Here is a 72,089-nt window from a genome sequence, read left to right as displayed (position 1 = left end):
TTTCAGTTTTCCTTAAGTGCACTTTAAGTGCGGAAATCCAAGGTGAGTGCGGCAAAGTCTCTAGGCGTCTTACGTACCCTCGCTTTGTTTTGGGCCTGATAGGCTTTGTCGATCAATTCTCTAGCCATCTTGACAGGATCTAGGGCTTTTCTGTTACGTTGCCTTGCTCATTTTTGGATCCAATCAGGGTTTTATGGCTCAGCGGGTTGCCTCTAGGTCTCTAGGTTTCTAGGTCTTGCGACAGCCCACTCAAGCTGTTAAGCCGATACGCCTTACAATTTTGTCTATTCTGTGCGCCAGAATCAAGTTCTGAGCATCAGGAGGGCTTGCGATAGTTTGCGCTGCTGAGCTCTAGCTGGGTCAGGTCAAATTTTTGAAAAGTTGAGACAAATTCACACTCAACCCAACTATTCTGAATTGCAGGGGCCGAATGGGTGACTCGGACGGGGCCGAGTGGGTGACTCAGACGGGGCCGAGTCAGGTCTTGGGCCAAGGGCCAAACTGGTAAATGGGGCCGAGTGGACTCTGAGCCGAGTGCCGTCACTCGGACGGGCCAAACACGGCGCGACGAATGCCGCGAGACGACGATTTCGGTCAAATCTCACGATTTAGGCAATCACTCCAAGCACAAACTTCTAGATCCTAACTAAGGTACCAAGGGAAGTGATTGGTATAGCTGAGGTTAGCGGTAGGCTCTCCGATGACGAGATCGAATCGAACCTTTGCGGGCTCTCTCTCTCTCTCTCTCTCTCTCTCTCTCTCTCTCTCTCTCTCTCTCTCTCTCTCTCTCTCTCTCTCTCTCTCTCTCTCTCTCTCTCTCTCTCTCTCTCTCTCTCTCTCTCTCTCTCTCTCTCTCTCTCTGCAATGGTTGCAAATGAGCTCTCCCTTGGCCTCTTGGCACTTAAACCCCCTCCCGGGTAAGGTTTTTATGCTCTCAATCACTCACTTGCCGACATTAAACTTCCAAGCAAGCTTTTTGCCATTTTTTGTATAATTTATGCCCTGTTTTGCAACGGTAAACCCTACCCTTTCCCAATTCAATTTCCTAATCCTATCCTACACTAAATGCAACAAGAATCGAAAGCAACAAACTGAAATGATTTCTCCATGCTTTCCAATCATCAAACAAACTAACTAACCCAAAATACTTACTTGTTTCGAAGATCAAAGCACCCAAATTTCCTACCTATCTCAAGCTCTGTTTCGAGGATGAATCCCTTACTTCAATGCCCGATATGAGGCGCGCAAGCGCTCAAGCTTGAATCCGTTGGTCCCGACAATGGAACCAAAATGTGAGAGCTTTTGCTCAATCGCCAAGACCTACGGCCGCCTATTGTTTCAAGCATTCCAAGCGAGCTCTAATGGCTATCTCTCACCTAGCCGACGCGCCGTCAATCCTACGAGTGTAGTGAGCTTACCTTGATGTTGATATGAGTTGCCTTCTCTCTCGCACACACCGGTAGCTCCACGATCCTAGATGCTAGCTCAAGCATCCTCAAGCCTCCTCCATCTCCAAGCTCCATCCACCATAGCCACGCGCACAAGAGAAGAGAAGGGAAGAGAAGAGAAGAAGAGAAGAGGAGATGGTGAAGAGCTTCACACTCTTGATCCCTCACTCCCACACACTCACTCCCTCACACTCTCACACTCCCTCTCTCAAGAGCACACACAAGCAAGGAGAAGAGAAGAAGAGAAGAAGAAGAAGAGAGCTCTTGTTGGCCACACACCAAAGAATGAGCTTCCATTCACTTTTTGAACTTTATATACAAAACCCTAATTCCCATGGGCACCCATCCCTTTCTTTTACATGACCGGCCATTGTGGCAAGGTCCTCTCTCTATTTCCCTCTTCTAGCCTTATGCCTCTAGCCTACACCCGTCTAATACTTTACAATTGGCACAGGAGGGAGCCTGGCACTTTTTTACACAAGCTTCTAGAGTTTTTTAAGGTGCCTTTCATTTAAAATTACGCTTTTAGTCCCATCTTAGCTTTAGAGGCCGCATGCGTGCCTTTGCTCTTTTTCCATCCTCTTCCCGCTTTTTCATTCATTCTTCCGCCTTCTTGACTTGGGATCAACATCTTCAATGAACACAATGAATGTCTCTCATTTTCAAAAAATTACTCCATAATGCTCTACATACCAAGAACGTCCTGGTCATGATCTACATACCAAAACATCAAGGGGGGTATTAGGGGTCATCGATTAGGGTATGGCAATGGAGTGCAATACGCAAGTGGCATATCATCCTCAACCAACAACCCAACAAGTAACTCGCACGATACATTTACATAATCTTCATAGGCATGTGACCTCTTAATGCTTCTTAGCCCATCCCTTGCCATTCAATGTAAAGAAGTAATTTAATCCATCACCTATATTGTACAAAAGATCATATTACTAGTCTTACCATATGAAATTGATAGGTAATAAAAATTTTGTAGAGCAACTAGAGAGTATTTATAGCTTAATTAAAAATAGATATGAGACTTAAAAACATCTAGGCATTAACCATACAAAATAATACATTAGCATGTTTTAGCTTAATGAATATAGTGGTCTACACAAAAACAATGATGCATAATATATTCTCAATATCATAAATGGTGAAAAACATTAGTGCCTTGACATTCTTGAGTTCCTTTTATTCAATTTTTTCGTTCCTTAAGTTTCCAAAGCTCTTGTCATTCAATGTCTTCTTTATTAAGTTCTTTTAATTTTGATATAGAATTCAATATTATAAATATGTAACAATGATTTGTATGGGTTATTCTAATCATAACTTTAATCAAATTATGATCCAAAATGATTGACATTAATGTGTTAGCCTCTTTAATATTAATTGTCACACTCTGATAAACTCATTGGCTAAATAAGACAATCACATCAACCCACACGAACACATGAAAAAGTAGACATTAGTTTTAGAACATTGGAACAACTTAGTCCATTCCAACTTTTAGAAGTCCCTAATGATAGTTTGTGTGAGGACTACCTCTTTGCACTATAGATAGACAATTGTACCTAAGGTGATTCTTAAGAGAAGAACTATTCCACAACTCAAGCAATTATAAATACATGACACCATTAAAGTTTATGGATTGTCAGCATGTCACTCTGATGACATTTCTTCTCAAAATGTTCTATCAAAGTTTAAGAGCTAATGCCAAACAATTAGTGATTGCCTTTCTATCTAGCATAGGAAATCTACATACACCATATATTAAAGAGACAAGTAAATTGAGCAAAGAAGTCAGTCAACAAAAGCACTAGATTATGAAGAGTTATTGCAAGGGTTGTTGCACAAAGAAAATGCCCAATATTGGAGCACATGGTGCTAATCAGGATGACACAAGAACAACATGAGGCCTTCCAAAACAATCTGAACTCCTTGAAAGAACTTGTGGAAGACCTTGCATGCAAGTTGTTGTGCTTCATTGAGAAAAAGACAAGGTAGCGCAAAATCTTACTAATTTTCTAACAGAGCTCAAGACTACTCAAGGTGAACTAACTAAAAAGCAACGGAATAATGAGTTGGATCTTGAGTAGTTCCTTGGTGAGATTACCGAAAAATTGGCTTAAGAGAATGTAAAAGATCATGTATAAGTTAATTTGTATCAATTTATTATGTAACCATGTACCTTGAGTCTCACACGTATACAAGTTAAGTAATTGTATTTTTTATCCAATTTTTTCCCATTCTTAAAATGTCTATTTAAATAACAAATTCATCAACATAGAGGTGTTACTACAGTCCCTCTTTTACACTATCTTTCTTATCTTTACTCAATCTTTCATATGAAAGAACATTTTGTACGAAAGGATTCTTCCACTAATCAAATGCTTAATCCAAGATAGTAAGCCTAGTAAGTAAGATTTTCCCATATTATGCTCCATATTTTTTAGGTCCTTTACATACTAATCTTGTATTTTCAATATTACACAAATACAATATTAGTCTTAATGCAACTTAGTCTTAGAATTGAATAATGTAGTTAGAAACAAATTTTTCCTTCATGTCATATTTTCAAACAAATGACATCATAGTAGAAGCCAACATGAAACATCAAAAACACTACATATATCTTAAACAAAAAGTTTGTATACCTAATATACAAAAAAACTATCATATTTATTTGAGAATAGAATATTATATTAGAAAATATTGGTTCCAAGGCAAAGTATAAACTTAGCCAATTAATACTTTCAAACATGCAAAGAATATGGTTCAAAGAAACATGTCAAAACAAATAAACATCATAAGCATCTTTGTCATGCCATGCTCATGGCCTCCCTACACACATCATCTCTAGGGAACTAGCACGACAATGGAAAAATTAATCCTCAAAAATTTTCTCACCCACTCATTGATTGTGGGTGACATATTTCCACATAGTATATATCTCCTCATCAAAACATCTATTACCCTCTATGAAATTGTTCCTCAAGAATACAATTTACTTGTATCCATGGTTTCTCAATACTACCCTTTATTAACCCTACAATCTTGCCATGCATGTATGGCTGGTCATCCATGTACAAGTAATTTGTGCTTGAGATTTCTCAAATAGATGAGGGATTACCTCACTAAATTTGTAGTCCATAATACTCTTTACTACCCCACAATTTTGTAGTGCATGTATAGATGGTCATTTGTGTACAATAAATTTTTCCACAAGTCCAAAATGGATGAGTCCTTCATCAGCCATTGTTATAGATTGGATCATAGAAACTCATGAGAGTGACAAGGCTACTAGTACAAACTTCGGCATATTTTTGCACTACATGAGACTATGTCTAGCACCATTTATTGCTCAATGGATTTATGATGAGTGTAATCCCCAATGGCTAAATCCGAACCCATTGAAACAAATAAGCAACACTAGTGGAATTCCTAGGCATCATCACGTAGACATGGTTCAAAATTTTTCATATGACCTCAACAATGAGATATTCCACCATATCTCCATCTCTCCTAAGTTCCCAAATTCGTCATTGAATGATAATATGACAAATCAGTTGATATCATCTAGGATGTTGATGCATTGTCATCTAAGGAAGCAACTAGACCTGTAGGGCTACCTCATCATGGTAATATTGTTCTCTCATTCTCATTACTAACTAAGTACTATTTTCTCCATGCATATGTGGCTTCCATGTTGGATCAAGCCCTTGCGTTGTACACAAAAACATGTTTTCCTTTGCTTAAAACATGATTGTGCCACATGATGCAGCTATAGATGAATCATCATGCAATGCTACTACAAGATGTGGTCTAGCAAGCCTAAACATGGAGGTGGCATGGTATCTAAATTAATACTATCATACATATTGGAAAATCTAGTAAACTATTAGTGACTTATGGATTCATATAACAAAAGTAATAGAATATGCAACCCAAGATAGCTATAAGGGATTGGTAGTGCATTTGACAAAGGGTGACATCAACCTTCATGCATGACTTTAAGTTGTTATTTGTTTCATAACAAGGATGCATATAAGTGATTATTCATTTTGATTATGATATAGGTCATCCTCACATATGATGTGGTTCAATGCACCTAATCAACCATACCATGGCAACCTTATTCCAACACTCAAATTAGCCATGTTCAAGTTGCCATAGGTGCCATTCTCTCTTTATGGAGGGTTCATGATAGTAATATATTGATCAAGGCCATGCCTTTGCTAGGAAACTCAAGGGCCTTCACTTGATGAGAATAGCTATGACAAGCTTGCTTCATCAAACAATAGGCATGAGGATGTGGGTGAGGCTGATTCGGATTAGCAACTACATGTTTTGGTCATATATGTATTTGTCTAATAGTAAGCATGAGGTCATGATTGAGCTAGCTAGAATTAGCACCTACATTTTCATGTCATATATGTATTATCTATCTAAGATCATTTTTACATGCATTGTATATAGTTTACTTTGAAGATCACATTTGATGTGTGTGTGTGTGTGTGTGTGTGTGTGTGTGTGTGTGTGTGTGTGTGTGTGTGTGTGTGTGTGTGCGTGCGTGCGTGCGTGCGTGCGTGCGTGCGTGCGTGCGTGCGTGCGCAGGCATGCGCGCGCGTGTGCGTGTGTGTGCATGCACGCGCATGCATGCATGTGTGCGCACGCGTGCACACATGTATGTGCATACTTGCGTGCACATGTTCTATATTTTTTTAAGTATATGATAATGCAATTCATGATTCAAATTCATTGTAAGTCTTATTAACTCAATCATCTTGACAATGCAATGTAATATCAATGCCTCAATTTTGCCAAGTGTCTCTCCCATCACACACCTCCAATCTTTGACAATGTGTGTCATACACTTGACATGATCAAGTAGTTTGGTTCATAGGAAAGAATAAAAATATGGTGACAAGTTTTCATATCCACGCATGTCCTATCTACCTATTTTGTTGTAATGGCACCTCATGGAAGGATATCACTAAGATGGATGGTCTAGCCACCATCTCAACTATAAATCCCTTCATAAGGGTTAGTTGTCCATCAAAGAAAAGATGGCCTTTTTGATATTACAGAGTTTCTTAGTTCATGACATTTCCAAGTGTGCTCAAAAAGCAAAGAAGATGAGGCTGGTTCCAAAGGCATTACATTGCAAAATTTAGTTTCATAAAGTTTGAGATTCTGTTTTAAGAAGAGCCTTATATAGTGCAAAATCCTAATAAGTTCTAAGGAGATCACATGACTGAGATTTTTTAAGACACTTTGCTAACAAAAGATAACCGTACATATGATTCTTCTAATGGGCTTTTCTTGGCCCATTTTTCCCACTTTGTTTTCCCTTTGGACAACATCTTGTCCACTTTTTTTTGCCTCAATCATTTGCATTTTCATAAGCACAATCCATCTCCTTTGCTATTGTCATATTGTAGTTGCCCTTATTAATTTGTGACCTTGCTCTCCAAACGACCATTCTTCTCATATCCATCAAAATGATATCTAGAAACCAAGGTGTCCTTGAGATATTGCCTATGCCATTTATATGCCCAATGTGAAGGATGAACATGGTCAATGGGAATAGGAAATGTTTAGGAAAATTCATGGGTCTAAATACTACCAATAGCAATTGAACCCTAGTGGGCACGACATTGTGACATATTGGACAATCATTAGAAGCATGGACTATTTGGGTTTCGAAAGCTACAAGATTGTATATTCAAGAACTTGAAGCTAGCTCCTAGGGATGCTAGATGTGTATTTGTTTCAAATTGTGTCTCTCTTATTTAGTGAATCTTTTTTTATTTTGATTTTTTATCACTTATTAATGCTTTGATTAACAACTTTAATCATTATTTCTACTATATATTTTCCCCTAAATTCTTGTCAATGATTAGCATTTGAAAAGCCTAATTGGGACATACAAAGATCTACATCTTCTTGCGAGTGAGACAGTCATGGTTTAAAAATCATCACAAAGTCTTAAAAACTCCAAGACATTCTTCTATAAATAAATGTATTTACTGCCTACATCATTAAGGGAACTATAAGTATGGAGAACTTTAAATTTTAAATTGGCGATAGGAAAGTTAATTTTTTAACCTTGTATTTCATTGTTCTAATTAGACAAAGGTGTTTTGAACTTTATTTCTAATTTTTTATATTTTCAAATGGGCGAAAGAATGGATAAGAATTTCATGATCTCAAGTGCTTTGGATGTTGTATCTCAAATTGATCAATATATTGGGAGATTTTTTATTTTTTGAGCCCTTTTTTGTTGTAGAGTATATGTGTGTCCCAAAAATAGATTACTAAGATATATTTCAAATATTTACTTTTATTTTTTCTACCTATCTATAGCCATTCCCACCTCTCACTACAACCTGGTGACAATAATTGTTTCTCGCACACCCACATCTCCTTGAATCCATCCTACTTCCTTGACATGGAGCCTACACTGATGATAAATTCATGGAGTTCCTTACAAGCACTAAGATTTCTAGGAGATTGAATTTGTCCAATATCTTCACTCCTGGCTTTCAATATAGTCTAGCCTTAAGAACCCAACCAATAGCATGAATGGCCCCCTCCAAAGGTATATTGTAGAGTTGCAACATTCACATGAGTGGGTACCTTAAAGCATCTTGACCTACACCAATAATGACAAGGCTTTCAAGAAATGATTTCATTGATAATCTCTCACATGCCTTCCACAAGATGCTACCTATGTAGGAGGCCCAACCAACAACTAAGCTACAAGGAGCTTGCAAGGAAATTCTTATCATGGGCTTCTTGTTGCTAATCAATACAATCAAGGATATTTTAGCTATCACAATGAGCAATGAAGCACATGTGGGAGAATTCAATGATAATGTAGATCCAAAGCCCATGCCTATTGAACTAGAAAAAGAGCAAATTGACATTGAGGAAGTACAAGTTACCATGGATTCAATTGTGGGCATGGCTTTTACAATAGTGGAGTGCATCTACTCATGGATCTAAGGAGACAAAGGTGGATACCAATTTCCCCATTGATGGCATGAGTGGGGTGCTCACACACGTCTAGAAATTTTTTCTTCTTCATGATATGGAGAAGATGTTTAGAGTAGGGAGGATTAGGTGTCCATCTTGGAAATTTCCCATGATTCTCTTGATATAAATACTTTGATAATTATGCTACTCCTTAGCTTGAGGACCTCAATGGTGAAGTCATATCCCTTCAGGAAACTACGGATTCAACAAAGCACACAAACATAGACTTGTGCAAGTTTAAGGTGGCACAAGCTACATTGTTGTCAAGTAAGTGCTTGTTGGAGATACTGAGTAGCAAGCCCCCTTTATCTATGATTCAACTCAAACTGGACTTATAAAAAGATCTAAAGTGACTGTTGATGAGGTGCAAGAAGTGCAGCAACTTCAATTTCCAATTTCTTTGTCTTTAATGTCTACATTCATTTTGTAGTAACATATTATGAATGCAAGCCATCCTAAACATTGGTAAGTTTGAAAGTCATCAAAGAAGTAAATGCACAATTCAGTTCAAAATTCCTTAATTTCTCAATGTTCTTATCTTTGAGGGTCACCACCAAGCAATTCCTTGCAACCCATTGACATGGGGCAACTTCTATGACTTCTTGTATCCCTTATTGATGTGCGTATGCGTCTTTCACCCTTGCATAGCTAACCATCGAGAAGGCATTGTGCAAGGTGTTGAGTGTGTCCACAATCACTATGAATTCTTACAAGATTATTCTTGTGGAGGAGTTAGTGAGGATGTGATTGGAACATGGTTGGTAGGGGTAGATCTTGCAAGTCATGGGCTTTTGGGAAATTCTAATATGGAGGGTAGTGCAGTAAATGGTCAATTACTTCAAGCTAAGAAGCATCACAAGCAACCTATTGAAAGGCTTAGTGCATATGTTGGAGTGGATATAGTGGTGATTTTAGTCATTGGATCTTGTGCTTTGTTCACAATGGATAGGCTTTCTTTGAACGTGCCTGGTATTTGTACATTGCACATGCAAGATATACCATTTTCTTCATCAATGGAGTTCTCATGCAATTTATTATGTTAATTTTCATTTGAAGTACTTAATATGATGTGCAATGTCTATGTTGGTGCAAAGTTTTTACGTAGTGACCATTATTGTGTTGACTCTTTATGCACATCTACTTCAAGCTTCACAAGGGGTTGCCCCTCTAGGTTGTGATATAATGCAAATAAATAATGGTCAAAGAGCCATAATAGGATACAGGAGGGATGTTCAACTCCCTTCCAAATTATAAACCAAGCTTCCAGGTGGACCAAATACCTAAATTGCAAACCTCTCTCCATGGTGTGTGAAAGGGTAGATGGCACCATAAATCCAAATGCCCCGCCATAGCATGGAAAATGGATAATCAACAAGTTCATGCACCTTGTTGCATTTTAGATGTGTGGACCACAATTCCCTGATGAAATGCATAAAAGAGGGAAGGAAAATAGACATTCGGTGAAAGATTTGGTAGAAAACATGCCCCAAAAAGGGAAAACTGGTAATCTTAAAAGTATGCAAAGGCAAAACATATGATAAAGAAATCCCATCCACGAAATGTGGAAGGGGCTAAATGACTGCATCACCATGGAGGGGCCTTTTTAAGCAAATTTAGATCAAAACACCAAGTTAAATGGCATATATCATTAAACCCACCAAGTTAAACGTTTGATGTCATATATTTACAGCAAAATATGAAGGTAAACATTAAATATTGGTAAAGTTACACCTACACATCAAATACTACTAAAATTACACCAAAATATCAAGTTAAACATCCAATATTGTTAAATTTACATTCAAACAATAAAATTTCATCCTAGAGACACTAAATTTTGTTCTTAAGCGTTTCTCATTATATATCGTATTTCCAAAGAGAGAAAGCACTAGATTGGAGATTTAAGCCAATTATACTATATCGTAAATTTACAAAGGGTGCAAACCGCTAGAATAGAAAAATGCAAGCAAGAGTGTTTACAAGACTTGTGTTGCCCATCTCAATCCCCTCTTAGCCTTCTAGCAAACTACAAGTCTTTATACATGGTAGTCACATGCTTTATCATAAACAGCACATGAAGTGGCATCTTCAAAGAGAGACAAGGAAATATCCTACCACCTCGTGAATCATCCTCGATGCAACATCTCGCATACGATACAAAGGACTTTTTTTTTATTTTGTAAACAAAGTATTTTCCCTTGATTCTGTGTCTTCCCTACCCTCTTCATCACATGATCACCCTGGCTGACCTCTTTCATCGTTGTAACTCTCATGGCCACTATGGACATTGATTCTTCCCACATTTGTCAAGGTGTAATCGGTTTGGTGGCACCTTCCTATTTTGCATACCAATGCTCCTCCTCCATGCAATTCTGCTTCTTGGAACAATTGATGGTTTTCATGCAATAAGGGGGCATGGAACTTGAAAAACAATGATTCCAAGCAAGGTTACAAAGAAAGAAAATGCACACTAGCTCAATGGTGGCTATATCAATGAACATTAGAGCTCAAGAGAGACGTGCAAGCTTTGAGGTTGAAATTTGTAATGTTTTAGCCTAGTATAGTTTATGAAATGCTATTAACTTTCTCGTTTGTGCTTGCATAGAAATTTTTTTGATGATGTTGAGGGGTAGGGCAAGGCTCAATAAATTAGTTGAGGCTTTTGAGAGCATTCTTAACATGCAAGCAACTTCCCCATATTTTGAGAGACCGACCCTCCACAATATGCACCATGACCTACCACATTCAATGAAGTCCTTATAGATGTTCCTAAATGTATATCAATAGACAAAGTGTAAATCAAATGCGATATTGATGGGTTTAGGCAACAAGGCTATGAAGCTATATACAATAGGATAAATGATTTGCTTACTCACAACCACATAAAGACTTCCATCTTACCTTGTCCATATAGGATTAGATTAATATGCCAAATGAGCAATATTCCAATGGTAGATTAAATATACAAATAACTTTTTGTTGAGGGGAAAAAAGTCAAATAATGAAGAGTTGCTCATATCTCTTCCAATGTTTGCACTTTTATTCATGGTTGATTATTGGATGCAATATCTTTGCTATCTTTCTTGTTGTGAGCATATGAAGCTAGAGTTTCTTAATAAGTTTATCAAGATGGCTCAAGTGACACTTCTTACTCATTTTGGAGGTTCAAAGCTCAAAATAAAATTGATAATGTTCAACTAGATACATGATAGTAAAAGTTTGGTAGGGTTTTCTCATCTAAGCTTACCAACGCACGTTCATTTGGCTATTGTGAAAGAAAAGGCATTCCTAGATAACAGTGAACACAAGTATAAGAGAGGATAGGAGAGAACTAAAAAGTTTTTGCTTACCAAAATGATACTCTCATAGATGAAGGCCATTTGTGCACCCCTATGAGCTTCAATGGTGATCTGTATATATACTAGTTAAAGAGCAAAAGTTATGAGTGCTTAATAACTATGCTATACTTGAGGAAAGCATTGTTTAACTCTAGTATTGTACATCAACCAATCATAAATACATGAGTTGTGTTAACTCGTACAATTCAAGCACCCCAACAATTGCCATCCACATATATGATAAATATTAATTCAAGGAATATTTCCCTTACAATTGGGCTAGGGGCTCTTGCCCAAAGACCCACACCACCATACTCTTATGCCTTCATTAATACTTTCCTATCTAACCCAATGCACAAATCCACAAATACCTTCTCATAACAAATTGGTCCATATGGCTAGACTCCTAATGTCTGAGTTACAAACCCTGTCAATGTCCAATTCTCATCATGGCTCCTTACGATCTAGGTGTCTTACAACATCGGGTAACTAAAAGATGAGCATTTGAGTGACATTGTGGATTGATTCTTGCTAGTCCAAGAGAACTCTCATTTCAAGTGAGAAGTAATATCCAATCATCGATTTTCTCAAGTTATTTACTAATTAAAAACACAAGAAGTTAAAGAGCCCAACCAAAGTCATTATCATTTTCAACTAGCAAGGACTCCAATTTGTTGACAAATATAGCATTTTTTCGTTAGGGTGCAGGTTTGGTTTCATGATTTGAGTAGATGCTTGATGAAATAGTTGCTAATTGAGCACCACCTATGACCTACTTGCTCACCAAATTAAGCCTAAGTTATGTTAGCGAAAAAACACTAAACTAAACATAGTTATCCCATTATTACAAGGCCATTCCTACTTGACACTAAAATCATAATTGGTTGACCATTGCTTCACTCTCCACTGGTCCATGCAAATTAAGTACCTCAATTTAGGGAGATCCACAAGTTTCATGATCTCCAATATAGTTTGTTCCAACCATCCCAAATAGATAGGTTGCAATAGATTGGAGTTATGTTGCTCAAAGATCCAATTTCCCAAAGCCTTGTATGGCATGTTTCTTTACAAGACCCAACTAGGTTAGAAGGGCTAGTAAGTTGCTACCTACAGAGAAGCACTGTTCATTCCTCAAGAGTATTGGAAAAATAGAGCACCACCTTGGTCGCAAAAGTCAGACCAACTCTAGCTAACGCCACAAAAAATAAGAACAAGATCTTAAAAAAGAAGATGGCCCCCAACTATTATTCTGCACACAGAGGTGACCTACAATACCTCACACATTTAAACCGATCAGCATTCCACAAATTAATCCATGAGCGCTTCCAACTGCACAGAGTACATATTTTCTTGTGCCAAAGCAGCAAGGCAATTTACAAAAATTGGAAGTGACAATACTGCCACCACAGATGCACTTGCTTATCATCATCACTCTCAAGTTTACCAATTGAAACGTCATTTTCCCGAGGTGATATGTTTAATCCTACATGGCTCTCTCTCTTTTTTTTCGTGAAACATGGCTCTCTCTCTCTCTCTCTCTCTCTCTCTCTCTCTACACCACCCTTAACAAGCACATAGACTATACAAATTACTGTTACAAACTCCAGGCATTCCTTGCAGCAATATGATTTGCAAGGAAATTATGTTGCTTATTTCTGCTCATCCTGCCAATCTGCTTTAAATACATGCATTAAAGTTATCCTTGTCCAAAGAACAAATGCCACTAAAAATGAAATGAATCTCATCCCTGTAGTCAAAAACCTGTGTATATATGCAAGTCTTAGGAGCAGCAGAAAGCACAATGTTTTACAAATCTACAGTACAAAACATTCTGGATTGAGAAAGACGCTTGCCGTAGAAGTTTCTTTACTGTGCTGTACTTGGATGAAAGCAACAGCTCAACCAGTTCTGCCATGACAATCCCAGCCCCAAAAACAAGAACACACAAATCAGTACAAATTTGAATTATTAATAAGAGCATGTCAGATTCCTTGCAGCATAATTAAAAACAGCAGGACGATAACCTAAAAAAGGCAGGCAAAAGAGCACCTCCATATACTTACCGAGTTCTCTTTCCTTACTGGTGGTAGTGGCTTGTGCACCTGCGCCTCTTGTCTCAAAGGAGATTCCCCTTGCATTGGAGGAATACGAAGAGCCCCCCCAGTTTTTTTCTCATCTCGGGCCTTATTGAAGATGACCGTAAACCCTTCTCCTGAGGCTGGGTTGTTTACATCCCAGTCACCAAATTTAGGAAGTGGAGCTGCATACTTCTCCGGCTGCTACAAAATATTAGAACTCAACCTTAGGCGAGCAGCTTAACAAAAAATTGGTGCATAGACAAACTGGCAAATCATAAGATTGAATTCTGTAAAATAATGGGAGTTCTCTCAATTTCAACAATTTTAAAACACTCCAACAGCATGCATAAAATGAGGCTATTAAACTGAATCCTTAGATAGCATACTATAGTGAGGCATACCCGATTTCTATTTGGTGTGCCAGGTGTCCCAGAATCTGATCTTCTCTCAGCAGCAGGTGATGCTGAACCAAGTTTTTTACCCAGTCGTCCTGGATATTGAGTATTCAGTGGTGATGAACCAGGGCCCACATTTCCATGTCCACTATCCCCAACTCCATTTTCACTAGTTGAACTGCCACGCCTCGCTGCAATTCCATCTGATTCCCCATATTCACTATTTCCCCTGCTTGGCCGTCGTGCATGGCGTGCACCTACCTTTTGACTTCCTTCTATTTGAAGCCCATATTTGGCATCTTCTTTACTGACTCTTCTTTCATGTTGAGGACTCGCCTTTGTGCCCTCTTCATTATCTGCACCACCAGAAGGTTTACGAAAAAGTGCCTCATTTTCAGCAGGATCATTAGGATTAATGATCTTCCCTCCCTTTCCAGCTCGAGCATTGTCAAATACAACTGTGTAAGGCATATGCTCATTAGGATCCCAGTTTCCAAACTTGGGTATATGAGTTGGTCGCTGTTACAATCAGAAAAGGTGTCAAAACCATAATTTTGTCCAAAAGTGAGCCCTCTTCCTGTCCCTTACAATCACTTAGCCTAATTAGCCCCTTACCCAGATAATCATTTGCTGATGATGTATTATGCAGAGAAGTTCAGTGTTAAGCCTTCTTTTATCACACTTTCTTCTTTCTTCTCTAGTGCATGAACTGTTTACAAATGTGACAAATATGCCAATCTGACACAAAATGAGTAGAGAAATAGGGCATCCAAAGGCCTTGGTACTCACATTCAGTGCCTTAGGTTTTATTAATGCATTCACCTTGTGGATATTACTGAAGCACATGTTTGAACACTCGTTCACAATTAAGGATATTACATAAACTTGAATCGTTGTTATTTCTCTTTCATTAATGTGATACTTTTTCTAATTTATGTGAGCTCAATATTGTGAGACATTGTACTTTAATACACACACCGCTGTCCTTGAGAGAGGTGGATTGCACCCTCACCCTTTGAGGACTAGAGCTGTCCTCAACTACATCACTCTTTAAGATGGTCTGCATTTTTCAAGCTGGTTCATACAAATGCCTAAATCCCAACAGAAATACTTCCAGACATGAAGCAGTCCAGTGAACCTAGATAAACCCACAACACGTGTAGCCTCATGCAACAGCCACTAAACTACCAATACCCATGTCATGCCACTAGTCTGGTACTAACTTTGTGTCATATGATCCTAGCTAAAGCACCTAACATAGTCGACCACTAGGTGAGCCACATACAAATTTCTGAAAGACACACTCATGCACCATGCATTAAGGGAACTCTCAAACTGCCGATTGGTCTCGTGTTTTGATCTCTTCGCAAAAAATATTCTTTTGGAGGGTGCTAGCTAATCTCGACTAGATTCACCAACAACAAAAGTGGCTGTGCCTGTCTAACTTAGAACATAACTTCCCTAACAGATCCAATCAAAGATACATACTTAAGGCTTAACCAAGAAATGTGAGAGCCTAGTTTTCCAGTAACAAATACATCTAGTCATGTCTCCCTATAGGTTGTTCCTCCATTTAGCATGAGAGAACTGTCATACTGTCCAATATTTGGCAATATTCCTTTATACCCACCTATTAGTGCAATGACTAAATCACTGGAGTCTAGAACAAGAACCACAATCAATAAAATTGCCTCAAGATGTGTCAGATCATTTCTTAAGGTTTGCCAACCATGACAGCATTCCTCTGTACGGCACCCTGTAAACAGAGATCTGGCCTCCTCAATGCAACACATTATCCAGTGAGTCCATAATTGTAATCACACCAACAAACATAGTATGCTTGACAATGAAGATATTTGCATATTTCCATGCTGAAACAATTAAAATATTTGGGAAAACACAAATGTGTGGCTTAAGATACAATTACTGAAAAATGATACAAACAGGAGACGAATCAAAGGTTAAAAATGAGCAACCCCCGTTTCCACCCCCTCCCCCCCTTTTTTTCCGACCCGGGCCCATGCCACCCTGGAGCTCAGTAGCAATCAATCCTCTGTCTCACTGGTCATGCAAAGTTATACAGATGCACACATGCTACTATGCAACAAGCCAACTACTCTTTACAGGTCAACGAGTAAACAAAGACAGAAACCCAGCCTTGGCCCTTTCCTCATGGTTGATGAACAATACATTGGCATGGCTTCCTTCACAATCAGAAAGAAGAAGAAGAGAGCCAACACAAGTTTTTAGAATGCTCAAATGAAGCAGCCATAGCTATGGGCATAAGTCTTGTCAAGCAGTCATTGTGGGTGACTGATGCATCTAGTGGAGTATAGTGTTTGTGAAAGCATTACTGTGGCATGTAGATTTATGCATGATTTTCTCTTTGGTTCTTGAAGAACATACAAGAGATGTGAGTCATTGTGATGTGACACTTTTTGTCATGCGAGGCATCTCTGCTCGTGAACCATTGCTATGCTTTGTGGAATGCACTTGAGGATATTGCTTCCATTTTGCGTTTTTAACAAATACATGTTTGCACAAAATATGGCTTTGGGATGGCCACAAGCTAGAGTAATGGCACAACACAAACTGTTATGCTCTTGGTTACAGCTTTCCAAAGCCTTTGTGCTCATGGTCTTGTAGGCTTCAATCATGGACTTGTGTTGAGGGCTTTTGCAAATGTTGGCTGGCTGTTTTTGTATTATGACAGCGTGCAATGGAAGAGAAATATGAACATGGAGAAGAAAGAGAAGCCAGACAGCAAGAAGAGAAGAGAATGAAGTGAAAAACTACATTGAATCTGAAATGAATGCTGAATACAATGGTGGACTAATCAGTCCCTGCATGCAGCCCAAGGTGTCAATGAGGATACCAGATCAGGTTGATGACCATGGCAGCACCGAAGATGGAGAAGAAGGCTGAAGTCGGAGTGTGCAACCTACAAGACAAAAAATGGGAATGATCTTCCCCAACAGCGGGCTGGCTATAAATAGCCCAATCCCACCAAACTGGCCAACCTGCAAAAATAGGCCAAAATAGTGCAGTGGACCAATCAAAAGACTGGCCAACCGGCCCATCCTAGAGGGGAAAATGCTGATGCAGGCATCATGACAGGCTGAACTAATCAGAATTGCAAATATGCAAACTATCTAGCCACTCAAAGCTGGGTAACTCACTGCAATGCACAGTGTGAACACACCCAACACTCACTCGAAAAGAAATGCACCATAATGCATGCTCTAGAAAGAGCTGCCTTCTCCATCAAAATACAACAAACATAACGTCAGAGCTCTTAATGTCCCTATCTGACTCAAATTGAGGCTCACAGCCAAGAGATGACTATGCATAACAAACATTACTACTAACATGTACACCCCATCTATCAATTGTAGGTGTGAGCTTCGAGGATGATACACAATTGATATAGGGTGTATCTCTCGTTGTGGCATCTTGGGGTGTTTGAACCTCTGGCAGGGCAAGCATATGCTATGCAAGTTTGACAACTGAATGGGATGGATTCTTTGAAAGTGATGGTCATCTTTGACATCAAAAAAGTTGTGGTCTATAGTTGTAGAGTATCAATGTACTAATGCTATTGAGAAAGCCGTTAAGGCTTTCTTTGGCTAACTTTGAATCAACAAATTGATGCATTTGTGAGGAATTTACGTCACCTGATTGAAGCTATTGGGTTTGTTGCACCCCTCTATTTTAATAGACAATAACCTTTGAGAACTTACTATGATCAATGTGGCAAACACTTGTATTTCTATAGCTCTACTTGCCTATTCAGTGATACAGTGAATACCACTCGAATAGCCATGGATCTGTATAGTTGTGACTGGTGGTTTACTAGTGCAATGGCTGCCATCTTACACAATTGTTAACAGTAGCGTGCATAATTACTTGGAAACATGTATGGGCATTTGTACATTGAGAGTACACACAGTAACCTCAATATGCCTAGTTATTGGGAAATGTGAGAGTACGCAACAAAAAAGGAAAAGTGAACACGAAGAGAAGGAAACAAAGAGAGAATGCCAGATAGAGAAGAAACAATGTGACTGCAATGGCTAAAGGTATAAGGCTATAATAGCCAGCCCCAACACATAACTCTATGCGTCAATGTGGGTACCATACAATAGTAGGGGTGGCAAAACCCTAAAAATGGCCAAAAGTGCCCAAAAAGGTATGCATTAATGCACCATCCATCTAAAGTGTCTAAAACCCACAAAATGAAAGATAAATACAATGTCACAGCTCCTCGTGTCCTCATCAACTCAAACTAAGCCTCACAGGCAGGAGATGAGCACACACAAAATGAAAGACAAATACAATGTCACAGCTCCTAATGTCCTCATCTGACTCACACTCAAGCTCACAAGCAAGAGATAACTACACAAGACACACGACTGCTAACACTCCTTGTCACGAGGACGTGAAATTTTGAGATGCTTTAATCTTGCTAATAACATTTGATCAAGTTATTAATCAAATGTGCAAGGTTGTTTAAGCACATGTGAGACACATGGCACATATTCCATAGTAGTAGGCCAAGGACCCCGAGGATGCAATGGGTATCAAAGGCAAAAGTTGTGATAACCTATGCCAACTAGGTTCTAATGGTCAATTGGTATCAAATTAGACCCTAGGGCAATGGTTTGGCCAATAAGTGTCGGTGGTGACACTAGGGACTAGCATTAATTAATTAATTAATGCCAGTCTAAGGGTCAATAGAGGTTAGGGACGACTCCAAGTTGCAAATGGCCTAGCCAATTTAATTATGGATTGGTACATTTAATTTTCGACAAGGTTAGAAGGGCTGAAATTAATTTTCAGGATTATTAAATTCTATAAATTAATTAAATGGTTGGATAATGCTGAAAAATGAGTTTAGAAGGTTGCCACTTAGCAAAAATGCCATGTAAACTGAGAAAACGTTTTTGGGGGCTGGGTCTCAATCATTTAGTCTAGTTTACAGCTTAGAAAAGGGAGAGGGAGAGCTATTGGTCCATTTTCTAATCAAAGAACAATAATTTGCTACAGAAGACAGCCATTTGGGAGCCTCAAGAGGCAGGGGACAACAAGGAGTCACATTTCACGCACTAGCAACAACATTGCTCATCAAGTGACAACATTTTGGAGGTGCCTAGCAATAGGTGACTGCATTAAATGCAAGCTGGAGCAAGCAACAAGCAGAATTTAGGGTTTTCTCACATAGAAAATCATATTTCTCTCTCATCTTGACTTTCTCTCACCTCCCCAAACCATTCTCAAGAGATCTCAGTCATTTTGAGCAGATATCAGCCAAATTTGGTGAACAACAAAGAGATCTCTGTTGTAAACCCTAAATTTCTACAAAATTTAGGGTTTGTGTCATGAGGACATGTATTTTTGAAACCTCACTTAACATGTGGATTAACTTTTAATCACATGGTTAAATAAATGTTGCACATGTGAGGTGTAACTAGGATTAGAGTAAATTTGCAAGCTCGGAACCCGAGGAAATCACAAGATATCAAAGGCAAAAGCTGCTATAAGTTATGCTGCACAGGTACCTGGTGTCGGTTGTTGGCCTAGGTCATTCATTTGGCCATAAGTGTCAATTGGTGACATTAGAGAAGTGACATTTAATGGTACCTAACACCAATCTAATAGTCAAATATGATGCAAAGACACTCGAGAATGGAAGTTCCTTAGCCAATTTAACTATTGGCCAATCAAATTGTTTTTCAACGCACCAAAATAATTATTAGATTGATTTTTAGTATTTAAAGACTGAAAATTAATATTTAATTATGAATAATGCTGAAAAAACTATTTGGAAAGGTTGCCACTTGTAAAAAATGCCCATGCAAGACTGAAAAACGTCTTTAAAGGCTGGAGAGAGGCATTTTTAGTGTATTCTGCCTACAAGAGAGGGGGAGAAGATGTTGATCTAATTTGCAGCCATTGGAGGACCTTCTAAGGTAGCTAGGGGCAGGAGAAGACCAATCAACAACAGGTGACAACATCTACAAGTTATTGGAAAAGGACAACAGCAGTAAATGACTAACTTTCTTCAGTTCTTTGCATCTAAAAGCTGTTGAGACAGGGCAGCAACAATAAATGACAGATTTTCTTCAGTTCTTCGCGAAGGAAGTCTGAATTTTCTCTCTCCTCAACATTCTCTCTCATCTCCCAACCTTTCATAGCCTTGCTCCACAGATTGCAGCATTGAGATCACCAAAGGCTAAGAAATTTCAGATTTCTCTACAGTAAACCCTAATCTGCAGTAGAAATTAGGATTTAGCAGCAGCCTCAGGAAGCCTGCCAAAAATTGGAAGCTCCAAGACTTGGATTCAACAGGGCTGAAGCTGTTTTTAGCCTATCCAAGTGGAAGAACCAGCAGAGGGACCAACAAATAATTGAATTTGGGGAATTTTCCATCTCCATCAAAGCGGGTAAAGGTCAATTGATTGCCTGAATCAAGGGGCAAATCAGATTAAAGATTTGCTGGTCATTTTGAACAACAAGGGGAGTTGGAATACCGAAAGGGATTGGGAGAATCCCATTGTACATCAACTTCTTGTGCCACCACAGATAATACCAACAGCAAACTCTTATCCAGTGACAATCTTAGAGAGATGCATGCCAAGGGTTCATGTTTTAAATGCAAAGAAAAATGGCCTCAAGATCATAAGCAATGTTGCAAAGCTAGGAATGAAGAGATTATGTTACTCATTAAAGATGTGGATGAACAAGAATCTCATGAAGATAATTTGTCCCATATTGAAACCAACCCAACAATGGAGAATGATACCTATGAAGAATTCTTTGATCTAATGGACTGCTTTCCATTTGATCCGGGCACTAGTGATGGAGTGAATGTTTTCATGGATAGTAAACATGGATGTTATGGATGTGATGATTACTTTTATGGTTACCCATTTGACCCTAGGAGTAATTGATTCCAATGACAGCCATTCTATCATTCATATGATAAAGATTTCCTATTTGTTTTAAAGAGTAGTCACCTATCTCTCCAAAGAAGTCCAAGTTCCTTCATAACAGTGCAATTTCTATAGGCATAGGACAATGGAAAGCTGCTTGTGTGAATTTTCCATCATGAATTAAATTGCCTTATTGGCAACAATTATTGAATCTTATGTGAAGGACGGGTTTCTAATGGTTTCTACTTCGCAGCAATACTTCATTCATGTCAATCAGACTTCTCTATCACAAGTTATGGGCAACTTTTTATGGCAGCCATGTTTTTGACAGCTTACAACAGTTCATTAGATTCTCTCATTTGTCTTCAATGATTAAGGGGATCTTCTTCCGCATGGAGGTTTCTCTTTCAGCATGGCCTTCTATTTCAACATAGGTTTTCTTACCACCAAGCTATCCTTGGAAATTCCATTTTGAATTCTCCACAATTTTGCAAGCTTTGAGAACAAAGCTTCTCTAGGACAGGATGGCTTGTGATAAAGCAAATAAGTGACTTGTAACCTTAGCCTAGGTGAGAATATTCATTAGGAGTTAAGGTGGAGTATAAAAGGATGAAACTATAAATTGTGCACATCTTTTGATCATTAATCAATTCTCATTTCTTGAGGACTCCAAGTTTGGACTTCCCACCATAGCAAGAGAGTGCATACCTTGGCTCCACTAAAGCAAGAGATGGGTATCTTGCTACCTCCATGCTATCTTCTCCATTGTAATATTTCATCATGGTAATGAGATTCCAAGCTACGGTCATCCTGGCTATGGCTATTGCAATATTTCTTGGTGTATTTTGAGCATTTCTTGTTTAGAAGAAACTCTCTTCATTACAGAGATTCAATCAAGGATGAAGAATCACCTACATAAGAAGAACCATCAATAGGGTCTTCAGAGGCCAAGACCTTATCAAAGATCACGTCCTTGCTCACCTCAATCTTTTTTTTATTCCGGTCATAGAGCCAATAGCCCTTCGTGGTCATGCTATAGCCCGTGAAGATAAGCTTCTTCGACTTGAGTCTTGGAGTCAAGTTTGCTCCCTCTCTTCTTCTTATCCACATGGACAAAAGTATCGCACCCAAAGATGCAAAAATAGGAAATGGAAGGCTTTTTTCCAAAGAAAGCCTCATAGCCTATAGGGATTCATATTCTGTAATGCACAGCTAGAAGACCGATTGCGGATGTGTACCACAGTAGCCACCACCTCACCCCAAATGAAGTAAGCAAGACTCCTATGCTCCAACATCGATTGGTCCATCTCTAGCATGGTCTGATTAGCACACTCCACCATGGTGTGTTTGAATGGGAAAACCCAAGTGCCATTATCCCTACAAAACTTAGAAAAAGTGGTTAGAACAAAACTCATCACCATGGTTTGCTCGTACACCTCGAACCTTAAAAGATGTCCACATTTCCAGAAACGTCTTGGCCTTGTCTTTTCCACAAACATTGGAGCAAGCATCGCTTTTATACTCCAAAAGATAAGGCCACACATAATGGCTAAAATCATCAACGATCAAAATCAAATACTTAGCCTTCCCAATGGGGGTTGTGCCCATAGGACCGAATAGGTCAATATGGACCAACTTCACTGGTGTAGAAGCCTTGCGAATCTATGGATGGGACTACCTAGGCTACTTGCCCCTCAAAAAATGGGAGGCAAATTAGGAAGTCCCTCCACCATCTTCTTTTGAGAAACCCACCTGATAACATCAATGTTGAGGCATCCATATCAAACATGCCAAAGCAATCCTAGCTCATGGAAAGTCCTCGTGGCAATGGCTATGAGCATATAAAGCCCACCCTCCTTTGTACCTATCCAAAGAACCACTCCTATAGAAGCATCCTCCACAATCACTGGATCCTAGGTAAAACCAACTCAAGTACCTAATTGTGTAAAACCATGAACAAGCAATAGTTTAAAACCCAAATCCGGTACATAAAGAACATTGGCAAAAGACTATTGTCGACCTAATGGATTGGTCCCTAGTCCACAAACAGATACAGAAAATTTGTCATCAATGGTGACAAATCCCCCTCTACAACTCGTGTCCTAAGGCCAATCCTGTTGATAGGTCGTGTGGGAAAAAACCCCATTGTCCACGAGCCAAGGCTTCTTCACAGTGGAAGAAGCCAGAGTGATATTCTCCTCCTCGAACACATGGATGAAGAAGGACTCAATGGTAGCTAGGGTAGCCTTTGAATCCTTAGACCCCTCATTGGGCTTCAAATGGGGGTACTTCAGCTCAGCCAACATTTCTCCAAACGTGTACCCTTTCCACAATGTGGGCACTTGGGCTGCTTCTTATTATCCTTGTTTCCTCCTTGTCATCCTATTTCTTAGCCTTAGGCTTCTCCTTCTTCTTCCCTCCTCCCGAACCTAATGTGAAAGCCTTCTTGGAGCCAAATCTACTAGCTCAAGTAAAAATGCAATTAAATGGCTTAAAGATGCATTTAGAAGGCTACCACTTTCCAAAACTTGCCCGTGCACGTGAGGGAAGGGCTAGTAGAGGCTGGTGCAGCATAATTCCAACCATTCAATGGATTGTGGAGGTTGAGAGAGAAGGAGAAAATGCTGTCCAAGCAGGTACCAGTAGGTTTTGGCCATTTCCAACCAACTAAGAAGACTGCTATTGCAAGTAGCAGCTCCAACAAGGAGCACAACAATTGAAGATTCCATCCGAGGCTAGGTGACATACATCTCAGGCCTCCAGGCTGCTCAACAATATTATTTAATGTTGTTTCACAAGACATCAGCTGGTTTTAACACTTTCTCGCCACAAAAATCAGAAATCTCTCTCTCAGCTATCTCACTCCTCTACAAGTAATCCCTCACAGCCATAAAAGGTGGACAACAGAGCATTTGCTGCTGTGGCCATCTTTGGGTCCTCTGCCCAGGAAATTGAAGGCTTACTACTTAGAATCAGCAACTGCATTTTGAGGAATTGCCAAAGATTTCAAGAAGCCAGCCATCCCAGTTGAATTTAGAGCTACATTTGACCAGCCAAGGGTCAATTAGAGGCCAATCATATGCTAGATCAAGGGACAAACTAATAAGAAGGTTTGCTGGTCATTTTTGACAGCAAGAGACATTGGATAATGAAGGAGATTAGAGCCAAATCTCAATGTACCTCATCCAATTTTACTAGAAGCTAAAGAAATATTGTAAGAGGTGTTGGTTTCAAGGCCAATCGGGAGTCTATTGTCCAAGATTCTTTGGTAACATTTGCATTATAGTTTATGTGAATTTTATGCTTGCTACAATTAGTGTTAAATTAGATCATTACCACTTTCCCCAAAAGGAAGGCTAGTTTCAAAACTAAGAGACAATCGAAACTATGAAGACCAATGCTCCAACTGCAATGACATTAAGGATTGTCATAGGGTCCACCAAGGTCGAGAGAATCGTTTCGTCCTTGAACATCCAAGATGGGCGCCCACAACATTGGTATAGGCTTGGGTGTTGAGTGACTTACTGTGAACACACTAGGGGTATTTTGGGGTTAGGACAACCAAGTTCTATAGTAGCACTCAAGGCCCATTTGTGCATATTATTGTGTGATCACTATGCTTAGACTTTGGGCCTGATGGATGTCACATCCATACACTCAGATGATGTGGGTTGATGATATGGGACACCAATCCTCATGACATGAGTGTGGTGAGCATGGCCCGATAAGCCCCTAGCTCAGCAGTGGGCCCCTTTGGCTCTACGGCTTGGAGGTGAGTCCAATGACCATTTCTTCATGGTTTCTTTACGTGAGTATGGCTTGTTTTGTGTCTTGTGTGCAAGTTGGATCCTGGGAGGACATTTCATTGGTATGAGAGTGACAACCTACTCTCTAACACAAGACTCAATGACAAGCACAAAACCACCATTAGCTCACTGAACCATGATGGTCCATGCTTGACAGGTTCATTTTCTTCTCGAATGGGGCTACTAGCGAGAGGGATGAACATGGGAGGCGCATGTGTGTAGTGACCGTTTCCTTCTCCCTCCACACTTTCTCTTTCTCCCTTGCATCAAGTACCATCTAATCCATATCTACTACATCCTCTCACTCTTTTATCCACTCTTCTTTCTTCTCACCATTATCGCTTCATAGGTTTCTTACCATCAATCTTGTTAGCACACGTTTTACCCTGTCTTCTTTTGTGCGCACCTCCTACTTTGTGAGCCTCTGTCTTCAGTCAGACAAGGCCTTCGGGAGCTTTGTCACATATATTTGTCCATCATCCATTCATGTGTGTCAGTTCTGTTTACTACAAGCACATTAGGTGGAGGTCAGTGTGCCTCTGCACCTGTCCACTCCAACCTGTTCACACTGGTTCAGTCCCAGCCAGATTTGGAGGTGTTTTACCAGCTGTTCATTGTCAGCTTTAGCTCCATTTGCAGGTGTACTAAATGTTCTGCCATGTGACAGTTCAATCAGCTGCGTTTCCGCCTAGATGTCAGATATACAGCCTGGGTGGTTAGCATTTCAGTCAGGTCTGACAACAGATTTAGGGGCATTTACACAGGTCAGCCAGATCAGCATTTTGCCCATTTTAGGACGGGTTGGCCAGTTTGGCAGCTGTTGTTTATTTACAGCCACCTGCCTTATCAGCGGACCCAGCCCTCCTCACCGAGACAAGAAGAGACTCCAAGAAACATGAGAGAACGAGATATGTCAGAGGCAGCACTTGCACATACCTATGAGAAGAGACATGTGACAAGTGACGGCCATATCCTATGAGCTTATCCCTTTCCCAAGAATTTCCTCCATCAAATTAAGATTGCTTCTAATAGGCCCTAAGTTGCAAATGCAAAAGAAGTTGGTAAATCCAGCAAGTATGCCTGTGTGCTTAACATGAGCAAAAGGAAAAACTCGGTCCAACAATGGTAAAAAGGAACTGGCAACAGCATTGATTTGATCCTGGAGGGCAGTCTGATCCTCTGAAGATCCATCATAGGAGTAGGCATGGGCCAAGATAGGCTTGAAAGCACAGAAAGAGAGAGAGAGGTTACTGCAGACTTCTCATCCAACAATGCAAAGGCATGGGTCTCAAAAATGAGAAATGTGAGAGGAATAAAGAAGCCAGACTTCTACACAAGGTTTGACCACTTTTGCTCTGTTGTATGTTGTTTAGATTCAGAGACTGCTGGAGGGCATGGAGCAGGCTGAAACACAGCGTGTAGGGATTGCTACAACATGTTCGTTGATACAGCAGCATGCTGTGGATCATGTGTGGAAATACTGTGGCATGCACAAAATATTGATGTAAGGATGATAGCATCCACAGGACAATCTATAAGGTCATCACTCCTGCAGGATAACTTTGCATATGTGGGACGCCTTCAAATGGTAAGATATGTTAACAGCTGACTGAATAACTGCACAGACATTGGTCGCGCAACATCTAAGAATACAGGATTACAGGATTGAACCGCCTGCACGGATAAGAGACAGCATAAAAATCTGAAAGCCTGATTCTTCTGGCTTGCATTTCTCACAATTTGATAGAAACCTCTAAGAGTACAGGATTGAAATGTCTGGCCTGATAAGAGGCAGCATAAACATCTTAAAGCATAATCTCTCTCACTTGCATCTTTGACAAATTCATGTGATCTTATCGAAAGAAAACAGGAGCAGTACGACGTCTGTGCAATCATGAGCACAAATGCAATGATCGGATGGAGAAAGAGGAAGCTACTGACCGCCATGGAGATGAAGTATGCGAAGGAAGCCGGAGAAACAACCGGAGGGAGGACCAGCAAAAGCACAAATTGGAGCCGCGACGGCAAGATGTCCAGGCAGCAGGTTTCGGAGGGGATCTCTGCTCAAGCAAAATCTGCGTGCACGCAGACAGTGTAAGTAGCCATTTGGTGTTTTGTTTATGGATGTCTGAATGTATGTGTGTGCGCGCGGGGGGGGGGGGCGGGGGGGGGGGGCGGCTTGAGAGAGAGAGAGAGAGAGAGAGAGAGAGAGTAAAGTCAGGTTCTGCCTTGCGGGTTTTGTAAACACTTAGATTTTCCACGTGGCTCTTTCCGATTGCAGCAGCCTAAGGCCCTATTCCAAGCACATCGTCTCTTTTGGGGGTCGCAACCCCCCGCGTACTAGCACGTATCTTTTGCTATGGAGACAACATCGCTGGTTGCACAATGCATATTGAGTGACGGACACCCAAACCCTTCCCGCATCGTCGGCGCGCACTTTTTCGAAAGTGCGTATTTACATGGGTGCAATACAAAGGACACACTTTGCAAAAAAGTAAAAAATAATAAATATACCATTCCATGGGGGGGCTTGTCATTTTATTTAAAAACTAGGCGGTCCGCGCCTAGACTCGCCCTGGCGCTGGGGGCGGGCGCGATTTTTGCGGGCAGGGACGGGTGCTAGACGCGTGGCACCCGCCCCCGCGTTCTCTTTTTCTTCTTGTGGGGTAGGTGAGGGGCTGCCACGTGGCACCCATCCCCCACCTCTCCTTAACTAATAGTATAGATTATGCCATTAAAGAAAAGTGCATTTTCTTCTTGTGGGGGAGGTGGGGGGCTGCCATGTGGCACCCATCCCCCACCTCTCCTTAACTAATAGTATAGATTATGCCATTAAAGAAAAGTGCATTTTGCTCTCCGAAATTATGAATTGGTGGAGCAAAGTTTGAGCTTAATGGAGTTTGATCGAGGAACATTTGATACCAGGTAGCAACACAGAGTCCTTTCTATGTTCTATGTGCAAGGAAGAGAGAACGATATGAGGTGATTGATGCTATCTGCAAAGCTCTAAGACTAACAAAGAATGAGTTTTGGAGTACTTGGAGGAGGCTACTACCTCATCAATATAGATCTTATTAATGGCATTGGCATTTTATTATCAAAGCTCTAGAATGATGTGGTTTTGGTACTAGAATGATGTGGTCTTGATACTATGTTTTGTAATCTGAGTGGAGCTATTTCCACTAGTGCAACAACCTTCATGGTTATAAATCAGGATCAATCATTCTAAAAATATCTATTAAACAAGGGTGCCCTTTAGCATCTAAGTATATAACAAGGATGCAAAAAAGGAGTTTGTTTATCTATGGGCTTAGCAATTAAGCTAACTCTCATCACAACAGTGTGATGCCTATCATTATCTTCAATGCCCCCATATTCCCCTTTTCTAAGGTTGGGTAGAAAAGACTAGAATCAAGTTTAAAGCATTTTGATGATCTTTTGGTGGAAAGCATGGGTAGCCTGCTATTGATTGGAATCATCTAACATACCCTTGGGACAAAAGTAGTATTGGTCTTGAAGCACTCCATGAGAAAGCTTCAAGGTCGATGTTTCAACTTATGAAAAGGCTTTATGATAATAAGTTGTGGGTCATTGTCCTTTGAATTGGATTGCCAATTCCAAGTTACCTAATGGAATATGGAGAGGAATTGATTGTTGGGATGTGCTTTTTTGCAAAAAGATCCAGGCTAAGATTAAATAAGCTTAATAAGCAAACATTGAGGCTAGTTGATGCATGGAAGGATGCGATTAACTCCTTGAAGTAGGTTGGCAATAGCTATCAAAGGGCAAATGCTTCTTTTTCCAAAATAACATGTCTACAAATGGAAGCCTTTAACAAGAATGACTTCTTCTAGGCTAGGGTCAAAAAGCTTCACTCTCTAGAGCCATTAGTGGTAAAGAAGATGGAAAGATGCTTAGAACAAGGCCTGTCTAGATTTTTTACTCTATTGCACTACTTAGGGAACATTTTTTCTTGGCTAAAGCTAAAGAGGAATGGTTATAAGTGGTCTTCACTAAGAAGAAAACTAATTGGCCCACAACTATTTGACATGTAAGTTGTGGTGTAACTAGATGGTGGTTTCACCTTTAGGTAAAGCTACAATTGCTCTTAGAAAGAGGAAGGACATTTCAGAATTAAATCATGTTTGGATAGTGAAAGCCACACTGGCATGGTGAAAAACTAACCCCATAACCAGTATTGGCACTTAGAAAAAGAGATTCAAGATGGTATGGAGAGAAAACCCCTTTTCAAGCTTAATTGAATGACGTGGAGATTGCAACAAAGAAATTGCCAACCAAAAATATGTTCTTTCTTCATGCAACCAAAGGAATCAATAAAGTATTATGTGGGATTGAAGGTGAGTGCATGAGGGCTAGAATAAGGTGAGAAGACTATGGAAAAGGTGGGGCTTCATCATAGTCGTAGCTAGAAGCAAGCATTTCTTTGATTGACAAAATCTCAATGATGCAATCTTATAGAGTTTGGGCCATATGTAGAACTTTGTGTAGGTCTACATGGTTTTATAGAAATGTTGTTCATTTTGGTCATATGAGGAACAAATTTAGGGTGCTAAGTTTGATCTATTTAACCTTTTTGGGAAAAAGGATAAGGTCGTTCAAGGTGGTCAAGAGATGCTTGTAAAGCTCACCTCATCTCTTTACAGATTTGTAAATATTCCATATACTACCCTTTTGCATTTACAAGCAGTATATTTTCCTCTTTTGGCCGACTCCACATAAGATCTAAAAATTTCAACCGAAAATGAAATCACGTTGTTAGCATTTCCCCTAATGGTTATGGCCAGCCGTGCTAAGGAGGGTGATGAGAAGATGGCATCACATTAATGTTCAAGAAATGACGGGCTTGTTTCATCCTAGAGCTAACTCAAGTTTCACAAAAGTATTCTCCAATTTGTGTGGGAAAGAAAAACATTGTCTCAAAAAGACATAGTTTTACATAAAATTGTTCAAAAACATGAAGCAAAAATTGATTTAGATTTCCAAATTCCTCCTAAGTGTGAAACAAGAAGGATTCATATATGGTCCAACCCCCCTATATTATGCCTCCTATACTATGGTAGCCCCCCCCCCCAACCTTTTTGTGGCACTCAAGAGCAAATAGCTCTATTCTCATAGACCAAACCAACACTTGTGATTGGTGGGATCCCACCATTTTGAAGGCACATTTATTATTACAAATCTTCCCTCTTCCTATCTAAAAACATTGGGCCATATTCTCAAAACATGCACATTTTCAACAACCTAGTGTATCACAATAGGCATAGAAAGGTATGATAAGATCTTGTTTGGGAGATTGCCAAGTAGATAAAAGAAAAAGGTTATTTCTTTTGACCAAAAATTTGTACAAAATATGAAGATCAAAGAGGGGGCACATTATTCATGACCCACAAATTGTACCCAATATGAAGATTAAAGAGGGGGCTAATAGACATCAATAATCTGCCCCTTCCCCTTATATGTTTTTAGTTTGTCCTTGAGGGGGTACTTCCTCTTCCTTTCTTTTCGTCTTTTATTCTATTTTCTAAGGTTTGATTCTTTCCCTCATCAACTATCAAATCAACACAAGTGAAAAGAAAAACCAACACAGGACAATGCTCTAGTGCATGATGTGTCCTTTTGTTGCAATTGTATCAACTTTTAATAGTCAAGTTCAAAATTCAGTTAGTACAATTATAAACTATACCAAGTACTATAAGTCCTTGTTAAAATTATAGGTCATCTAATTGGATGACCCTTAAATCTAAGGGCTGACATAAAGACTTTTTCGTACCACTGTTTGCTCTTTAAAAACCTTTAGGGCATTACTAAGCACATGGGGGCAGGTATCAATGCAGCTATGTGTGTGACTAAAGGTGTTGGCTTCAAGCCCAAGTGGCATTTGCATGTCTTAGAGTGCATACCCACAAGGTTCTAATGGTTTCACCCTCACCTTTCCATATAGGTATACAAACTTTTTCTTAACCCATATCTTGCTCTAAATAAGATGTAACAACCTATTAAAGATATAAGAGATGAAACTATTCAATCTAGCACCAAACTTTTCATGAAGTTCATATAAAATTGAAATTCAAATATAAATAATTTCTTATAGGACGAAAATGTGGAATCTTCGACCAAACATATTTTTTCAAAGGATATAGTAGGTCTAAGTATATCTACATATTTTCACACAATAATTTGTTTAGTCGATCAACATAGTGTATGGTCTAAGTGAGGCAAGGGGATCACCATATTTAAAAAAGGTCACTTAACTTGGGAAAGACAATTGACTCAAGATTTTTGAAAAGTTTGTTTGGTGTCTAACACTAGCCTATCAGAGATGTCAGAATGTTGTGGACAACAAGATGTTATTCTTTTCCTTTCACCTTATAACCATCCAATTGCATATTTGTGGGTCATCCTAAAATGTGGACAATACCCACCTTCTCTATCTACACACTTGCAATAGCTCCCCAAGATGGTCCACTAAAGAATCCTAAAACTCACATCATTGATCATCCATGACCACTAGCAATTAAGTTTGACACCAAAGTATGTAGTGCCTGATGAAATAATTTCATGTCTCATTTAGAAAGCATTTCAATTACATATTGGCATGCTAAGTTGATTCATATATGTGAGCTATAGTCCCATAAAACACATCAAATGTTGGTTGGTAGCACTCAAAATGGCACCTTGTTCAAGTTGTCAAAGTGTACTTAACAATCAAAAAATTCAAATAATGGCACATTCCTTTACTACCTTAAGAATTAGCTCTGCTTATGTAGATTGTCCAATAGTTTAGTTAGTTTACTTTGTGTATTTTGTTAACTTACTTTAAAACAATTACACTACCATGATATGAGCAAATTGGGCATAAGTTTACCATTCCAATTAAACATCACCTTGGGGCTAATGAAGTAAAATGAAAGGTGATTTTGTCTCTACCATCTTCTTGTCTCATCCTCGTAATGACATTTGAAAATAAAAAGATTTGCACTTAGTAAGTCACATCTTGGAAGTTTCCATTAGCTAAGGCCCAATAAAACTACAATTTTATAGATGACTTGCTAAAAGTAGGTTAAAGATTCGTGAGGTATCATGTGCTTTTTCTCTAGGACAATCACATTCTTCAAAAAGTGTGCGCCTTGATGAATCAAGAGGAAGTTAACACTTGAAAATGATATAAAATAAATGTGATTGTGGCTAAGTTTGTTCGATTCATTTTATTCTATTTGAAAGGCCGAGTTAACAATTTATTTCCTTATTTCAAATGTAGTAAAGATATGTTTGTCTCAAGAGCCACCAAAGCTTGGAAATGGCATGTCATGTATACATCATAATGGATGTTGAATGAATAATCAAATATCTTCTCTTCAAATGTCGCTAACATAACAAATGTATATTGCAATAAGTTATCAAAGAGAAATAATATGCTTTGGTAAAGCAAGTTGATAGGTGTCAAAGAAAGAAGTGAAAACCATAAGTCTTGGCTATGAAAGGAGTTTGTGAAACTTCAAATGATTGATACAAATAAGACATTTAGGGTGTTTGTGCACTTATGTATCCAAAAAGGGGCCACATGGATCACCCTATGATTATGCTTTAGAAAATGGCCTCATATGCTCTTTAAACCAATTCATGACCTCCCTTTCTTAATAGAAATTGACACATGACCTCCTTTATGCAAGATGTTTGCAATATTTTTTCTTTAAGAAGTTTTCATTGTGGATGATGGTGCATCTATCTTTAATGAAATATCTTGCACTTACTATCCACTTATTAAGCATCAATGTTTTCAGTTGGTAGTGCATAAGCCTGAATTTGACCTACTAAAGCCTAAATATCCCATTGCTTAGAGACTTGCTTTGATGATAAGAAGCCAAAAAACAAAACTTATATGTCATATGTCTCATAATTTCTCACATGCTCCATAAGATAGGTCAACTCATGCTTCATATCAATATGCAAAGTTCAACTAAAGTTTTTCCATATTAGTAATAAATAAATGAAAACTAAAAAAATGGACAAAGCCAACTCATCAAAATTTATATCTTCTAATAACTTTATAAGTATCTTTCAAGTACCATTACAAACCAAAAATTCGATGAAAATGCATGCACTCACTTCAACCTAAACACTTTTCTAGTAAATATGCTAGGTACTCTATGCATGTGCATGTGACATAGAGCATAAACTCATCCCAAGCAAAGACAACAAGTGGTTGATAGCAATACAAGCACAATGATGATCTAGATGATCGACTCAAATGTATATTAGTATTCATGGACATGAATGATTGTGAAAACATCTCGCATTACGATGTGATCTTGATGTAAATGTTATACCAATGTAATTTATGTCATCTCCATTCATGGCTAACCACGATATATTACTCCCTAAAAATCCATCTTTTTCGTGACTTGATTCAAACAAATTGAGAATCATGAAGACTTCACTTATGATGCATACTTTAGTTATTTCTCATCTTATAAGATGTTACCTTGGTATAAGAGAAGTAAAAGGAAACTCAAAACACAAAAACAACTTGCGTCATGTACTAGAGGAACATTGCCGCACCTTGTGTTCAACATATGCCAAGTACAACTTTGCAACTTTTGAGGTGACACAATGTCCACCCAAAGAAATGATTATACAATATATTTCACAAACTATGAAAGATTAACTACCATTTTAAGACAATGTTTTAACCATAGCAAGTATGGGAAAGAACTCTCCTTATCTCATATGAAGATAACATTACAAATGTTGTGGTTCTTACAACTTAGTTTGAACAATCACTCAAAAGGAGATAGATTTTGGAAAAAAGGAAACCTTTAGCTTATAATAATAGAGAGATTATTATTTTCTCTTAATGTCATTAAATTGTGATTCCTTATTTGAGACTTTGTTAAACTAAGTGATGTAATCACAATAGCTTGCCAAGGTAGGAGTATAGGTAAGGTCTAAGACTTACTTAAGGTGAACCATAAGAGAAAATTATTACCACTATAACAATAACATATTGTTGTGAGCTTTAACATGGTCAGAATAGTTCTTCCATTTTCTCAACAAAATGCCACTTATATGTACACCATTGCCCATTTTGAGCATTATCTATGTATTAAACAACAAAAAATACATTGGAATGAATTCAACCAAATTAAATATGCAGACTTATCTAAGTAGACCTAGAGTTTTATAATGTAAGTTAAACAACATACTCTGAGGCCTGGTGTTCTCTATTAAGTTATATTTAGTTAGTTTGGGCAAGCTAGTAGACATGTACTCTATGAGTTAGAAATGTGTGCATTTGCACATATGCAAATGGTAGGTATATCTTTGAATGTTAACTGTGCCTTTTTGCTAGCTACTCAATCGACTTGAAGAGACCCTCTAAGTACCCTAAGTAGTGTTTTATCTTCCTTCAAGCATTTCTCAATATCTTCTTAACAAAACCTAGGGGCATTAGCCTTTTTTCTATGCAAATTGTATCTAAAGATAATAAAAAGGTGTTGCAAGCAAACTACAAATGCCCTTTCATTTAGTAACCCTTTACAAAACTTAGTATTGTAAGGGTGAGATGTCTCAAGAGTTCGCAGGTTGTTCAGTCCTTCCTCCCTTGCCTATATGCAAGGGAAAAGACCCTATGATCCATCCAACATTTCCTAGGAGATCAAGAGGATATTCAAGTCTAGTGAAGATGTCAAGATGGAAATGATGTCCTAAGTAGAACAAGTAAAGCATTTGACTACGATGCCAATGTAGTGTTTCAAGCCATGGCTAGTGATCTCAATTCTATTATAGCTCCTCATAGGTAGAGCTTGGGTGAAGAAAAAGAGTTCACAAAGCTATCGTTTCCTTGTCCCTATATCTTATGTACTACAATTATGCAACTTCTAACGTCTTCATGTTTTTCATGGATAAGGTCCCATTTGAATATGAAGTTCCCAGATGGTTCATAAGAGCTTTCTAGACAAGGTCCAACTTAGCACAATACCATTTCTTCAAAGAAGGCTTTCCAGACAAGCATTTGAATTACCCTTAAATCCACTCAAGTTAGTCTTGCTACTATAAAGGCTAATGGTTGATAACCGCACAGGCACTTTTTGTGCACACATAATCGTCTTATGTTCTTCGCTCTCTCAACCCTCCTACACTCCATAGCTTCTATTTTGCATCTCACCATTGCTTCCCTCTCAAATGGTATCAGACTGGCATTTGGTATTCATGGGACCTAATCTTCAGAGCAAGAAGCATGAGTAGTCAAGCTTTGCTATGAAGATTGAGGATTCAAGCTTCTTCTTTGACATTGATTCTTGCTACTCACACATTGATAAATGTATTATTCTCATCATTGGGATCTAGATCTGAGTCAAGTAGGTGCTTGATCCATTGTGGCTTGATTTGGGGCTATAGTGACCAACTTTAACAATGATTTGCTAGCCATTTGTGACTAGGTTTAGAGCAAAACAACTTGGATTTGGATGCTTTGAAAGAGATCTTAGTATATGGTTTTGATGCATACAAGCACAAGGGTAGCTTGTTTTTCATAAGCAAGGGGTCTACTTGGATTTAATAGGGGGCTACTTGATTTGAAGAAGGGGGTTTGCTTATTTTTGTAAAAAAGAAATAGAAAGAGAGAGAGAGACTTGATGATTTGTTGAGATAGTGTGTATATAGGCTATGTTGTTGAGATTGGATACTCTAGGAGGTTGTTTATATTTAAAAAGACCTCTATGGATGCTTTTTAATCAATCAAGCTACTCCACATATTTTTTCCTCATTTGGAAACTATAAGGCATCCATTTTATCATAGAAACCTTTCTATAGGATTTAAACATTAGTTAGTAGTGACTAGTTCGCATTGGGAGGCTCTTAGATAACTCTCAGCTTTCAATTGCACATAGATTTTGATGAATATCTCACCTTGAATGATTTTTAATTGTTGGCTATGCTTACTTTGCAGAGATTATGTAGGCTAAAATTGATTTGTGAAGGTTGTTTGCATGTGTTAGGTCTTTAATGACTATTTTATGCTTAAAAGATAGTCGAAATACTTGGGACAAGTTGCAAAAAATTCAAATGCCTTTGGAAGTTCTAAAATATCATTTTTACACTAGATTTATGGTGGTTTGGTTTTTGGACATTTGTTACCTGGCTTTGTGGGGTAGTTTTGTTAGTCTATTTTGAGCTTGCAATCGGGTATACATTGTTGTTTTTAGTGTGCAAACATACTTTCATTATTATGGCTTCTTCATCAAGTTTAGAAAATGCATTGTTTAATGTTGAAAAGCTTGATGGTACAAACTTTTCATATTCAAAAGAGCAAATACATAATGTATTGGTCCAAAGGAAGCACATAAAGCTAATTAAATGCAGTGGGATTATGCTTGAGCACATGGATACATATGTATGGGAGGAATTGGATGATCTGGCATGCTCTACTTTTATGTTGATGCTCTCAAAGTCCATGTATGTTGATGTAAAGGACGTGACATGTGCATATGGTGTATGGAAAAGGCTTGATGTGTAGTCTCACTGGCTTATTGGGTTAAAAATTTCATTCATCTCCGCATGGAGAAGGAGGCCTTTATGTCTAATCACCTCAAAGAAATGAAGACTATTTTTAACCAACTAACATTGCAAAAAATTGTCTTTAATGATTCAGTGAAGGCCATGTTCTTGTTAGTCACCTTGCCTAAGAGTTGGGATACTTTTAGGACTACCGTTAGTAACTTTGCACTCATAAGTTGCTAATGTTGAGAGCATCTTGCTCACTAAGGAGGTGAATATAAAGAACAATGCAAGGTCAAAGAGCTCTAGTGCACTTATGGTGAGAGGTAGGACAAATGCCAGGGGGAACTCTTATGGGAGAGGTAAGTTACGTAGCAAAATGATGTAGAATGCTACTTTTGTAACAAGAAAGGATACATAAAAAAGGATTGCTATGGAAGAATAAGAAAAAAATGAAAAAAGGAAAGTAAGAATGATGTCAAAGAGAAAAGTAAGGTAAAGATTTAGGAGATTAACACATGTCGCAATGATGACAGTGATGTCTTATTTGTATCCTCTTTTCACGATGCATTCATGGTTGCATAGATAACAACATGTCTCATAATTGGCTTATGGATTTTGGAGCATCATTTCATGTTATCCCACATAGGGAGTGGTTCTCTACTTATGATACTAGAAAGAGAGATGTCTATCTTGGAAATAATAATAAATGTAACATTGTTGGCATTGGGGATATACACTTGTCACTACCAAATGGTTCTTCCTTTATCTTATGAAATATACAAATGTTCCAAACTTGATAAAGAGTTTGATAAGTATAGGACAGCTTGATGATAGTGGTTATCAAGTGACCTTTAGTAATCATATGTGGAAGATTTGCAAGGGATCCCTTGTTGTGACCAAAGAAAGAAATACACAAAATATACTAAGAAATCATAGAATTACCATGACCAAAGTGGCCATAACTGATCATAAGATTATCATATACAAGAAATACAATGGAAATTGTAGATGGTAGTAAGATACACACCTCACCTCTTGCAATGGTGAAGCAAGATACTCACCCCCTAGCTATGGTGGGAGATCCAAGAATAGAAGTTCTCTAAGATGAATTTTAATCGATAGCAAAAAGATATGAACCATGTTACATCTCAACCTTTTATACTCTTCCCTAAACCTATGCTTTATTACAGATCCAATAATAGAAGTTCTCTAAGATGAATTTTGATCGATAGCAAAAAGACATGAACCATGTTACATCTCACTCTTTTATACTCTTCCCTAAACCTATACTTTATTACAGATAGCCACTTGAATTAGTGTATTGCACTCTTGAAATAATAAGGGTTGTGTCCAATAATGGTCTCAATGTTGAGATCATGTCGCATAACATGAGAAGGAGGTGGGGTCTTTGGCTCTTGAGATATTAATGGTTGTTGATCATTGGAAACTTGGTGCTTGACTATCTCTTTAGCCTTGTACTCTATTAAGGTCTTCTTAGGTTTTGTCTTTTTTTTCTTCTTGGCTATCTTTGGTTTCAGAGGATTATCTTGTTAATCTAGTTACTCATTGATTCTTTCCTTTGTCTTGATTGTAAACACCATTATATGTTGTGTCAAATTGAATTTCTAAAGCTTGTGGTCCCTCCAATCTTCTGGCTACATGAGGCATGCCATTTTTGTGCTTTGGTGGCCAAACCCATTGATTGCCTTAATGGTAGCCTTTGGTAACAATCAGGTCTTAGGGATCCTTTAAGTGGCTTTTCTCCTTTGTTGCCCTGATGCTCTTTTACTTATTTTCTTTGGCTATATTTTCTTTCCTATTTTTATTCCTTGATGAACTTAAAATTTCTTTAGATCCCTCCAATTTGGTTGCTTTCTTTTGTACCCAAGTTATTGATGATGACACTTGGCTCACTAATTTGGGATTGCCCTTTACAACTTCTTTCAAATTCTTGAGCCAATATTTATCCCCCTTTGCTAGGCTTTAACAAGGGCTATGCTTTGCTTGTTTACTTTTGTTTTCTTGGAGTAGGATTTTAATGAAATGATGGCATATGGTAGCCTAAAGTACACTCTTCTACCTTTGTCATAATCCATGTCGACTTTGAATTGCCTAAAAGTCAAAACCTCATTTCTTGTGACCTCTCTACTAGGAAGAAGATAAAACATAATGGACACATTTTTGTTTCAATCATCATTAAGAGTTGGCACTTTTTCAACAACACATTGAATCTACTACCATAAGGATTGATTTATACATTAGGTAGAAGTTCTAATTGTCCTAGTATCTAGAGTTTATATGGTAGGATATTTTGGTCTCACACTTCATGAACATGAACAACCATCCAAAATTTTCCTTTGAAAATTAGTCTAAATTCTATATATGCAAGGGGCATAATTACATCATTTTTCTCATTTGGATATTCATGTTTCACAGCTCTCACTTTGACTTCCTTCTCATCTTCTTGTTTGGGTTCCTTGTGTCGTTGATCAATGGGCAGCAATGCCTTTTAATGTAGCTACCATTATAATACCTCATTCATTGCTTGTTAAGTCTCTAATTTTGAGGTTTCCATAGGAGTTTATCCATCTCATGCAATAAATGCCTAGTCTCCAAATTTTTGTTTTATTATTATGACCCTTTTCTATATATATCAAAACTTGATTGCCCACATTATAACTTCTTTATTGAACATGCTTGTCATGCCAAAAAAAATTCTACCCTTTCTCTAAATAAATGCATGTACTACTAGTAATCTTGTTATTTATCTTTCATAAGTCCAATAATTCTTTTCCCCTCTTTCTTGCATTGCAACTCTCAAGCTAGGAAACCAAGAACTCTATTAGCAACATTGCATCAATTACATACATCAATTTGAATGAAGCATAATCCATAACATGTATGCTACACAAGTCTACCATTAGCTTCACCTCCTAATATCCCTTTGAGGAAGAGACTATATTGGTCAATACCATGATAATCATCTTGTTTTTTAATTCTAAATATTTGTTATTTGACATTCATCACAGTGCTTAACAAACTTTGTAGCATTCTTGAATAAGTTAGGCCACCAAAACCTAAGATTGAAGAGTCTTCCTTGTTTTTGTTGTAGAATAGAAGTTGTGTCTAATAACTTCTTAAAGTACACCACACATTTTTTGCTCACAAACACATCTTCTCAAGAGACCATATTGTCTAAGTCTATCTCATTACCCACATATCATTTGATAAAATCATAACTACCTCAATCAAGCCTTCTCTATTCATCTTTCCAAAAAGCCTTTTGTTAAGATGTTTAAGATATCATTAGCCCAATTTGATGTCAATTCTACTTCCAAAAGATTGCTACCTTGGTTGACATTGATTAGCTAAGCATCCAAAATATCATTGTCCACTCCCACAACCAATTCTTTGTTACTAACGTGTGACATATGATTAGCCATGTAGTGTTGCTTCTATTTTAATATGACTAAGAAATTGAATTCTAGTAGCAGCAAAAGCTATTGAGCTATACATCCTATAACACATGGCTTATTAAGATAGAGCAACACTTTAGCAATCAATAAAGGGTATAAATGATGTTGTTAAAAAATAATATTGGAACACTTCTACTACATACACCATTATTTCTTGTTCTTTTGTTGAATAGCTCATCTTTGTGTTAGTAAATTTCCTACTTATTACAAAAGCCACTAGAAAATCAAGGTTTCACTCACCAAGTTGGGACAACATTATCTCTATGGTGATTTATAAGATCAATGTGTACATGGAAAGGGATTGTCTAATCTGAAGCTCATATATTTGCATTGGACTTAGAGTTCTCCTTAAAGTTTTATAAGCCCTTTGACATTTCTTGATTGACATGAATATTGCTAGCAACTTGCATAGTGGTCTAGTAATTATCAGATAGTTCAAAAAAGTACTAATAAAACCCATTATGCTGTAAGAAGCATTGAACTACCTTTGGATTCTCCAATGGTGGAAGATAAATGATAGACTTGATGTTCATAAATACCTAACTTGGAAGTCACGTGCCTTGGTATGCATTTGTGTTAAACCCAACATTGGTATTTTAAGGGGTTCAAGGAGAGTTTACACTCCCTACATCCATAAATACATACCTCACCTTATCAAGATGTTCATCCTATCCTATATTCATGCAAAGTTCATCCAGAAAGACTTCTAGAAGCTTATGTAGCACATCCTGGAAGATTGTGCACGTCAAATTGTCAATGGATGGTGCATTGTTCAAACTAAAAAGGTATATAAGATACACAAGCAACCCCTTGCTCGTCGTAATCCATCTCCATGACTTCTTGCTCTTCTTCAACCTTGCAGCCTAGGGCAATTTGCAAGATTCAACTTACATGCTAATAAGCTTTGTGTTCACAATATGGTGTGAACTGCAAGTGCTTGTGTTAATGAGAAGGTGAGGTTGAAATATTGAGGAGAGACTCCATTTTTCCCATTTTTTCAAAGTCCACTTTGCATCAATGCACACTTGCATGAAATGTCACTTTTTTGTCAACTAGAAGTACTTCACACTCATGCTAATATTGCCATCATATTGATCCCTCAAATTAGACAAACTTAGATTCACACTAAAGTGATAAGGTTGGACTAACCTTTTTTAATCTAAATCCATTAACTGGGGGGGTTAAAGTCTTTACGTTGTAAATCTTCAAGAATAAATGCACCTTGCCCAACATCCTTGAAATCTTTAAATGGATGTACATACCTTAGCTTTAGTTTTCCTAAGGATTTACCCAAATAGGAATTTATCCAAATGGGAATTATCCACTACTACCCAATCACCCTCTTTAAATACTTTCTTCTTGACATGCGTATTGACCCATGCTTATCTCCTTGATTGAGCCACTCTTAAAACATAGGCTACAAGCACTCTTTCTTCCAATTTTATCAATTGCTCCAAAAAATCTAACCTAAAATTTCAAGATTTAATTTATTCTCCACTATAATTCAAAGATTGGGCAAACAAATTCCATAGGTACAAGTGCCTTATGGCCATAAACTAATATGGTGTCAAACCTATAGCTACTTTGTCCTAAATGACCATAATGTAGATTCAAACCTTGTATCCCAATCTTGCATGTTCTGCTTCATAATCTTCTCCCAAGTTTTGTTAAAGCTCTTTGCTTGACCATTTGCTTGAGGATGAAGTTGACTTCTTATGCAAAATCATATGTTTAGTAGTTGATTCAACAATGATCTTATTCAAGAAATACTTTTCTCTATTCACTAACAAGTTCAACAGGATACCCAAACCTAGTCATGATGTTAGAATAAATAAATTTTGCTAAATTTTTTTGCTACATTGTCCCATAAAGCTTGAGCTTCCACCCACTTGGTGCAATTGTCCATCTTTTGAGCACATTAAGATGCATTTGTTATCTATCCTTTGAGCAATTAGTTTAATAAGCCCAACAAAATCTATTCCCCACTTTTGAAATGGCTCCAATTGCAAAATTGGATGATCATGCATCGTATCTCTATCTAGGGGTTGATCTTCCTTCAAGCAGCATCTCTTGGTTAATTGATGTGCATCTTTTGTGACAATCGTCCACCACAACCCAACTTGCAAGATTTTTGTATTGAAAAATGACCTAGGATGCCTTGGTAATATTTGCTATTCAAAGCTAATTTCCTTCTTTAATCAGAGGAAAAGTGTACAAGCATAACTCCTTCCACCAAAAAATGCAACAATTGATCATAATGTGAATTAGGATCCATAACTTGCACTTCAAACAATGATAGCATATGACCTAGCAATGCCCCTCTTTTATTTGTGAAGACTTGAGAGGGAAGAAATGGTGGGATGCAAGGTAGAAGCTATGGAGGGCAAGAGGATTGAGGGAGAACACAAGAGGTTATGTGGGTACAAAATGAATGGTATCCTTATTCTTTGTTATTTTTACTTATATATGATTGTACAATGTGTACATATATAAGGGATGGCCACTGGCTATTGGCCATTGGCTTTTACCCCAACAAACTCCCACTTAAAGGCCGGTGTATCTTTATAGGAGTATAAAAAAAAAGTGAAGATACTATACAATGCTCATCAACACTCTGCATAGTGCAAAGTAGAAGGAAAACTCTTCATAAGAAGATTTATAGGGTTATCATTTGTATAGATCTCAACAACTCAATGTGCTTGTCCTCAAATGTAATATCCCCATTACTTAGAATGTAATGTCCCCCTTACTTAGTTTATTTTAATGTGCGTATACATTCCAAAGAAAATTGATTTATGTTGCACATTTAAAAAAAACCAAGTAATGGGGACATTACATAAAAAACCTCTCTAATAAAGTGGTACTTCACCTCAATGTGTTTCATCTTTACATGAAAGACAAGGTTTCATGCCAAGTGAATAGTACTCTAACTATCATAATGCAATGTAGGTACCTCTTTTGCAATACCCAAGTCTCCCACTAGATGAATAAGCCATATAGCTTCCTTGTATTCGCTAGTGGTGGGTGCAACATACTCTGCCTTAGTGGTAGATAAAGCCGTATGTAGCTAGAATCGAGAGATCCAAGAGACTACACCACTTGAGAAAGTAAATATAAAACCTTTTTAAACCTCCTAGAGTCTTACACTTCTTATAAAATCAACATCTATATATCCAAGAATAGATGCATCCTTCCTTTCGAAGCATATAAGAGGTTTTATGTAGCATTTTGTTAACTGTCAGACGAACAAGGTGGAAAATCTGGAAAAGCTAAAGCAAAAGACAAAGGCCAAGGCAAAGTGAAATGGAAGACAAAGGCATGCCAAGAAAAATCTAGAAACACAAGAAGCGCAAAAAAGTCCTAAATAAGGGAAAAAGGCGCACAAGGAAAAGCGCAAGTCAATACTTTTGTAAAAGAGCGCAAGCGCATCATGATTTAATTTAAGGAGCACTGGGCTCTCACCCGTGCAATTTGTAAATGTAGACGGGTGGTGGAAAGGAAGCTAGGAAGATAGAAGGACAATAGGAAAAAGGGCCTAGGACACGGCCGGCCATGTAAAAAAGGGGATGACCACCCAAAAGGGATTTAGGGTTTTGTATATAAAGTTGAAAAGTGAATGAGAAGCTCATTCTTGTGTGTGGCCAAAAGTGGCTCTCTTCTTCTTCTTCTTCTTCTTCTTCTTCTTCTTCTTCTTGCTTGCTTGCTTGCCTTGAGCTTGTGCTTGAGAGAGAGTGTGTGAGAGTGTGAGGGAGTGAGTGTGTGAGGGTGAGGGACCGGGGAGGAGCTCTTCATCTCCTCCTCTCTTCTCTTCTTTTCTCTTCTCTTCTTGTGTCTTGCTTGCGGCAATGGAGCTTAGAGCATGGAGCTTGAGGATGGAGCTTGCTTGAAGCTTGCACTTGGATCGTGGAGCTACCGGAGTGCGCGGGAGAGGAGGTAACTCGATCGGCATGGAGGTAAGCTCACTACACTTGTAGATATGGATAGCGCGTTGGCTATGTGAGAGGTAGCCATTAGTGCTCGGCTTGGAATGCTTGAAACAATAAGTGGTCATGGGTCTTCGTGGTTGAGCAAAAGCTCCCACATTTTGGTTCCATCGCCGGGATCGACGGATTCAAGCTTGAGCATTTGCGCGCTTCATATCGAGTATCAAAGTAAGGGATTCATCCCCGAACCAGAGCTTGAGATAGGTAGGAAGTTGGGTTTTTTTATCTTCGAAGCAAGTAAGTATTTGGGGTTATTTTGTTTGTTTGATGATTGGAAAACATGGAGAAATCATTTCAGTTTTTTGCTTTTGACTCTTGTTGCATTTAACGTAGGTTAGGACTAGGAAATTGAATCGGAAAAGGGTAGGGTTTATCGCTGCAAAACAGGGCAAATCATGCAAAAAATGGCATAAAGATTGCTTGGGAGGCTTAATGTCGGCAAGTGAGTGATTGGGAGCGTCCAAACCCTTCATGGGAAAGGGTTTAAGAGCCAAGAGGCCAAGGGAGAGCTCATTTGCAACCCTTGTAGAGAGAGAGAGAGAGAGAGAGAGAGAGAGAGAGAGAGAGAGAGAGAGAGAGAGAGAGAGAGAGAGAGAGAGAGAGAGAGAGAGAGAGAGAGAGAGAGAGAGAGAGAGAGCAGAGAATCGATTCGATCTTGTCGCCGGAGAGCCTACCGATTGCTTCAGGTATATCAATCACTTACCCTTGCACCCTAGTTGTGATCTGGATGGTTGTGTGTGAAATGATTAGCTAAATCATTAGTTTTGAGTAAAATCACCTCGGTGCTGTCGTGTCACGTGCAACTCGGCCCGTCCGAGCGGCCGACTTTTGGGCTGAGTCCTAGAATCGGCCCTCAACCCTTTGTCTTTCGGCCGACCCGGCCCCAAAACCCTACTTGGCCTGTCCGAGTGACATTACTCAGCCCCACTTACAAACTTGGCCCTTGGCCCGCCATTTTTGGTCCCATCAGTGGTGCATTTTCCAAGAGCTGCCTCAAAGTGGTGGTTTTCAAATCTAGGGTCTCTTGGGACCTACTTGTTAGTTGATGTCCTTTGAAGAAATCCATCAAGCCAAACTCCAAAAACATGACAGAGCCGAGAGGGCTAAATGGAGGGCGGAAATCAATAGGTGTTATTCTCTTAAAAGGAGTAGTTTTGAACCTATTCAAGGGAAGGGTCTTAATAACCTTAGCTTGAATCAAAGTCCGTCAGGAGGTGGAAGTTCTAGTACTTCCCCCCTTGCCCTTGGCCTGTCTGAGCATCCCAATTTGGCCCTTGGCCCACGAAAAACTCAGCCCTCAAATAAAACTGATTCGGTCCTCGACCTGTGTGCCTCGGCCGTCCGAGTAGACTTCCTCAGCCTGTCCGAGTGACCTTGTCCGAGCGGACCTTTTTTGGCCCGTCTGAGTAGACTTTGTCCTAGTCACCCATTTGACCTTTGGCCCGTGCACCTCAGCCCCTGCAATTCGAACAAGTTGGGCCGAGTGTGGACCTTCCCAAATTTTCCAGAAATTTGATCAGACCTAGTTAGAGCTCAACCGCACAACCTGTCGCGAGTCCTCCTGATGCTCAGAACTTGATTCTGGTGCAAGGAATAGGCAAAATTGTAAAGCGCGTCCACTTAGTAGCTTACATAGGTTGTCGTGAGACCTAGAGTCCTAGAGACAACCTGTTGAGCCATAAACCCTGACTGGACCAAGAAGGAGCAGGGCAACGTGGTAGGAAAACCCAAAACCCTGTCAAGACGGCCAGAGAATTGATCGACGAGCCTATTAGGCCCAAAACGAAGCGAGAGCACGTGAGACGCTTAGATATTGTCTGCCGCACCCACCTTGAATTTCCGCACTTGACGTACACTTAAGGAAAATTGAGAGCCTGATTGAGCACAAGTTCACGAGAAGGAACGCACACATTGGGAGGAGATAAATTGATGATTGTACTTAATAAGTCAAGGAACTCACTTAGATAAACAACTCAAGGAACCCACAATAAGAGAAGGCCCCAAGGACATAAACAAATTATCGACACACGAAGTAGGACCAAGTAAGTGGCTCCAAAGAGGTGGATTTGACATACTTACTCAACCTGATCGATAGCTTGGTGGAGCACGAGAATACAACGATGGCAGAAGAAAACCCAGACCGCAAGCCGAACGAGGAACTTGACTTAGGAGTCTTCCCAAAGGAGATTCAACAGCTGGTTACTAGCTACGATGCGTACACTCGATATGAGCACCGTGGCGGGATAGCAGATGCTATCATCGTAGACTTAGAAGAGGAGAGGAAGCTAGCCCACAAGGCACTGCAAAGCATAGTAGAGTACAACCGAGACCAGTAGGCTAGGAGTCAAAGGCAAAGCATAGAATTGTGCGAGGTACATCGGGGGTGCTGAACCTAGCCAGTAGAAATCGAACTGATCACGAGAGAGCCCTAGAAGGAGACTTAACGCTAAGCGAGTTTCTCATGAAGCGACTGCTAGACAACACAACAGCAGAGCAAAGTGCGTAGCACTAGTGACATCATTGCTAGCAGGATTAGGAGCAAACCAAGGCTCTAAGAGCCAATCCAAAATCCCAATCGTTGTAAAGCAGCTGGACAAGTACTAGCCCCATGATGATCCATACAGTTTCGTAGAGCAATTCAAGCAAATCTGTGAAGCCAACGGCTTCATCGACATGACTCAGCGCTCTCAAGTGTTCGGACTCTGCTTAGGTGACAAGGGTAGAACTTGGTACACGAGTTTAGATGCCGTAGAGCAAACCAACTTCAATGGCCTCAAGAATCTCTTCATTAAGAGATTTGCTGAGCCTAGATACTCTGAAAATCTGCTAGTGCAACTGATGAATGCCAAGTAGAAGGAGAAGGAGGACATTCGCGATTACGTGACCCACATGAGGAGTCTCTTCAAGAGAATCCCTACGGGTGAGCGACCAACTGAAAGAGCAGTGTCAACTATATTCATTAGCGGAATTCGAAATGAGGAACTGTATGAGGCTTTGGCAGGCAACTCAAGCTTGCAACGAGATGGCTAACTAGGGTTTTTGAGGAAGCCATCAGAGTTGACGACCAGCTGAAAGAGAGAAGCTCCAGGAGCTTAAACTTAGAAGAAACCAACTAGCGGAGCTCAAAGAGAGCTTCAACCTCTAGCGAACGATCAGGCCCAACCACCCAAGATAAGGGGAACACCACCGAGACAAAACGGGACTTGGCTGATGAAAAGATGGAGATAGCCAAGTTGCAAGACATGTTGAGATGACCAACGCACCCACATGTCCAATGCATGTACTGTGGCGGAAACCACTTGCCAGTTGAGTGTCAAGACCCCAGGTCAAGACCTGCACTAATTGTGGTAGGTTTGGTCATGATGTCGCACATTGTAGATTACCAAGAAGACTTCTGTACTCGCAACCATATGACTAGCCCTACCTAGTGAACAGGGCGTAGCCATTCTTTGGAAGGGGAGCACCATTGGCCCTTCCTGCACCTAACGACATTAAGCCGGCTGTTCCTAGGATGGACATAAACCCTATAGGCATACATAGACCACGTGGTCCCTACGCGACCCATCCATCGATTGATGCTCCAGTCCACTATGTGGAAGAGCCAAATGAGGAAGAGACTTACATATACCCTTATGTCTCATATGATGACAAGGGCAACACAGTCCTTATGGACTATCGACCAGTACCGGTGATGGCATTAGGAAGAGGATGAAGAAGAGGCCTAGGAAGATAGACACAGGATCCAATCATTTGTTGGACTTGTGGTCACCCAGGGCATGTCTCATCACGCTACGCTGAGAGAGAGCAGGAGAACAAAGAAAAAGTTAACCTAAGGTGCGCTGAGTGCGGGATCACTCATCTCTTCATTGATTGCCCAAAGCAAAAACCATCTTCAAGTTCAGCCAATGTGCCATCTGTCCCATTGGGGCTGTTTGGTGTTGAGAACCTCGATGGGGAGGCCACACCTATCCCATTGTGGGTCATGACTCATGCCCAAACGAAGCAGGCCGGCATATCACTGCTAGGGCCTAGCAACCTTGGTGCAGCATCGATAGTCGATTGTGCTTGCACTTGGTTGGAACACTAGGAGCCATAGATTTTGATAAGGCAGGCCTAACCCAATCCGGCATGACACCAGTGCTTAGGACAGCGTCACCATCTGAGTTGCGACCACTAGGGGAGACCACCTCTTCTAGCGAAGATGGGGAGTTCGACTCTGAGCCGTTAGATAGCGACCCAGAGATATACCTAGGCCAGCCAAGACCAGACGCACCAAGGGGGACCTACCCGTCCACTTGAGGCGCAGATGGTTGAAAGAGGAAAGGATAAAACAACCCAAGGACACACAAATGGAAGAATGGAGAAAAATGTAGGATCTTCCTAAAAGATTTATGAAATTCAAGAAAGGGGATAGGGTAGTGATCCTATTGGATGCCAAACGTCAAGGGCAAATGAGTGAACTGATCGAGGGACCAACCAAGGTCAAGGAGGTGAACCTAGCCTAGGAAGGGGAGACACCCTGACCAATCTTCATTACCGATGACTTGACTGAGCAAGAGGAAATGGGTCTTGTCGCTCTCTTGTGAGAGTACATAAACGTATTTGCTTGGTCCTTAGAAGAGCTTAAGGGGATAGATCCGAGTGTAGTGACTCATAACATACCCATGATGCCAGATGCTATGCCGGTCAAGCAGTGACCGTACCCTATGAATCCAAAACACGCTCACGTGGTCAAGGAAGAGATTGACAAGCTAATGATAGCAGGATTCATTTATGAAATTGAGCACACAAACTAGGTATCACCCATAGTCATTGTCATGAAGAAGAACGTAAATATCAGAGTGTGCGTCAATTACAAGAAGGTGAATGCTGCTACTAAGAGGGACAACTATCCATTGCCGTACACCGAGCACATACTTGAAAGAGTGGCTAGCAAGGAAGCCTACAGTTTTTTGGATGGATTCTCAGGATACAACTAGGTGCAAGTGCATCCTGTTGACAGGCATAAGACTACCTTCACCACTAACTGAGGCGTCTTTGCTTACATAGTCATGCCCTTCGGGTTGACTAATGCCCTTGCCACCTTCCAATGCCTCATGTGCGCCATATTTAAAGACATGCTTCGCAAAGAGTTGGAAGTATTCATAGATGACTTGTGTGTTCACTCGACCTGGAGAGAACACTTAGATAAACTCTGGGCAGTCCTTGAGGGGTGTCGCCTATATCGTCTCTCCCTGAACCCCTTAAAGTGCCATTTTTGGGTGAAGCATGGATGCATCCTAGGGCATGTGGTGTCAAAGAACGGCATTGCCACTGACTTCTCGAAAGTCAGGGCTATTGTTGATCTTCCACTCCCAATCAACTATAAGGGAGTTCATTGCTTCTTAGGCCATATGGGGTACTATCGGTGGTTTGTGTTGAATCACGCGTTGATTGCCAAACGTTTATACAAGTTGCTGATTGTCTTTGAATGGACTGAAGCATGCCAACGAGCATATGAAGAGTTGAAGAAGGCTCTAACCACAATACCGATTCTACGAGCCCTAGATTGGACCATTACCTTCCACGTGCATATCGATGCCTCAAAATTTGCTGTGGGGGCAGTGTTATGCCAACCTGGCGAACACAACCTGGACTACCCAGTGAGCTTTCCTAGCAGACAACTCACTGAGACGGAAATGAATTACTCGACGATAGAGAGAGAGGGCTTGGCCATGGTGTTTGCTGTGAAGAAATTTCGGCATTACCTATTGGCTACACCCTTTACCTTCTTTGTGGACCATCAAACCTTGCTATATCTGGTGAATAAACCTTGTGCTACAGGATGCATAGCTCAGTGGCTCCTTCTGCTTTTGGAGTTTGACTTCTCCATAGTCATACAGAAAGGAAAACATCACTACATGGCTGACCATATGTCACACATCCCCACGGGAGAGGCCGCTAGAGAAGGCATTGCCGATGAATTGCCAGACGCCCATCTCTTTAACCCTTCCAGCGAGAGAGATTTATTTAAGGCTGATCTAACACCATATTGGGCAGATGACATAGTCCAAGTGCTTGAACACGGACTGCCAAAGCGACCGATAGAAAAGGTAAGACTTAAGCAACTCATCCTCAATATCCAACCCTACCAGTTGATAGCATGCCAGCTATATTGACTAGGGTAAGATGGACTGCTTCGTAGATGCATGTGCGAGCATGAGATGCATGATGTACTCACAGAGGTGCATAGTGGAATTGCTGATGGATACTTTAGTGGAGACAGGACGGCCCGCAAGGTGCTGCAGTATCAACTATGGTGGCCAACGCTGTTTCATGATGCAGCACAATTTGTTAAGCATTGTGACGAGTGTCAGCCGCCGCGGATAAAGGTCCTGATTCGCAAGGATGAAATGGAGTTGACCCCAGTCATTGCACTACAACCCTTCAAAAAATGGGAAATTGACTTCGTAGGACCCATCAGCCCAACTGCACAGTATTCACAGGCCAAATACATAATTGTGGTCACAGACTACCTAACAAAATGGGCAGAAGCGAGAGCGATACGAAAGAACGATGCTAGAATGACTGCCCAGTTCTTGTGGGAGCAGGTGATTTCATGATTCGGTTGCCCCATCAAACTAGTTAGTGACCAGGGAACACACTTCATCAATGAAGTGATAGCGCATCTTCTATCCACCTTTCTAATTATCCATCGAAAATCCTCTCCATACTACCCTCAAGCAAACGGCTAGGCGGAGTCCACAAATAAGATTCTTGTAACTGTCCTGACCAAAGTAGTCTCTGCTTTGCGCAGCGACTGGGTCAACAAGCTGATAGCAGCCTTGTGGGCTTACCGTACAGCTTATAAAATGGATGTTGGCCAGACTCCCTTTAGGTTGACCTATGGAACTGAAGCAATCTTCCCTGTAGAGTTCTTCGTTCTTAGCTTGAGAATAGCACTTCAGGAACAATGGGAAGGAAAGGAGGCGTGGATGCAACGCCTGGTTGAGCTCGAACGCCTCTCAAAAAATCATCTTCTAGCCACTCACGTGCTCATATGTGAGAAGGCACGACATAAGAACTGGTTTGACAAGCACATTAAGCAACGTGATTTTGAATAGGGAGACTTAGTACTCCTGTACTCAGTTAAGGGGCATAATCAAAAAATGAAGTTTAGAGGTCTTGGACCTTTCAAAGTTCATGCAATCAGTCTAACTGGAAGCATTGAGATCGAGACTCTAGACGGTGAGGGGATAGGCTTCTTCAATGGCAGTTGTGTTAAGAAGTACTACCCTCCCATGCATCCTATGCATGAGCCACCAATGTTAGAACCCCCAGTCAAAGTACAAGTAGCCACGATAATTGAAATGGATGATGAGGATGAGGAAGCCGTGGAACCTGCATACTTATATATCATGGTCACTCCCAAGCAAACATGCACCTTCAATGCCTTGATCGAGAAGGGAGTAGACTTCAATGTCTTAACTCATGGTCACTCCCAAGCAAACATACCTACACATCACGGTCACTCCCAAGCGAACATGCACCTTTAATGCCTTGATCGATGAGGGAGTAGACTTCAATGTCTTAACTCACGATCATTGGACCCAACTGGTCAAACCACCACTATAGCCCACCAATGCCAATTAAGCCCATATGGGGGCCGCTCATATACACTTCTCGACAAGTGCAGGGCTGCCATTTCTATCGAGTCTGAGACTGTACCAATGATCTTCTACGTGTTGCTGAATGCTAAAAACGCAGGCATGGAATCACTGCTAGGGCAAACCTTCAAGAAGCAAACTCACTACAAAGTTGATTATGAATCGCAGTGTATCCACCTCGCCATAGGCAACGTTCGCATTGTTACAGCCTTCAGCAAGGCCTGTACGACCTCGTCAAAGTCCACAAGACTACCGGTAGAAATGTTAGTAGCCAAGTCTAAGGAGGGGGTAGTGCTTGGCCACCACCCACCAAACCTCTAGAATCACCGCTCACAATAGCAAAGGCTAAGGTCCAATAGCCTAGGCTTCAATGGAGGCCCAAGTAGCCACAATTGCCACCTAGGAGTCGACGTTCATGCCCTCATAACACCAGAAACTCTAAACCTAGGAGGCCAAGGCACAGTTACAGAAATCAACGCATGATCAAACCACGATGGGTCCCTATAGCCCTCTTGCATGTGCAAAGCTACTATGAGGGAAATGCCTAGATATGGATCCCTAGGGCTTACACGGCTGGCGGCATGACTCGCACGCCGCCCTCATATTTGATCACACCAAACCCCATAAAACCTCAAAGCCAGAAGCTGCAGCGCTTTCAAAACCCATATCCATCAAGCTCATCCGCACATACCCTCAAGAAAGTCGAACAAGCCTATCGGCCCAAACAACAAACACTGTCACATGAATCAACACCCGATAGAGCCGCTCAGACTTCCCTGATCCATACCGAAGGCAGCGGTGCTGGGGGTAAAGGCGACTTCACCTAGTCAGCCGTGTATTATTACACTGACAATCACCGCCATTGCACAGTGCAAGTGGCGGGCGCCCGTCATCGTCACTTTATTCTTTATTCTTTTAGTGACAGTTTGAATAAAGGAAGGCCTGGTCACGCATTGTGATTGTTGGAGTTTCCATTTCTTGTCTCTCTGTTTCTTACTCTTGCTCTCCCGCCATAGCTCTCAAGTGCAAGCTTCGATCCCTCTCACCTTTCAACTGGTATCAGAGCACGACTTCCTGACTCTTGAGCTTAGCTTGTGGCATTCTCAGCTTTCCATTGACTCCCCACTCTCATTGGGTCTCCTTCCCGCGACAGCCATAGCTCATTCTCTTGAGCTCCCGTCACTCCCCGGCTTCTCGAGCTTCTTCCCGACCTATTGAGGCACCATCAGGGCATTGACATTGAGGTATTGCTTCATTATTTCAGAGATTTATCTCAGTCCACAGGTCTAGATAAACAGGGTTTTCACAGGTTGTGGGCAGCCATAGCTCACACCTCTTGGAGCTTCCTTTACTTGGATCTTGCTTCCAGCCTATCAAGGCTTGCTGAGGCTTGGTGTAGGCCTTCTTTGGCCCCCATTTGTGCCCCCTTTGGGCCCCATTGTTGACACGTGGGACAATAGACCCCCCCAACTAGCACACGTTTTTTTTTGCACCTGTTTCAAAATCTGGCCCAAAAATCACTCTTTTTGTCATATCTCAGGCATTCAAAACCCGATTTAGGCAAGATAAGAGTCTAAGTTAGGGTTTTGGCACGCTCCGGACGTGATGGTAATGTTAGATTTGCCAAATTCTGATGATAGAATATTCTGCAACAGATTTCAGGTTTGAGATAGCATGTATTTGTATGCCTATGGCTTATGTGATGCTTCTACTGATGTCTGTTGATACTGGATCACTTGTGGATGTTTCTCTTATGTGAGACATATTTGGAGCTGATTTAGCTCAGCCATTGACTATTTTGAACAATCCCAGATCTTTCCAAAATAGGACAGCCACCTATTACTTCAATTTTATGCTTATAGGTCTTGGCATTTGATGCCCAATTGGTGCCTATACATACGCGAATGTGTGCCTATGGTTTGCCTATGGATTTGAGCTTGGATTGAGCATTGATTTGCTTAGTTTATAGAGGTTATATGCTGCTGGAAACTTCAGGGATGAAGTTATTTATGCTACAATTGGGTTATGCCTATTGGTCACGGGGTGCTCCCGGCTACTCGGTATGATATCATGATATATTTGGACTATGCCACATGTCTTGTTTATGCTCCAAAATGCTTTTGAGGTGAGATTAGAGCTCGATTTGGGTTTGACAGTCACTTCTTTGCAACTGGCATTTCATCTATGACATGGTTTATGCCTAGGCTACCCAGTACGGGTTATGATGTCTTGGTGAATGCTTTATGCTTTGGCTGTGGATTGCAGTTATTTGAGCTCGTCTCGACATTCATTTGAGTATTCCCTTGAGCAGTTTGACATTGACTTGGATTTTTCCATTACGACTTGGCTTTTTCCATTACGACCTTGGATGCTATTGAGGCATTGTCTTGGTTACCTATCTTTGGTACTTTGACTTGGTTTGCTTGAGTTGTTGAGCTCGTTTATCTGTCTTTTGAGCCAGTGGGAGCATCTTGTATGCTTGATCGACATTGAGTACGAGGTTTATGCTATTTTGAGCATTTTGCAGATACTTGAGACTTTGGGATCTCTTATACTTAAATGTTGCATGGTTCATGCACTGATATCTTGGAGTTACTTTTGACCTGAGCTTGGTCTTTGCACGCTTGTGAGCATACACTTACTGGTGTTAGGTCTTGCTAGTGTTATGTATACTTTGCCCTATTGTCCAGGGGGTATACCTACTCATTAACAAATGCTTTGGTGACATTTTTGGGTGTTTACTCAGGGTCTTGATGACTGTTTGGTGCTGATTTATGCTGTTTATCGTTGGTCATGTCTTGGTTGTCATTTATTGAACTGGTGCAGTGATTTGGTAAAAAATTTGACTCTCACAGTACCCTGCTGTCATTTATTATAGCAGGCATATAACTTCGGATTGACATGGATTTTTCATGTTGAAATATTCTAGAATGATGTACTTTCACTAATACTTGGTGGGCAACAACTTTGGTTACACTTTTCTTGCCATTTTCTCTTGATTTTGGTGATTTGCAGTAAATAGCAAGCATTTTTTAATTGTCTACAGTCTTCTAGCCTGCGTTATGGCGAGTTCGTCCTGATCATGATATTTTCAACATCACTAAGCTTGATGGTACGAATTACTCTTATTGGAAGAGCCAGATTTGGCAGGTATTGGTGTAGAAATCGTAGATCAAACCATTGAGGTTTAGCGGACAGTCACCTACAACTATGCTATGCAAGTCCACTATTGTATTATCTCTCACAGAACAGGTTCATTACAATGTATTTGAGGAAGAATAGAGTGTATGGCAGGTGTGGGATAAAATCAAGAATCTCTATGATAGGAAAAGTCCAATGAGTCAGATGTATTGGTTGAAGCAGCTTATGGATGTGCGTATGCAGGAGAATGTGACCATGTCTGCTCACTTGAGCCAGTTCCATGCTATACTCAAGAACTTGACTTCGCAGGACATCACTTTTGCAGAGGATGTCACTCCTCTTTTCTTGCTTGGTACTCTTAATGAGTCATGGGATGTATTTCGCACTGCATTATGTGCCTTTGTTGCTACCTTGAAATTATCTGGTGTTGAGAGTGCTCTTCTGTAGGAAGAGGTTAACCGTAAGAATTTGGATGCCTCTCGTGTGTCACATGCTATGATAGTGAGAGGCAGGAATGATGGATATAGAAAGCATGGCAGTGGCGGTGGCCGTGGACGGGATTCTCAAAAATCTCGGTCCAAGTCTCATGGAAAGTTATGTAGCAAATCTCGTGGCAGGAATGCAGATGTTACTTGTCACCATTGTGGGAAAAAGGGCCATATTAGGCCACAATGCCATGAATTGCGCAATGAAAGGCGCAAAGATAAGGGGAAAGACAAAGTGCAGGAATATCTTATGATCGTAGCATAGTGCCTGCAAAGTCCAGTGTTAAAATTGAAGAGATCAATGTTATGCAGCTTGAGGATGTTGATGATGATTATATCCTTGTAGCTTCTTCTAGTGCTTCGCAGATGACAGAGATACACTCTATATATGCATAGTGTTGGCTCTTGGACTCAGGTGCGTCCTTTCATGTGATACCTTGCCAAGAGTGGTTTCATTCATACCGTATCGTTTCCGGTTCTGTGCGCTTGGATGATGACATCTCTCTTGACATTGTGGGCATTGGTGATGTTAGGCTGCAGTTTCCTTCTGGCAGCAATTTTGTTATGCAGGATATACATCACATACCTGCTTTGACATGCAGTCTCATGTCAGCTAGACAACTTGATGACAAAGGTTATCATGTATCTTTTGGAGACTCTGCATGGAAGTTCACTCGTGGTAGACTTATGATTGTGAGAGGTGCCAAGGCTGGCAGCCTCTATCCCTTGATTGTATCCGCTTCTTCCCTTGATCATGTTTTGTCTGTGGGTTCTATCCCACATGTATCTCTTTGGCATGGTCGTTTGGGCCATATGTCTTTGAAGGGAATGAAAATGCTTTCTGGTTTGTAGTACTTACCGTCCCTTGATTATGCATGTTTTGATTCATGTGAGCATTGTCTTTATGGCAGGTAGACTAGGTCTACGCATAAGAAGTCTAGTAGGCCATGCATGAGTGAGCCCTTGGCATTGGTACATTTGGATGTCTGTGGGTCCATGCCTTGTCAGTCTATGGGTAATGCAAAGTATTTTGTTATGTTCATAGACGATTTTTCACAAAAAATTTGGGCTTATCCCATTAAGTTGAAATCCAATGTCTTGGCTGTGTTTCAGAGATGGCTTGCATTGGTTGAACACCAGTCTGGGGATAGACTAAAATGCCTAAGAACAGATAATGGGAGTGAGTATGTCTTACGTGCTTTTGAGCAGTTATGTGATGAGAGGGGTATTAAGCATAAGTTGACTGCCTCCTACACCCCCCCAGAATGGTTTGGCTGAGCGGATGAATAGAACCATCCAGGAGCGTGTACGCAGTATACTTAGCCATGCAGGCCTACCACAGAGCTTTTGGGTTGAGGCAGTTAGTACAACTGTGCATGTCATAAACAAATCACCTTCTAGTGGTTTGGATTTCCAGGTTGCAGAGGAGGTATGGACTGGAAAACCTCCCTCTTATGCGCATCTTCGTGTCTTTAGATGTGAGGCATTTTGCCATGTGCCCAGGGACAAGAGAAGTAAGCTGGATCCTAAGAGTGTCAAATGCATTTTCCTTGGTTATGGGGATGTAGGCGAGATGGGTTACTGTCTCTGGGATCCGCAGGCGCGAAAAGTCATCTGCAGTCATGATGTAGTCTTCCATGAAGACAAGATGCATCGGCAGCCTGAGAGAGTTGTTGAGATCCACATGGTCATATTTCAGGAGGAGCCGAGAGCTCCCGCACAACCAGTTGGACAACCTACATCTACAGCAGATGGTCATGGTCAGGGTGTTGGATAAGCAACTGGGCAGGCAGCAGATCTTGCCATGAGATGATCTACTAGAGACAGACGTCCACCTAATAGATTTTAGCCCTTGATGAATTATGTCTTGGTCAAAGATGCAAGAGAGCCTTTCACTTATGATGAGGCTATGCGTAGGGGTGACAGTCACTCCTGGGAGAGGGCTATGCAGTCTGAGATAGACTCTTTGCATAAGAATGAGACTTGGGATTTGGTTTCCTTGCCTAAGGGCAAGAAGGCTTTGCCATGCAAGTGGGTGTACAAGCTGCCCTGGACACCCCAAGCCGGCATACAAGGCTAGATTGGTAGCAAAGGGTTTTAAGCAAGAGCATGGTGTGGACTTTGATGAGGTCTTTTCTCCTGTGGTTAAGATGACCACCTTGCACTTAGTCTTGGCTTTGGTTGCTCACCTTGACTTGGATTTATGCCAGATGGATGTCAGGATGGCTTTCTTACATAAGGACTTGCATGATGAGATTTATATGGAGCAGGCTAAGGGCTTTGCAGAACCTGCCAGGAAGCACCTAGTGTGCAAATTGAAGAAAAGTCTTTATGGCTTGAAGCAGGCACCTAGGGAGTGGTATCATAAGTTTGATGCCTTTATGTAGTCACAGGGCTACAACACGAGTGCTATGGATCCGTGTCTTTACATGAAGAAAGCCCGTGATGGTTCTTTATTGATTTTGGTACTCTATATGGATGATATGCTAATAACATGGAAAGCTCATGATGAGCTAGATGCTCTTAAGGCTCAGCTCAAGAAGAGCTTTGAGATGAAAGATCTGGGACAGGCCGTTCACATACTTGGTATGTGCATCAGACGCGACAGGCATCAGGGACTCCTTTACTTGTCACAGAGGGAGTACATTCATAAAGTCCTTGAGTGCTTCTGCATGTAGGACGTAAAGCCCATTGGCTGTCCATTGCCTTCTTATGTGAAGGTATCACAGGCTGATTGTCCACAGATAGATGAGCAGAGGGCTGAGATGGCCAAGATTACCTATGCATTCGTAGTGGACAGTCTTATGTATGCCATGATCGCCACTCGTCCAGATATTGCCTTTGCAGTTGGTGTTGTGGCATGCTATATGGCTACACCTAGCAAGCAGTATTGGGATGCCGTGAAGGGTATCATGAGGTACTTGAAGGGCACTGCAGATATGTGCATATGCTATGGCAGCAAGGATACAGGAGTCGTGGGGTACACTGACTCTGATTATGCAGGACATGTAGATAATAGGAAGTCCACTTCCAGCTATGTATTCACCTATACTAGAGGTGCTGTTTCTTGGATGTCCGGGGTACAAAAATGTAAGCCCTTTCTACTACAGAGGCCGAGTATGTTGCAGCCATGGAGGCTTGCAAGGAGGCCATTTGGTTGGGTCTTTTGGTTGTTGACCTTAGTATTGATGCTATCCCTACACTACATTCGGATTCTATGAATGCTATTCAGTTAGCCAAGAATCTAGTCTTCCATGCAAAGACGAAACACATTGAGGTGAGGTATCACTTCATACGTGGGGTTGTTGACGACAAGCCTGTTGATCTTGTCAATATCTCGACTGACCAAAATCCTATAGATCCGCTCACGAAAAGCCTCTCTACAGAGCGCTTTGCCTTCCTCAGGAGGTTGATGGGCGTGGGATGAGATGACGTCTTTCCTCATCCTGTTGTACATGTGTACATGTTGTTCTATCTTTTTCTTTTTCTTTTCACTCCTCACTAGGGCAGATTCGCCTTTAAGTGGGAGGTTGTTGGGGATAAAGGTGCCTCCGCCTAGTCGCCCATGTATTACTACACTGATAGTCACCCCCACTGCACACTGCAGGTGGCGGGCGCCTATCACTGTCACTTTATTCTTTATTCTTTTAGTGACAGTTTGATAAAGGAAGGCCCGGTCACACATTGTGACTGTTGGTGTTCCCATTTCTTTTCTCTCTCTTTCTTGCTCTTGCTCTCCTGCCATAGCTCTCGAGTGCAAGCTTCGATCCCTCTCACCTTTCAAGCGGTCTGTCAGGCGTCACTGCTACTACCCCATCTCTAATTCAAGAGGTCCAACTACAATCTCAAGAACACCCACAACCGCAACTATTTGTTGTCCAAGGCTCTAGTTCTATCAAACCCCAACTGCCAACAGGCCTTTGACCCCCTTATGAGTGGAAATCATTCTTAATATTGGCCGCCGATCTGGCTGAGGACACACAGGAGGATGTGATTGATTGCATTAGATGACTTGATGCCACTTTCATGTCGTTAGCTTTGAGCTCTGATCGCTTGTATTTAGGCCTACTGCAAGAACCCTTTGCAAATGAAGTTCGAATGATGCCTTGTTCTTGGGGGACGTTTGAATTTGCATTCGTAAAAGCCTCTAACTCTACTACTGAACTACTCACTAGCGAGATATCCAAAGAGCAGGCCATCAAACATCGCCTCATCACGTCCTATGATAAACGAACCACTTCTGCCATTACTGACCAAGAAATCATAGAATTATCAAAACTGGCTGATACTGAATCCCTGTTCTTAAGGCATTGGTACACTCTTCGATTGCAATGGAAAGTTGAAGGATGCCAAATAATGACCAATGCTGAGCAGCGCCATGCAATCAAAACGGCAGAGTATGACCCCAGTTATGTTGCGCCAACCTCGTATAGCGTGTTAACCACTCTTCGTGGCCAACCCATGGAAGAGCACATCAAAGGACACCTCTACCTCGATCAACTACTGACTGCAGACGAGTTGCATATTGCTAGCCGTGTCGATTCCGGTGACTTCCTAAGAGATGTTCTCACATACATCACACACGTAGGTAGTCAACCCTTTGATCTAGACCGAGAAGCTCAGTACAATCCCAATTTCTATACTTGGCTCTTATGCAGGTAAATCCTAGACCACATTGCAGAATGACCTTAAACTCCTAACTTTCAATCTTAGGAAGGATTCTTCTCAAGCTTGAAGGGGAAGGGGGTGAGGTGAATCAAACCAAAACCAAGGAAAATCAAGCAAATGCATAAACACGTAAAAAAATGAGTGAGGTAGGGAAAATGACATGAGAACTTTGAATATATATATATATATATAGATATATATATATATATATCTGAAGGGAAGAATCTACATTGGACTTTAATGCATCCATTCAATAAACACATAGAGTCTTTTCCAGCAAATTATTATTTTGAAAGCACTAATGAAAACTTGGGTTCATGATAGGGACGAAAGATGTTGCAACAAGACCGTGCCCACCGACTCCCATTCACGGAGGAGGAAAGGATGCAATATCGCATCACCCTAGAAAACCGTGCCTGCAACCAGCTCAAATTTCGAACCATCCATAACATAGAGGGTGTGGTGGCTAAGGAGGAAACAACCAAGAGAGTTGTCGAGCAGTGTAACCTCACAAAGTACCTTGAGAAGTTTGCACAAGAGCCTGACCACATGAAGTGTGCGGAGTTCCTCAAGATGTACAACCTAGACCAAGAATGCGGCATCATGATGGTGGGAAGGGGAGAAAAGGCCAAGTAGGTGCAGGTACACTTAAACCCAGCCTTGGTGGAGAAGGCATTGGGGTTGGAGTCGAAGGTAGAGAAAAAGCATAAGAGAGATGTTTATGCCATGCTTAAGATGAAGAGGGAAGAAGTGCTGACCAATGACGGTATCAGCATCTAGTGCATGCGCTCTTCTCCAGCCACCAACGCTATAACTCCTTGATGCATCAAATCAATGTGCATGTGCTGGAGAATGTGGCAGCTTGCACCTTGGACGAAGTCGACTGGAATGGCTATGTACGTAAGACCATTGACCATGCGGTAAAAGTACTATCTTTGGGCAGTAAACTAGTAGGTGGGGATTCCCCAGCATCCAAGACCACAGAAAGAAAGAAGGCCTCATCCAAAGCCTCCGTCATTGGCTACGAAAGCATTTTGACTACCCTCATGCAGGAGGTGGTAAAACACGCTTAGGATGCAGAGGAAGGAGAAGGAGAAACACCCGAGAGATCGTCCCCTCACCAGGACAAAGAGGTATTTAGTGACAAAACTGAGAGTGAAGCAGAAGGGGAAGAACAGACAGAACAGATAAGCAAGAAGACAGCAAAGAAACCTGTTAAAAAGACGACACAAAAGAAGAAGCAGGACGAAGGCCGAAAAAAAGAGAAAGAGGATTTAGAGAGGGCAAAGAGGGAATCCCTCAAGGAGGCCGAAGAGAGGGAGAAGAAGAAAAAATAGGAAGCAAATAGATTGGAAGAAGAGTCTAGGAAAACAGAGAAAGAGAGGGAGAGAAGAGCTGCTGAAGAAGAGGAGGAGCTAAGAAGGAAGGAGGAGGAAGACTTGGCCGAAGCTACACGCCAGTCAATCGAATAGCAAAATAGGGCAGATGACCTGGGGGTTATGAGCCCGCCCAGAGAGGAGGGGCCCGGTTCCAACACACATGTGCCAGAAATCGTATCGCTGGCCATCATGGAGGGCAAAGGCAAGGCTCCCATTCACCCTATTCCAACCCTTCTGGTGCCTCCCACCAAAGCAACAACCCTCACCCCGAGCATCCCCACCAGCATAGATGTCTCAAACTTCGTGACATGGATGCAATACTTTATTAACAAAGAACTGGCCTAAGGGAAGAGCACCAAGACCACAGCCACAGGGCAGAAAAGGCCGGCCACAGACGTCGAGTCAAGGCAGGATCCGAAGCGCCAAAAAGTGGAGGCCTCGACCACTCCCATCCACATAACAATGATGCCATCAGCTAATTACAACGAGTATGTCGTTGAGCTGCTCTCACAATTGGAGAAGGCTAAGGAGAAAAAGAAGATAGTTGTGGCTGAGTTGGTGGCAAAAAAGGAGTCGGTGGCTGCATTTCAGCTTGAAAAGACCCGAGTAATAGCCATGCAACAAAGGGAGATCTCTGATCTCAAATAGGAGCTGAAGGCTAGGGATGACATGGAAGAGGGTTGCAGGCAGTAGTTGGAGGATGAAACACAGGAACTCGTGAAGATGCAAAGAGAATACAAGCTCCTGATCGTGCAACTTGAAGATTTGAATGCAAAAATTGATATGATTGAAAAGCTTATGGCTGAGTTTACCACCAGGGATGAGGAAAGAAAGCAGGAGTTAGAGCTGCAGCAGAAAGAGATCGAAACCATGACCGACAAGCTCGACCAAGAAAATAAAGAACAAGAAACCATGAGCAAAGAGCTAAAGGACCAGGAGTAGAAACTCGTGTCCCTGGTCTAGAGGTAGGGTGAGAGCATGGAAGAGATGAAGAAGAGAGCCGAGGAATGGGCAGGGCAAAATGAAAGAAGGGTGAAGACACTAGAGTGGCACCTAGCTGTGGTAGAGAGAGAGAAGGTCCTTGTAGAGAGCAAAGTAGAAGCCACCCAGGTAGCCTTTAATACCCAACAAAAGGCCTTCCTAGATACACCTGATGGACACCACTCGCCTGGATGAAGGAGAGTCAGTGGAGGTGGTTAAGAAGAAACTTAGTAACATGTGTAGAGCTCTACATGCAGGGTTGCACATGCCACCCCAACCTACGGAGGTTAAGATGAGCCTGGATAATCAACAAAAGTACTTGTTACTCGCCAGCCTAACCCCCCAAGAAATTGATGCGATTGGGTTTGAAGAGGGAACACAACAAGGAGACCGGTAGGGGGATAAAGCTGAACTTCAAGTCGATATGGGAAGGTTTAGAGAAGAGGTGATCTCATAGCATCTGCAGAAAGACAAGCCACACTCAGGGAAAGAAGGAAAAAATTAGTAAAAGAAACCAGAAAGTAGCTAAGGGCCAAGCCAGTCGTACAGCCATCCGTGCCCCTCCCACCATGCCCTGATGACATTCCCGCAAGATTCCATGTAGGATTCCACACAGAACTGTTAGTTTGGGAGCGACAAGAAAGAGAAAAAGAGCCATTCACTTTAAGCTTTCTCATGCCCAAGAGCCTGCGGAGGGTCTTACCACTAAAGGTAATGGAGGAGGTGGTTGGGATTGGTAGCCGACTAGGACAGAAGTGGCTGGAAGAAAGAGAGAAAAACCCCACTCTTTGGGGAACTGAAGAAGCCGAGTTCTGGCAAACTAAAGTGTTTGAAGTGCCACATTCCGTGCAAGGTTATAATTGCCAACCCCTATGGAGGAGGCGGGTGTGTGACATCAGCATGCTCTCTTGGATGGCTTTTTGCAACACCTTGCCCTACAAGAGGAACAACCCCATATTTATGGCATACCCTCGTAGGGTAGGAGTGGATTTTGATGCCACCCTCCACAAGCGATATGATTTTCCCATTATCTACAACTCTAATGTTGTCTCTTTTGGATACGCCCTCATCTTCAACTCAGAAAGCTTGGATGACTCCATGACTCACTTTGTCGCCGACTTCTCCTCTTTCCCTGATCCAGCTTTCATAACTACATGTAATTATCTTAGGTTTCTTAAATTATTACTCAAGCAGGACCTGACTCAGCAAGAACGTGGCCTGCCTCCCCTCTTCTTTGATCCTAACGCCATCGACAGCTATGCCATGGCATGCTTGATGATGAGGGCTAGCCTCCTCCCTTCTTTTTGCCTAGCTCTCTTGGAAGACATGAATGACAGTCAGTTTCACCAGATGTAATCATCCCTTCCTCTCCACCACTTCACTCCACGTTCATATGAATCTTAAAGGATACATGCAGAGCTGGCAATTTTTGAGCAAATCCATCCAACCTCCTTCTCCACCTAATTCAGACGATGAGAAATAGGCACTGGCTGTCATCCTACTAGTGTAATACTTATACAAAAAAAAAAAAAGAGAAGAAGAAGAAGCAAAAGAAGAAATAGAGAAGCATGAAAGGAAAAGCAAGAGGAACATCACTCAAGGACATGGAAAAAAAAAACGACTCACTTGAAAAAGCACTTAGCACCACATAAAACACGACCACTGCACCTAGGGGTCCTCAAGTTAGGCATGCCTGGTGGCTTCGGCTGGCCAACTTTGCTCCTAACCTCCTAGCCCTTTTGATCCCCCACTTCACACTTAGGGCCCATCAAGGGCGGAACATACCTAGGGAGGTAACACTCGACCATGGTTAGACTTGTTACCCTAAGCTACTTGCACCGCACCTCCCTTTGTACTAATGGGGTCCTCAAGTGTGAGACGTCACCCAGGCTTGCTTGTGGTTAGATCCACCTCCCCATTCCACTAGCACGAGCATGATGCACCACACAATAAGGTAGACACTCCCCTTAGGTAATGCACCGCACCTTCTCCTTTCAAGCATTACAAAAGGCGACAAACCACCAACTTTGGAGGCCCCCATCATCCACTTGGCATCCAATGGGCTTCTTCGATAGACATCATTACCAAGCCTCCACAAGCACTCGAGTCTACATGTGACCTTACCCTCACCCGAACAAATTGCCAACTGCTTACCATTCCCCAACAGTAGCCAGAAGTGCCATGGGACTGGTGAGACGTCTCGCATGGGGGGTAATGTTAACCCAAGTCGAGACGGCGGAGAAAGATGGCGGAAAAATGAAGGAAAAAGCAGAAAAAATATGAAAAAAGAGCAAAGACATGCAGGCGGCCTCTAAAGCTAAGCTGGGGGGCAAAAAGCATAATTTTAAATGAAAGGCACCTCAAAAAGGCTCTAAAAACTCTTGTAAAAGAGCGCCAGGCTCCCTCCTGTACCAATTGTAAAATATTAGATAGGTGTAGGCTAGAGGCATAAGGCTAGAAGAGGGGAATAGAGAAAGGACTTTGCCACAACAACCGATCATGTAAAAAAGAGATGGGTGCCCATGAAAATTTAGGATTTTGTATATAAAGTTCAAAAAGTAAATGAGAGCCCATTCTTTTGGTGTGTGACTAATAAGAGTTCTCTTCTTCTCTTCTCCTTGCTTGTGTATGCTCTTGATAGAGGGAGTGTAAGAGTGTGAGGGACTGAGTGTGGGGGAGCGAGGGATCAAGAGGGTGAAGCTCTTCATCATCTCCTCTTCTCTTCTCTTCTTCTCTCTTTTCTCATGTGCGCGCAGCTATGGTGGATGGATCTTAGAGATGGAGGAGGCTTGAGGATGCTTGAGCTAGCATCTAGGATCATGGAGCTACCGGAGTGCGCGAGAGAAGAGGCAACCCATTTTGGCATCAAGATAAGCTCACTACACTTGTAGGATCGATGGCACATTGGCTAGGTGCGAGATAGTCATTAGAGCTGCTTGAAACGCTTGAAACAATAAGCAGTCCGTGGGTCTTGGCGGTTGAGTGAAAGCTCCCACATCAGTGAGTGAGGCCATGCCTGAAACAAGAAGGTCAGGAGACAATGCCAACGATGGGATTTGGACTTACAAATATCGTAGAAGACCCCAAAAGAAGCCCAAGCCTTATAGACGACGGCATCGATGGAGGGTCAGCACAACGCCGCGATGGACATCCAACGCATTGCTACGTGCTCAAGGGTATTACGCAGGTAACTGATGGATTTGGGTGCCAAAACCCCTTGCTAAACCTCCTCTTTCAACTGAAGACCAGATCATATCAAGAGCAAAGAAGCATAGGAGGAGATCTAAACGAAAAACCAAGTCTCGAGTCAAAAACAATGGAGTGACCAAGCCCCCCACGATCAAAATCAAGAAACCAAATGGGACTAATCGGAGGGTGGATCCTCAGCCTAGCGTACTTGACAAGGAGATATCACATGTAATCGTTGAGGATACGCAAAAAGCCACTAGTGCCCAAGGAGCCTTTGATTCCCCAAGAGGATAGCAGGCATCACAGGCACAATATTACTCATGGCAAGGTTAAATGCTCAACAAAGAAAATGGTAAAATCATCTGACAGCCATGAGCAAATCTTCCAGCCAATGTCAGAGCCACTTAAGAGTCCCAAGTCTCCTACACCCTCTTTCCCTAAATGGACACAAAATTCGCAATAGTAGTCATCAAGTGCAGCTACTCAGTTCCAATCTCTATCTCCATCTAAGCTTCCAAATGTCGAAGAGGTGGGACATGACACCATCTGTAGCTCTCGGCCCAAGGATATGCATGTGCAACCTAATGTGACTAGATCAACTCATGCTCTGTTTTACACAGGTGAATGCTCAAAGGGCAATGAAAGATACGACCACTTCTGATTGCCCTAGGGACTTGACACAGAAATCCACCAAGAGTAGCCATCCCACTAGACTAGCCGCTACTACTTCCAATCGGGGATCATAGCAGTCACATCCCTTGGCCGTGACAATGACCCTTGTGGAACGTGTCCTTAGCAGTTCACCTGTGGAGGAGGTGCCGCAACCAGCATTCTTGACAACTCCAACACTTTCAAAGCACCTAAAGCCTAGGCTTGAGGAGAAACCTCTCAAAGATGTGGCCAAGGAGATGGTACATCTGATCAATCAACCTAGCAAGGCTATCAGCCAGCAGCAGGTCGTAGCTATGTCCCATGAGGACACACCAGAGAAGGCAAAAGCTGAGGCCCAACCAAGCACATCAATGGTTGACCTAGTCTAGGGTCCTGAGTCATTGAGAGATGCACCTTCACTGACCAAGAAAAAGAGGAGGAAACATAAAAAACAATAGCAGTTACAAGTGGTTGTAGACCCTAAGAACATTGAGACCAAGAGCATGGGAGAGCTGAGGAATAAAGCATCGAGTCCATCCACCAATGAACCCACTGATGTCTCTCCTAATAGTGGTGAAACCTTAGACACATCCGTGTGTTCTGAAAAATCAAAGCAGTCATTACCATCAACGGTTGCTTGCAACACTCAATCCACCGACAATAGAACTCACATTGACCAATCAAGAGTGGATACAACAATGTCATAATAGGATGACAAATCTATACTAGTCACATCCAAGGAGAACCATGACAAAATAGCAGCAAAACCTCAGGAAAAATGCACAAACCCTGAGAGGATAGGTAATCCTAGCGTTGACCAATCTTGCTCATCTAGGTTTGATGAGCCCCTAGCTATGCTAAGGCCTAGGGAAACTCCTAGAACCTTGCATGAGATAGCAACTGAGTAAGCCCTCGTTGAACATAGAAGTGTCGTAGAATGCTTAACCAATTTGGATGCTAAACTCAAGGTATTCGCACGTGTCTACGTCCTTGCAGACATGGCCACATTCCCTAAGGAGCAGCTTGAAGAATACTTGCCATTTTCCCTATCCTGGGAAGAGTAAGAACATCTTGACGAGCACTATGACAGGCTCCTGCATGAACGCATGCGAGTCACCTTTGTCAAGGAAGCCGATGAACTATGCTTAACTATAACATTCAATGATGTGCTCTGCCAACCAAATCTCTTAGAGATAGAGAAAATAAAGTGACAATCAGAGGGTCCGAGTCAATTTGAAAAACATTGGTTTGAAACCCGTGTTGCAATGGCCAAACTAGGAGCCCAAATTATGACATTCTTAGAGGAGTGATTGGCCAAATGGCGGTCTCAAAGAGACCCAACCTATGTGGCACCAACTTCCTTTCGAACACATGCGAATCACCTCTGTCAAGGAAGCCGATGAACTACGCTTAACTATAACATTCAATGATGTGCTCTGCCAACCAAATCTCTTAGAGATAGAGAAACTAAAGTGACAATCAGAGGGTCCGAGTCAATTTGAAAAACATTGGTTTGAAACCCGTGTTGCAATGGCCAAACTAGGAGCCCAAATTATGATAGTCTTAGAGGAGTGATTGGCCAAATGGCGGTCTCAAAGAGACCCAACCTATGTGGCACCAACTTCCTTTCGAACGCATGCGATTCACCTCTGTCAAGGAAGCCGATGAACGATGCTTAACTATAACGTTCAATGATGTGCTCTGCCAACCAAATCTCTTAGAGATAGAGAAACTAAAGTGACAATCAGAGGGTCCGAGTCAATTTGGAAAACATTGGTTTGAAACCAGTGTTGCAATGGCCAAACTAGGAGCCCAAATTATGACAATCTTAGAGGAGTGATTGGCCAAATGGCGGTCTCAAAGAGACCCAACCTATGTGGCACCAACTTCCTTTCGAGTGTTGTCTGCCGTTCAAGGTACGAACTTAGTTGGAACTAGCCAAGACAACTCTTTGGCTGATAAGGTTCTCAATGAGGAAGAGCTACATGTTTCTAATAGACTCGGACAAGGTACCATGCTACTCGATGCTGCAAAATATCTATCGCTATTGAGTAAGCTGCCACGAGTACTAGATGTGTGTGCCATACTCCAGTACAATCCGGAGTTCTACAATTGGCTTTTATCCTCGTGAAGTGACATGGATTCGTAAACATGTACATAAATACACAAGGAATTTTGTGCCTTGTATAGACAATATCAACACACACAAGCAATGATAGTCAAGCATAGGGAGAAGAGTTGGGTTTGATAGGCTGAGCTCCTCAGGTCCTCCTCTCACCACACATTTAGAAGTCGTGTGACCATTCCCGCCTCCAGGAGGAGGGCATGCAACCCTCATTACCGCCATACGAAGCTTTGATCAACATCTCTAATGGTGTAGATGGGGGACCGTCCCTTTCTATACACCTTTCCCCTTTTTCGGTCTATCCCTCCGAGGATGAGCCTTGCCCCACTCCATGACAACCAGACCATGCAACTTAGCATAAGCCAAGATCTACTAATGGCTAGAGGAAAAATGAACATCAACAGGGGGCCGTCCCTCTACATCAAATGTTGCATGCCTCACCTCACCCCTCCTCGTCCTATGCACTTAATAACCCATTGTGTAATCCCTTCCATGCAAATAGTTTTATCCTACCTCAGGGCCTAACCCTTGGTTCACATTTTGCAGGTTCCCCTATGGTAGCAGTCATGGACCACATAGTGCAACTGGCCTGTAAAGAAGCTCTCCACCATCGGAGGGAGCATAAGGCACTAGCATCCCCACTAGAACACTACATGCCTACCCCAAAGAGGTACGCGTCCAAAAGAGGCCCCAAATGACACCACCCAGGATGCAGGCCGAAAACTCCCCAAGCCAAGAGGATGAGGGCTCAAGGGAGCACACGGGCCGTGGCAACACTAGTCATGTGGGGGGCGCACTAGACACTTGGGCACTGGGTGCTCGAAAGAGGAGAGGGCAGCTCGAGATAAGTAGAAATTTGATGCATTGTTTAAAAGCATTCTGGAAATAGTTGCAGCCAGGGACTACACCATCCGGGTCCCGGCCAAAATCTTCCCCGCCCAGCCTCACATGAGCCCCTCACTGGCATAACCTCAATCGCCCGACCACCCGGACTCACCCCGCCTTGTGCAAATAGAGTAGCCCCTATGATATATAAGCCTTAACAAAGGCCATCCTGCCATAACTTTTTGTCTTTAAATGGTTAAAGGGGTAGGCTCCCCACCTGCATACACTTTCCTTACCTATTGCTAATATATGCCATGTCTTTAACAAGCACCAGAATATTCATTGCAATCAACATCATAGCTTGCATATACTCTCATGAAGTGACAAGTGGATGTAGAACGACGCAGGCCTTCGTGTGTGAACGTGTTCAATGCCCAAGTCACCACAAGACCACCAACCCCACAAAGAGCCACGACAAAGCCATGTTGCCAAAAGTAAAAATCACCCTTGCGAGTGCCCATGTCGCATGGCCCAAAGCATGATCTTAACCATTTCCTCTTTCTGGGTTATACTCTACGCCAGGCACTCACGGCAGCTGTTACCCCAATTGTACCAACATTGCACGTTCCAAAGAGGGTTGCAATATCTCAAGTGTATCTCCCCATCTCAACGACTGCTTCTCTAACAATGAGGCTAGGGTACAATCATCACTGTAATATCCATTTTATGAGCCTTCGAAGCTTGACATTTCCCAATCCATTGAAAGGTTGATAGCCTCAACATATTGCAATGGTTGTACTTAGGCAAGTCCAAAAAAAGAAAGAAAGAAAAAAGAACAAGAAAAAGAAACGAAAAAGAAAACGGAAAAGGAAAAAAGAAAAGAAAAGAATGAAAAGATACGAAGCACCCACAATCATAGCACAGTACTTAGGGGTCCTCAAATTAGGTACGTCCAGTGACCTTGGTCAACTGGCTCCGTCCCTAGTCCCCTTGCCCTTTCGCATCAGCCACAATTATTCAGGGCACATCAAGGGCAGGACATACCTTGGGAGCTTGTCTCTTCTATGGTTAGACCTGTCACCCTGACCCATTCGCATGATTCCCTCTTGCATTCTGCCTTAATACCATTGCAATCAATCATGGTAAGCACCGCACAAATGGCTATGAAAAGTACACCATCCTCATCAAGCAACTCCAATAGCTCCCAGCTACCGAAAGTGTGGTGTCCTTATGTTCAATTAGGCCATGTTGTACAGTCACAATGCAAAGGATGTCTCATACACCTTCATGTGTACTTCTTCTCAATATGGACAACTTTGCTTCATGTGTACTTCTTCTCAATATGGACAACTTTGTCACATAATATCTACACCAAAATATATACACAGTTTGGGTCCTCAAGGACAATACTCTCAGCTTGCTTAGAGTTCGACCTGTCTCCCAAACTAATTGAACTACATCTTGTGCACGATAAAGAGAAGACTAGCACTATCCCTAGGGAGAGACCACCTATGAGAGGTTTTTAATTGCAGGTATTGAAGACTCCAACAAAAGTGTCGTTCACTCTTCATCAACACTCAACTCTAAATTCTTATCCTTTATCATCCTGCAAGCCCGTCAAGAATCATCAGTGTAATCCCCAACAGAGAATAGCCCTACCACCAACTCGAACAACCCTACCACCAACCACCTAGGCCACCAACGTGCCCCCAAAAACCTTCCTCCACACCACCACCAACACTCCTCCATGGCAACCACAGATGTCCCTTCCACCCACTCTTCAGTGCATGCCAAAGCCTACTACCTACGACGGTGAGTGCCATGGGACAGGCACTCGTCTAGGAGGGGGGAATGTTAACCATCGGACGAAGAAGGTGGAAAATTTGGAAAAGCTAAAGCAGAAGACAAAGGCCAAGGCAAAGTGAAATGGAAGACGAAGGCACTCCAAGAAAAATCTAGAAACACAAGAAGTGCAGAAAAGTCCTAAATAAGGGAAAAATGCACACAAGGAAAAGCACAAGTCAATACTTTTGTAAAAGAGTGCAAGCGCATCATGATTTAATTTAAGGAGTGCCAGGCTCTCACCCGCGCAATTTGTAAATGTAGACAGGTGGTGGAAAGAAAGCTAGGAAGATATAAGGACAATGGGAAAAAGGGCCTAGGCCATGGCCGGTCATGTAAAAAAGGGGATAAGGGGATGATCGCCCAAAAGGGATTTAGGGTTTTATATATAAAGTTGAAAAGTGAATGAGAAGCTCACTCTTGTGTATGGCCAAAAGTGGCTCTCTTCTTCTTCTTTTTCTTGTTCTTGCTTGCTTGAGCTTGTGCTTGAGAGAGGGAGTGTGAGAGTGTGAGGGAGTGAGTGTGTGAGGGTGAGGGACCGAGGAGGAGAAGCTCTCCATCTTCTCTTCTCTTCTCTTCTCTTCTCTTGTCTTGCTCATGGCAATGGAGCTTGGAGCGTGGAGCTTGAGGATGGAGCTTGCTTGAAGCTTGCACTTGGATCGTGGAGCTACCGAAGTGCGCGGGAGAGGAGGTAACTCGATCGGCATGGAGGTAAGCTCACTACACTCGTAGATATGGATAGTGCGTTGGCTATGTGAGAGGTAGCCATTAGTGCTTAGCTTGGAACACTTGAAACAATAAGCGGTCCGTGGGTCTTGGCAGTTGAGCGAAAGCTCCCACACATTTTATTTAAAAGCATCCACATCCTCAATGGATTTTCCATCTATCAACATGTCATCCATATATAGAATCAAGATCATAAGGGTAGTATCCTTAGCCTTCCTCGTATATAGGTAGTAATCAGTCTCACTTTTAGTGTATCCATGAGACTGCATAAAGGTATCAAACTTATGATACCATTTCTTGGGAGGCTTTTTCAAATCATATAAGTCCTTATATAGTTGACACACCAAATACTCTTTGCCTTTCATAACAAAACCCTCAGGCTGCTTTGCATGTAAATACTCTCACGCAAGTCTC

The 72,089-nt window shown here is 41.3% G+C and overlaps 1 protein-coding gene across 3 annotated transcripts; it reads right to left on the bottom strand.

Annotated features, from left to right (window-relative positions):
- Positions 1 to 13,080: 13,080 nt before the first annotated feature.
- LOC148017212 (RPM1-interacting protein 4-like) lies at positions 13,081 to 27,192 on the bottom strand. 3 transcript variants are annotated; one of them, XM_087662995.1, is made up of 5 exons: positions 26,980 to 27,192; positions 14,916 to 15,009; positions 14,307 to 14,819; positions 13,891 to 14,103; positions 13,081 to 13,735 (listed from the first exon to the last, which is right to left on the bottom strand). In XM_087662995.1, the coding sequence occupies exons 2-5, from the start codon at positions 14,925 to 14,927 to the stop codon at positions 13,694 to 13,696; spliced, it is 780 nt and encodes a 259-aa protein (XP_087519121.1). In that variant the 5' UTR covers positions 14,928 to 15,009; positions 26,980 to 27,192; the 3' UTR covers positions 13,081 to 13,693. The 3 variants fall into 3 exon arrangements, with proteins under 3 accessions (XP_087519121.1, XP_087519120.1, XP_087519122.1); XM_087662994.1 differs by having other exon boundaries at positions 13,096 to 13,735; positions 13,891 to 14,106; XM_087662996.1 differs by lacking the exon at positions 14,916 to 15,009 and having other exon boundaries at positions 13,343 to 13,735; positions 13,891 to 14,106.
- Between the last annotated feature and the right edge of the window lie 44,897 nt (positions 27,193 to 72,089).

This window comes from Lygodium microphyllum, chromosome 22 (genome assembly GCF_053477565.2).
Source record: "Lygodium microphyllum isolate KBCC chromosome 22, Lygodium_microphyllum_v1.1.10, whole genome shotgun sequence".
In the NCBI taxonomy this organism is placed as follows: domain Eukaryota; kingdom Viridiplantae; phylum Streptophyta; class Polypodiopsida; order Schizaeales; family Lygodiaceae; genus Lygodium; species Lygodium microphyllum.
Note: the sequence above shows the minus strand (reverse complement) of the source record. Positions and strands in the feature narration are given on the sequence as shown.

What these genes read in the sequence shown, in the direction of transcription:
- LOC148017212 (XM_087662994.1), bottom strand. An exon ending in GCACACCAAATAGAAATCGG is followed by an intron (nt 14,107 to 14,306) that starts GTATGCCTCACT and finishes AATATTTTGTAG; the next exon opens with CAGCCGGAGAAGTATGCAGC. An exon ending in CAGTAAGGAAAGAGAACTCG is followed by an intron (nt 13,736 to 13,890) that starts GTAAGTATATGG and finishes TTGTCATGGCAG; the next exon opens with AACTGGTTGAGCTGTTGCTT.